Here is a 72,089-nt window from a genome sequence, read left to right as displayed (position 1 = left end):
TTCTGAACTAAGACTATCATCTCAGTTTATCTGTTGAGGTCAACCAGGAAACCCTAGAATATACCTTGATTTTTGCAAAAAACAAAATAGGGGGAGGGGTTTCTTCAGCATTTCAGTCCACGAGTAACAGTATCCTAACAGGCAAAGTGTTCTCTCACTGTCAACATAGAATGAACTGCTGCTGGAGGTCAACTTGGGTTTTAATTTGCATTAGCACTTACATGCATAGTAGTCCAAGTTGTTGACCTCATGACTTTAAAAAGTAACTCTAAAAAAGTAAAATGGCCCTTCTTGGAAGACTAAAGAAAGACATCCAGCCACAGTTGTAAAAAGTCTCATCAAAACAATATACCCTTTTATGAATTACGCCTCAATTAAAAAAAAAGTAGCCCCAAATAAGAAGCAGCTCTGAAAAAGAAAATATAACTTAAGATATTTGAAAAAATACTTGCAGCTTGATCTGCACTGACAATGATTGTTGAAGCCTAGAATTCAACATTTACAAATTCTCATTCACACACACAAAACACACTATTATCACACAACTTGTGTCTTGAGAGAATCTTCTGCTTTTTAAATCTTTGGCCTCCCAGTCAATCCCAAGTTCAACCAACTTTAACTAAAACTTCACTCAGAATTTCACCAAGCTTTTCACCCACACATTAATGCTTGTCGTATCTTTCATCAACTGTCAAAATCTGAAGCCTGCTCAGAGATCGCCAGGTAAAAGAAAATAAGTGAAATACACAGAGGTTATTTCAAAACAGAACATAACCATCATCCAAAAAAAATGTCACGATTGGGATCATCTTTTGTTTCCCACATTGGACTATTTCACGCTCCGGCATTGGCCAAAGGGCACGAGAGCTGGTTCTGGAGCATACAGTTTCTCACACAGATGTCCCCAGAGGAACACCAGAGACAAAGTCACGTGAGGCCTCTCCCGTACAGAGACTGTCTCACAGGGGCAGTGAGGGAGAACACCCACTAGTTGTGGAGATCCCTGAGAGAGTATGATTCTTAAAATCTGGACTTTACATAATTCACATCAGCCCTGTTCAGGTACTTACTGGAAGCAAGATTCAGCTGTTTGCCAGAACTCAGCACTCCACTCTAGATCTCTGCTGCCTTAGTCTCCGTCGCAGATTTCCGAGTTCTGGTAGTTACCTGGACCACTGAGGCATTGCCACAAGACTTCTTCTCTTTTGAAACATCCTTTTTCTCTAGATATTAGGATAGCTTCACCAGCTTGTTTCTTAGGTCCATTTGCTTGGAAAGCCTTTTCCCAGCCCTTTACTTGGAGGTAGTGTCTATCTTTGAAGTTAAGGTGTGTTTCTTGTATGCAGCAGAAGGATGGGTTCTGTTTTCTTATCCATTCTGTTAGCCTATGTCTTTTTATAGATGAGTTGAGACTATTGATATTGATGGATATTAATGACCAGTGATTGTTAATTCCTGTTATTTTTTGTGGTTGTGTTGTGTTGTGTTGTCCTTCTGTGGTGTATGTTGGTGTGGGATTATCTATTGCTTGATTTTTCATGGATGTGTTTAGCTTCTTTGGGTTGAATTTTCTCTTCTAGTGCTTTCTGTAGGGCTGGGTTTGTAGACAGGTATTGATTAAATCTGGTTTTATCCTGGAATATTTTGTTTACTCCGCCTATGGTGATTAAGAGTTTTGCTGGGTATAATAGTCTGGGTTGGCATCCGTGGTCTCTTAGTGTCTACATGAGATTTGTCCATGATCTTCTAGCTTTCATAGTCTCTATTGAGTAGTCTGGTGTTATTCTGATGGGTTTACCTTTATATGTTACTTGGTCTTTTTCCTTTGCGGCTCTTAATATTTTTTCTTTGTTCTGTGTGTTTAGTGTTTTAATTATTATGTGGCGAGGGGACTTTTTTTTGGATCCAGCCTATTCGGTGTTCTGTAAGCTTCTTGTATCTTCATAGGTATTTCTTTCTTTAGGTTAGGAAAGTTTTCTTCTATGATTTTGTTGAATATATTTTCTGTGCCTTTGAGTTGGTATTCTTCTCCTTCTTCTATCCCTATTATTCTTAGGTTTGGTCTTTTCATGGTGTCCCAAATTTCCTGGACGTTTTGTGTTAGGACTTTTTTGTCTTTAGTGTTTTCTTTGACTGACGAATCTATTTTCTCTATCGTGTCTTCAGTATCAGAGATTCTCTGTTCCATCTCTTGCAATCGGTTGGTTATGCTTGTTTCTGTAGTTCCTGTTCGTTTTGCCAGAATTTCTATTTCCAGCATTCCCTCAGCATGTGTTTTCTTTATTGTCTCAAATTCATTTTCAGATCTTGGAATGTTTCTTTCATCTGTTTAATTGCTTTTTCTTGGCTTGATTTGATTTCTTCCCATTTTTTGTTCGTTTTTTCTTCTTTTTTTCTTTAAGGGAGTTTTTTATTTCCTCTTTAATGGAGTTTTTCATTTCCTCTTTAAGGGAAGTTTTTATTTCCTCTTTAAGAGAGTTTTTCATTTCCTCTTTAAGGGAAGTTTTTATTTCCTCTTTAAGAGAGTTTTTCATTTCCTCTTTAAGGAAAGTTTTTATTTCCTCATTGAGGGAATGTTTTATTATCATTCAAGATGGCGGAGACAAGCAGACACAGGTAGGCCTGTGGTGGCGGCCCGTGGGGGTGGACAGGCCCAGGGGCAGCTGGCGGAGACATTCAGGCCCAGTGGCGGCCCACAGAGGTGGACAGGCCCTGCGGCAGCAGTGACAAGCAGAGGTAGGTAGGCCCGCGTTGGCAGCCGGCAGGGACATACAGGCCCGTTGGCGGCCCGCAGAGGCAGACAGACCCAGCGGCAGCTGACAGGGACATACAGGCCCGGCGGTTGAGACAGGTGGACACAGGTGGGCCTGTGGCGGCGGGCCGCAGGAGTGGACAGGCCCGGGGACGGAGAGGGGCGGACGCAGCTTGGAGCGGGGATGCCCCTGGCCCCAACACCTGGGGAAGAGGCTATCTCCGTGGGTCGGAACCAGGGCGAGTCTGGGCACTCTGTCTGGGGACAACCCAGGGCCCAACTGCTGATCCTGTGAAACCCAACAACTTGGAGCTGAGACTACCCTGCTCAGCTGAAACCCATCTGGGAGAGGATTCAGATGCCTACAGTTGGAAGTCTGAAGAAACAAGATCAGCTGAGGAGTTGACAAATGAACAAAACGTGACCTGGGAACACAGAAGAAGGTGCTACCCAGCCACTAAACCAGATCACCAGAATCATAAGTATATAATTCACCGACTGAAATCAGCTGTCCCTGAAGAAACAGCCCAATAGCACCAATTTAACCAAGAACCCCTACTAAACCAAGACTAAAAATTAGAACAAGAGAGGCACTCTCAGACACAGACACCACCTGCACCTCACAGAGGAAAAGATGAGTAGACGCCAGCGCAAAAATACAGGCAATAACATAAAGACCTATATGGCAACATCAGAACCTAGTGATTCTACACCTGCAAGACCTAAACATACCATGGCAGAAGAAACAGAAGAAATTAACCCTAAAAATGACTTTAAGAAGATAATAGAGGCCCTTAAAGCGAATTGCTTTTTCTATTTCAAGTTTAGGAATTCATTGTCTTAATAATATATTTGCAGTTATATGGATTTTACCAGTCCCTCCCTGTTCTGTTAAGCATGTTTCTTTAGCTATAGATTTACTAATGTGTCCTAGAGAAAGTTTTGGTTTTATGAGTAATGAAACAAAGCATTCAGTGTTAATTTTGGGGTTGGAGAGGCCATCTTATGAGTCAGTCTGCCTTCTACTTTTAATATAAAATGGATACGTTGAATTTTCAACAACTTTGTGGACTTCTTCTTTTCCTTCTTTCCTTAATCCATCCCTCCCTCCCTCCCTCCCTCCCTCCCTCCCTCCCTCCCTCCCTTGCTTCCTTTTCTTTCTTTTCCATTAATTTGGATGTGACTCCTTAAATACAATGTGGATATTTGAACATGAATTGATTTTAATTCTACTGTTCCATGATAATTCTACCAATATATCTTAAAACAGAAAAATAAGATACAAAATTTTAATAGGAGACATTTTCTTCAGTGCCACATAATTTATCTTCAAGTATCAAGCCACTGTGTGTGTGTGTGTGTGTGTGGTCTCAGTTATTTTGAGCAATTATGTGTTAGTTTTTAAAAACAATACTATTTTTAAGCTGTCTGTAAATCTTCATTATGATAGGAAAATGAACTTCAAAATTGTCCTCTTGTTAGAGAGATGGAGGCTATATCAGAGTATATTAGAGGCTCTGGAAATTCATTAGAGCCAATAAACAGGTGAAGGAAAAACAGATGGAAAACTATTAAGTACTGAGGAAGACTCTGGCTCAAGAAAGATCAGAGTGATAAGACATCATTTTGAAAATGGGGAGGGATAAGAAGCATATTCCAAAGTGCAGGCTGGTGCATACTTGCACCATAAACAATGTCTCCTGTTAAGATAGAATTTTATGAAAAGTGCACAGATTTCCTAAAATAAGTTTCTACAATCCTGAATGAATTTTAATTTAAAAAGAAGAAATGTAATTTTTAGGAGGCTTAAGTGAGTTTTGTTGTTCTTGCCATTTTTGTTGTGGTTGTTTTCCTTTATACTTCCAGATACTGGTCTCTAGAGCTCTGTATATGCTTGAGAAGTACTCGACTGATGTTTGAAAATGTCATTTCAATAATTAAAGGAATTTTTAACAAAATATTCCCCTATCACCTATACCATCCTATTGCAATAAACAGCAGTCATATTTTTCATAACTTCAGTTGACAAGTTAGATTAATATTTGTTTGAAACAACAGGTTCAGTTGTTTCCTATTAGTCTTACACAAGTAGCACAACTTTCTGATGCTCTCATGCTGAGATGAATTTTTGAAATAGAGTAATATGAATATCTTCCTTTCCTGAAGATGGTTTTGTATTTTGTAGATTCACATGTTCCCATATAAATTTCTGTGTTAATTTATCAATCATTCCTAACATTATTGCCAAATATCATCAGGGATTTCCTTGCCTAATGTCATAACATGGAAGCTTTATGCAGTGACTATATCTACCACCCTCTATGACATAAGATGGCCTTTCACACTGAGGATAGACACTATGTCATGAATCTTCTGTAACATGTGATTTAGTGTCATAGGAATATATTCCTCATCACATTAAAAGTAACAATGACACAATGAAATAAGCTTGGTCTTAAGACTTGGAGTGAGCAAAACAACTGACTTTAACTCCAATATTCACTTCTCAAACCAGAATCTGTAACTGCTTGTTTAGAAAGTGTAATTTTATAACATTTTTATCCTTCCAGGCTAACACTTCACTTGTTGAGAAAATACTAGCTTATGTTAAATCTTTTGATTCTGCATAAAATAAAGCTATAGTGATTGAAAATGAACTATGTAATTCTGGTAGAACTTCAGGCCTCTTCCACATTTCAGAATTCCATGGAATTTTCAGTGACTCCTGTGCTCACAGTTCCATCTACCATCCAGCAAAATGAAGGAGCTTAGAGAAAAGTCAGGTAAAATTTATGAAAAGAAATATGGTGGCTAAGGAAAAAAATTACTGTGTTCAGTAGAGAAGAAGTTTTCAATTTTTATTTCTGTATGAAATGAAACAGGTAATTGCTAGAGTAGAGGGATCCTAATCAGGCTTCCTTATAAAGAAAGAAGGAATTCTTGACAATGTTATCTTTTCCTGCCTATCCTACACATACTGTAAATGCTAAAACTCAAATGAATAAGTCTGATAAGGATATGCTATGTTTCTATACATATCATTTATCTCTTCAGTTGCTCTATGCTTCACAAGATTAAGAAAAAATCTCTTTATTTAAAGATTTCATGGGTTTTCAAGTGTGATGGATGTCACAGAGTGGTCTGAATATTCAGTGAAGTCTCCTGGCCCCTGATACCCTGTTGAAATCTGCACCGGATAACTGCAGAGGCTGGAAGCACCATTTTCACGGTTTACACTGTCCAACTAGAAAACTGAAGGTTCTGGGAAGTAGTGGGGAGGAGGAGAAGCTAGACAGAAGGTTCAATCTTTGGTTTTCCACTGTGAGGCATGATTAGAAGTGTAGTGGTGACCCTCTCCATCTGATTTCCTTTGGCTCATCTTGAGTCTATATAAACAAGCATCTGGAAAATTCCCACAGGTCTCAAACATACTTACAAGTCTTTCAACATGCAACCCACTGTGAAAATGTTCACAACTTTTTTTCCTGACAGTTTCAATCTTTTGTTATTTAATATTTTTTGATTTTCATATTGGTTACATTTTTCCTGAAAAGAAATATGTAGTATTTTGTGGACAAATCGCTACTAATTTCTATAGAATTATAACATAATAAGGTAATTTTCAATCCTACTTCTACAATATTGTAGATTTTCATCTATGTATACTGTAGTAATTCAAAAACTTTAAACATTTTGGGTCACATTGATGTTCTTTTTTAGGTACTGTATTGTGGTTTTTTTCCTAAGAAATTTTTTTTATTTTTTTTACATACCAAACACAGTTCCCCCTCTCTTCCCTTCTTCTACCTCCTAGCCTTCCCTCCAACCCACCCAGTATTGTGCATTGTTATTCTTCTTTTGTTTATCAAATGTATTTTTTATTTGTAATTTTCCAACAAACCAGTTCAATATGAGAATTTTTCATTCAATGTCAAACATTCCCATGGTCTCAAACACTCGTTATAAAACAACATTTAAAAATTATCCTATTTTCAAAGAACTTTCTCCCCTTTTTGTGAAACAATTACTGAAGGAACACAGTTGGATATCCTGACTTAATGCAGTCTATCCCTTTGAAATTTTTCTGAATCTTGGCCCCTAAATAGTTCTTTCATTTTCCAATTAAATTGCAATAAATGGTTTGAATTTTTTCTTGTCTTAGAAATGTATGAAGTAAACATTATCATTTGAAGTTCAACATGGTTTAGTGTCACCTGGTAAGTAGTTAAATCATGTGGAACATCAGGCTCTGTGAGGTAGATCAGGAAAAAATGATAGATGACAGCTAAGTGGAGCAGTCACAGAAAGGCTGAATGATTCCCTTTAAAAAAGGTTATTTACCAATATAAACATTGAATACAGAAGTTAATACTAAATCTTGCTGAAACTTACACATAGAAAGCAAATACTAGGATATGTAACTGTAAAATAACGACTCATAAAATTTTTAAGAGCTTTTATTTTACCTCAAATCTCTGATTTAGGAAGGAAATGTTATAGTATTGGAGAAGGCAAGATGAAAGAGCAGAAGTTAAGAAACGAATCATTAAGACCAACTACCCTGATTATCTGATCTATCATTTGTCTATAAATTTTTAAATGTTTATCCATGTAAACTATCCTATCTTCATAGGAGAAAAATGAGCTAATGATGACTTAAAAGAGAGATAGTGAGAAAAATAGTAATAGAAACTCTCTCTATGTCTATGATTCTTAACATTGAACAGCTAGTACATTTCTCACATAAGATTTCTGCTGGTTTCTATTCATAAGCATGTTTGTATTATGGTGTTCCATTTTGTTTTGTCCTATTAGTGTTATTTTTTTACTTTATTAAAATTCTGAGTTTATTTAATTGGATATTTGTCAGTATTTCTATATCTGACCACAGTTAATACTGTGTGCTGAATATCATTCTATACATATATGTAAATAAGGAAAGGTAAAGGGTAGAGCTCCACTTTGAAAAAGAAAGCAGGGATTTTAGAGACCACATTCATGGTACTGAATATAAACAGATTTGCCAAACACAGATAGGGAAGACTACACTCAAAAGACAAATTAATTAATCTGAATAAGATTTTAGATAAGAAAATTTGTAAAGTAAAAATTCTTTGTCTTCCTTCATTTCTTCAACAGAAGGTAATTGGTTGTCCTTTCTATAAAACAAGATGCCCACAGCAAGTAAGTCTAAATGGAGAGGAAAGACAGAAGATTCTCCCAGCTTCTGAAGAAGTTTAGTCAAGGAACAATTTCCTACTTTCATTACACTTACCTGATTTTAAATTTCTTCTTGGTGAAACAGAAAATGAATGCTTGGATTTTGTTTAAATCTTCTAGTGTCTTAGTTAGTGTTTCTATTGCTATAAGAAAGCACCATATCCATGGTAACATTTATGAGGAAAACATTTAATTGCAGTGGCTTACTGAAAACCAACTGCACAAACTCCAAACTCTGCTTCTCCATGTCTGATCTGAAAACCCTCTTCAGATCTGCAACTCCATTCAGCTTTGTTGACTACAACACATTTCATTCTCTTGGGCTGGTTCCATTCCCAGTTATCAGTGTTCCTCACTGGGTATACTATGACTCTGGCATCTCTAACATCTTGGGTTTTCCAAGGCAATACAGGCTGCAACTTCCCAGCTTCACCTAATGCTCTCTCTTGGCCTTCATTCAGGGACACCCACTGACACATACCTGGCCTCAGTATTTTTCTTATGTGTGCAAGCAAACTCCATAACCACTTTCATCTATGCTTTACTCTAAAGCCAGAACCACATGCCCAAAGCTGCCAAGTTATGCTGCTTGTTGAGGATGGAACATGGCCTTCTTGTTCAATTATATCTTCACTAGCTCTCTGTTTTCCATAGTTTTCTTTACTGCCTGAGCTTGGCTGTCCTGAAACTTGTTCTGTAGACCAGGCAGGTCTCAAACGCAGCAATCCACCAGCCTCTGCCTTCCAGGTGATAGGATAAAAGGTGTGAACTTATTGACCTGGCTCTAAGCTTTTCCTTAGTTTCTTTTCACAACTAGAAAAGTTAGGTGGGCAGGATCTTGCCCAGACATCGTCACTACCTGTATTCCATTTCTTTTTATTCTTTTTTCAAAAATTAAGAAAATTTTATTCATTTTACATGCCAATCAAAAATCTCCCTCTCTTCCCTCCTCCTGCTCCATCACCCTCTTCCCATAACCCACCCCCATTCCCTCCTCCAAAAGGGTAGGGTCTCTCATAGGGAGTTAGCAAAGCCTGGTACATTCAGTGGAGGTAGGTTCAAACCCCTCCCCCTGCATCAAGACTGTGCAAGGTGTCCCACCAGAGGTAATGAGCTCCAAATAGCCAGTTCATGCATCAGAGATAGATTCTGATCTTGTTGCCAGAGGCCCCTTAAGCACACCAATCTACCTAACTGTCTCAGTTATGCAGAGGGCCTAGTCCAGTCTCATGCAGACTTCAAGCTGTTGGTCTAAAGTTCATGAGTTCTCATTAGATTGATTCAGTTGTCTCTGTAGGTATCCACATCATGCTCCTTGCTCATGGAACCCCTTTTCCCTCTCTTTGAATGGACACCTGGAGTTGGGCCTGATACTTGGCTGTAGTTTTCTACATCTTCTTCTATCAGTTACTGGATAAAGGCTCTAGGATGCAGTGTATTTACCAATCTGATTACCATGGTAAGCCAGTTCAGCCATCCTCTGCACTATTGCTAGTAGTCTAAGATGGAATATATCTAAAAGGTATATTTCATTTCTTAATCCATTTATCTCCTTGACACAGAATTTAGCTCCATTCTACTTCCTGGTACTCTTTTTTTACCTCAAAATTTACAGTTTGTAATTTACCTTCCTCAGCTTGCTCCTTTTCATTATAAATCTTCATTAGAGTTACCACTAACAACCACACTATAGTGTCTATATTAGGCTGTTTTGAGATTTCCTCTGCCAACAGAATTGATCCAAAACCCTTTACTTTAGCCTCAGGCAGAGTTTTTGAACAAGGGAAGAGCAGACACTTCTTTCTCCAAAATATCCCAAGACCAGTCTCTAAGACATACTATCATTCTTCTCCTCCAAAACCTCTTGGTCCGCTGAGTTCATCAAAGTACATTCCATACCACTGTCTTCAATGATCCTACTAGGTAGGCCCATTATGCAGCACTGAAAGCATTCCCCTACTTTCCTAAACCAAACTTCCAAAATGCATATTACCCTAAACCAAAGCATGGTGAGGATTACTACAGCAATACTCCAGTCCCGGGTAGCAACATTTATCCTAGTGGTTTTTCTATTGATGTGAAGAGACACTATAACCACATCAACTCTTTTAAGAAAAACGCTTACTTGTCGGGGCTGGCTTACAGTATTAGAAGTTCAATCTATTATCATCATGGTGGGGAGCATGGTGGCATGCTGACAAAGTAGTTGAAAGTTCTATTTATTGTAGGCAACAGGAAGTCAACTGAGACACTGGGCAGTAACCTGAGCATAGGAAACCCCAAAGCCCACCGCCACAGTGACACACAGTTCCTCTAACAAGGTTATAGCCACTCCAATAAAGCTACACCTCCTAAGAGTGCAACACCCTAGGAGATTATTCAGGCCAATTACATTCAAAAAACCATATCTAGGAAATGTGACTATTGATAATTGTACCTCTTAGCCATCAAAATCTTCTTTATACACCAATCAAAGGCTAGCACAGTTTTCCATAGTTGTTCAAAATGTAAAAATGTGCCCAGACCTATGCTGTGGATATTGCTCTATATATAAATAAAACACTGATGGCAAGTGACCAGGCAGGAAGTAGGTTGCCAGGTTGGAAGTAGGTGGGACAAGGAGAGAGGAGAATTCTGGGAAGCGGAAGGCTGAGGGGAGAGACACTGCAGCCACCGGGAGGACAAGGAGCATGTGAAGACGCTGGGAAGCCACCAGCCACGTGGCAAGGTATAGATTTATAAAAATGGCTTAATTTAAGATAAAAGAACAGTTAGCAAGAAGCCTGCCACGGCCATACAGTTTATAAGTGATATAAGCGTCTGAGTGATTATTTTATATGTGGATTGTGGGACTGCGGGGCTTGGGGAACCTGGAGAGAAGCCCTCCGGCAACAAATGGCGCCCAACGGCTCGAGTTTCCACCTTAAACCTGAGAATATTTAATAACCAATTCTAAACAGAGCCAAAACCAGGTTCCTGCTTCTTGTCTCATACGAGCAGCTAGACACCGCAAAACGCGGGTTTGAACACTGGCGGGTTCCTGGCGTGTGCGTTTGACCGGCAGTATGGCGGAAATGAGGCGTCTGCCAGTGGCACATTACGCTGTGTGGCAGATTTAGTCTTTACTAGTATTTAAAAAAAAAAAAAAAGGTTTCTGGGCTACACGCTACTTTGATAAAAGCTTAGACCCACTATTTCTGAGACTTGATGACTCCCAGAGCTGGTGGAAAACGTACCACTGCCTTGTTGGGAAGCTGAAGTGGGTGGAGCCAGCTGCCACAGCACGGTTTCAGTCTTAGAATGGTGCAGTTTAAAGCAAATACGCTCAAGGTAATATAAAAAATAAGCCACGTAAAGATGGCTACCACACAGAGAATCTGGATTATGTTGTCTTTGATATTCGTAACTGAAGAGAAACATTTGATTGCAAAAGCTGTTCAGTTATGCCAAAATGTATATTTTAAAGGTACCTTGACTTCAAAATTTGGATATAAGGATATATTACTTTGGAAAAGAGGTTTTGCTTTTGTTTCCACAGAAAGCCAGAGACTGTGGATTTGTTCCAGATTAAGATACATCAGGTTTCACCAGCCAAGACCCCCTGAAAGGTCTCTGATGACACCATGGCCCAGATGATCCAACATCCAGAGCGGTTTCAAGGCAACTGGTTCACACAATACAGCCTCACGGACTACCCCATAGGCTTAAAATTTTCTTTGCTTCCCCATAAGATACAGCGCCCCCCTCCAGCATGAAGTAGTAAGAGATGCTACGCCCAAATTCCCAAATATACCAAGCTGGCTTTAGAGGTGGAATTGGCTCACTCCCCCTCTAAACCCAGACATATTGTTTTTAAAAAAATGGTTAAGAGATTCTTGTGTCCCAAATCAGAAGAGCCCTCTGGTGTGGGACAGAGAAAAACCAATATTTTTATTTAAAACAGGTTGATTATAAATGTGATCTCTTTCAAAGAAAGTAAAAGGGGATATGATTAGATATATAGGAGGATGTGGAGATGATAAGATAAAAGGGTAGATTAATGAACCTACTTTTAAAGAACAACTTGTTTAAAATGTTTTACATTGGTATAGATTTTAGTTTATGTTTAAAATGTTTTACATTGGTATAAATTTTAGTTAACTGATACAAACTTGAAGTTAATTTTGTTGTACTGTATATATATATATTTCTATTCTTGTTTGAGGTATTATGTTTAACTCATTTAAAATTGTAATGGATAATTAAAAATAGATTAATAATCAGTCATCTATGATAATCATATTTGTAGCCATGTTAGTTAAGTCTTCTAGGTATACATAGATATATTTCAGATAGATAATCTTCAAACACTTCATAGACCTAGAGAATATGGCATTTAAATAACTTAGAATTCTGTTGACATGAGACACAATTGCTCCTGGCTGCACCAATTTGATCCCGAGAGAATGTTGGGCTTCTAAGACATTTCCATTGGGAAGTTTGTCTTCTTGGCACAAAATGGCCTACTGGGCAAAGAACTGCCCTTGCCTTGATGGCTGACAGTACAAATATAATGCTGTCCTTTCTGGACAAGCGGGACACAAGGAAAACGACCACTGTACTCTGCCAAGACAGGGTAAGATGGTCTCTCAGAATTCCTGCTTCTGAAAATGGTCTGTCAGAGACTCTAGACCTGTAGCCAATTTGAATGCACCAACAATGCTGAGAAACATTAGGTGACTGTCCAGGCTGCCAGCTGTCTTGGTCTACTCTTGCAAGATTCCCGAAGTTGCTTGCATCCGTCTACCATTTCTCAGGTACCATTATGTTCCTTCTCAGGTCTTTGATGTGGTTGAAAACTAGATAGTTGTAGTTTCCTCAGTTATGATAAAAGATAAGTTAGATATAAAACCTTAAATTCACAAATATAAGATAGATAGGACATCTTCTTTAATATTGTAACTGTAATTCTTGCTCTATAATCGTTTTGTTATATGTAATTTTACCATTTTAAAGTTAAAACCTTCCTTTTTAAAAAAAGAAGAAAAGGGGAAGTGCTGTGGATATTGCTCTATATATAAATAAAACACTGATGGCAAGTGACCAGGCAGGAAGTAGGTTGCCAGGTTGGAAGTAGGTGGGACAAGGAGAGAGGAGAATTCTGGGAAGCAGAAGGCTGAGGGGAGAGACACTGCAGCCACCGGGAGGACAAGGAGCATGTGAAGACGCTGGGAAGCCACCAGCCACGTGGCAAGGTATAGATTTATAAAAATGGCTTAATTTAAGATAAAAGAACAGTTAGCAAGAAGCCTGCCACGGCCATACAGTTTATAAGTGATATAAGCGTCTGAGTGATTATTTTATATGTGGATTGTGGGACTGCGGGGCTTGGGGAACCTGGAGAGAAGCCCTCCGGCAACAGACCTAATGAGTGCATTAAGAATATGATGGCTCTACACAATGCTCAAGGCTCTGCTGCAAGATTTCATAATTTCTAAACATAACAGGAAAGGTGAACCCATTAAATCTCGATAATACAGTTTCCTAAATAAGCTCTCTACTCTGACTCTACCATTAGACATATCAAGATGGATGGGGTAATTTCACAAGGCCTATTTCATATATAGCTATGGGAAATCAATGACTGCTAAGACATGGTAAATGAGTTTGCACCAGATCTGAGGCCCTGGTCATTAGCCATAAACACAAGAACATATTATTCTATATATTATATGACATTATATTATATACACACATTACATTATACTTTTAAAAAATGAATTTAAAATTTTAAATGTCAATTATAAAATAACATGTTAAACATTCACAACTTCATAAATTTATATATATTTCATGAAATTAAAGGGGAAAATTGTTGGAAATAAGGGTTTCAAGAGTAAAAGTTACAAAGGATAAAGTGAGTAATGGTGATGTAAGTGACTAAAATGCATTATGTACATGCATGAAACTGTAAAAGAATAAAAAATGAAGACTAATGAAATGGCTCAGCAGATAAAGTTATTGGTGTTCACCTAGATAATTTGAATGTTAGCCCTGGAACACATATAAAAGTGGATGTAGAAAACTAACTCTACAAAATTCTCCTCTGAACTTTATATATGTTCAAAGTATGAACACACACACATTCACACAGTATTAAAAATTAACTCTACACTGTGTGAAATTCACTGGTGGATGGCAAACACACAGGAGCTCTTTCATTGAAGAGAGAAGACTCTCTATTACAAATAAACCTGCTATGAACATAGTTGAGCATGTGCCATTGTGGTATGATTGAGCATCATTTATGTTTATGCCTGAGATTGAAATAGATAGCTAGGTCTTGTGGTAAACTGGTTTTTAGTTTTCTGAGAAACTGCCACACTAACTTCCAAAGTGGCTGTACCCATTTTTCACTCCCACCAGCAGTGGAGGAGTGTTTCCCTTACTCCACATCCTCTCCACTGTGAGATGTTGCTTGTGTTTTGATCTTAGCCATTCTGACAGGTATAAGATGGAATGTCAGAGTCATTTTGATTTGCATTTCCCTAATTGCTAAGGATGTTGAACATCTTCTTAAGTGTTTCTCAGCTATTTAATATTCTTCTGTTGATAATTATCTGCTTAGATCTGTACTCCATTTTTAGTTTGTGTGTTGATCTAGTTTGCTGAATTCTTTATATAGGTTAAAAATCAGAGCTCTGTCAGATGTAGAGTTGGTGAGGATCTTCCCCCTTTCCCTTGGCTGCTGTTTGATTCTATTAGTGGTAATCTTTGCCTTACAGAAAATTTTCAATTTCATCAGGTACAATTCCTTAATTGTCCATCTTAGTGCTTGTGCTATTGATGTTCTCTTCAGCAAGTTGTCTCCTATGCAAATGTGTTCCTAAAAGGAAATGGAGAGGGAGTAGTGCATTGGTGTGTAGAAACAGAGGGGAATGCAGGAAGCAATAGCAGTGGAGGAGTGATGGGAAACTGCAGCCTGGAGGTAAAATAAGTAAATTTATTTAAGTACTATATTGAATAAATATAGTGAGAATGCACAGCCTTGTCTTGTTCCTGAATTTAGTGGAATCACTTTGAGTTTCTCCCTATTTAATTTGATGTTTGCTATGGTTCATATGGATTGGGCCGTGGTAGCACAAGACTCTAATCCTAGAAGTCAAGAGGCAGAGGCTTGTGGATCTCTGTGAGTTCCAGGCCAGCTTAGGCTACAGAGTAAATTCCAGGAAAAGGTGCATATTTACACAGTGAAACACTGTCTCAAAAAAACAAAACAAACACACAAATAAAAAAATCCTTTCACTCTGTCTTTGGTAATGAGCCCTGAAACATGAGGGAATAAGTATACTAAAAACATCTCATTTAGAATGTAACATTCAGTAATTTCTTAATCTCTGCACATTGACCAGTTGTGGGCATCTTTGTTAAGCACTTTGTGTGTCAAAAGGACCTTCTCTGATGACAATTGACAGACACACTAAGCTATGGGTATAACAATGAGACTTTGGAACTTATATAACACTCTGCCCACTTAGTAGGGTAATAACAGTACACTGTCCTTTAGAGTCTTTTATCTCTCTAGTAACATACATCTTCAACAAATGATACAGGTAAAACTGAATACTCACATTTCACATGCTGAAAAAGGATATTGGATATTCGTTCATCAGGTAGTAAAAAAAAATTAATTCCCGATGGATCATAGATTTAAAGGGGAACCTGAAACACTGAAATATCTAGCAGAAAACATAGTTATTACCGTGTATTATATAGTTGGGGGAAATAATTTTCTGGATAGAATTCCATTTACCAAGTATCAAGTCCAATAATTGGCATGTGGGATTTCATAAAACTAAAAAGCTTCTGCACACTTAAAGGAACAATCAGCCAGATGAAGCACAGGGTCGCAGAATAGGAAAAGATCATAGTCAGGTATATATATGATAAACAATTAATATCCAGAGTATATAAAGCATACAGAAATATAAGGAATCAAAGAAAAAACTCAAAGAAAAAGAAACAATTTTTAAAAAATGGGGTGAGGCCTAAACAAAGAAGAGAGTGCTCAAGAGAAGAAAACAAGTGGTAAGAATTATCTGGAAAATATTCATTGTCAGTAGTAAGTAGAGAAATGCAAATCAAAACATCTCAGATACTTCTTACCCCAGACACTATGATAAAAACATCACCAAAAATGGGACAACAAACTCTGTAAGGGGTTGGAGAAAAGTGAATTCACATAGGTGTACAGTGGAACTGGGAGCTCATGTTGACACTACAGAAATCAGTGTGGAGAATTCGAAAAATCTTATAATAAATCTACCTTATGACCTGTGATCCAGCTATAACATTTCTTTGTATATGCCCAAATCATTCACCATACTACTTCACAGACAAACGCTCACACATTTTCATTACTGATCTATTCATTGTACCCAGGATTGGAAATAAATAAACATATTTCAACTGATGAATGCAAGATAAAAATATGGACTGCATACATTATAAAATAATACTCAGATATAAGTGCAGAAACCATGGAAGTAAAATAGAGACATTGTTATGGATGGGGGTGTGGAGAAAGAAGAACAGTAGGGTCTGAGGGATATGAATGGGGACGTTGGAGAGGGGATCCATAAGTAGGATATGGAAGGGATACAAATACAGAAAAAGAAGCTAAGAGAGTAAAAGATAAGGAAGGGTGTCTAGAAAAATATGAGGAAACATACTATTAACTAGATTCCCAATTATAAATAACTATACTGCCTGTATTAATGGGTAGTGATATGCATATATAGTTTAAATGAAATTTTGTTATTTGCCCTGGCAATGTTCCTTTCAATAGCCAAATATCACCTAGTGGAAATTCCAACAGTCAAGAGGAGATCTATTTTGAATTGGTGTTCAAGAATGCCCAGTTGACTCACAAAACAAACTGCCCAGGAATAGTGAAGTCATGATTCTGAGGAGAACCCACAAATACCCTCTAATAGGCCTGCATAATCCCTTACTACATTGTATATATTTGTCTTTCTACCTGCTGAAAAGTGTAGTACTTACCCTCTTCAAGGAAAATTTCTTTGTAAAAAAAGTTCCACAACCACAATGAATCAAAATTCTCAATGTCTTACCTGAAATGCTAAAGCTGTTAGTGGGAAGTATGTTCAGTACTCAAAAGGATATAGCTGTTGGTATAATCTTTTTGAATAGGACTCTGTTAGCTTAGGAGTAAAGACCAGCAATGAACAAATGGCACCACATAGAGTATTCAGTACAGCAAAGACTCAAAGGACTGATTGAAGAGGAAGCACAAAGAGGACAGAAACCTTTCTCAACAAGACATTGAATTTGATAGAGAATTACATACAGGAAAACACTGTGTTGCAAGTAATTTCTGACTACCCTCTTACTAATTATCCTGTGTAATGTAATTTTCATAGCCCTGTCTCTCCTGGACCTCACTATATAGATCAGATTGACCTGGGATTTATGGAGTAAAATTTGCCCTCTTGACAGCTAGAATTAAGACTTATCTTTGAGAACAGCAAGATGGTCCATGGTGTAAAGTGCTTCTTAAAAAAATTGACCACCTCGGTTTGGTTCCAGGACTCATGTAGCTCTTGAAAGAAAAACTAATTCCACAAGGTTTCCTCTGTCATCCATATTCACATTATAACATGTGCATATTCACACTTGGACTGACCTACACCACACACACAATAAACACAAATATTTTTTCTTTGAAAGGGCAAATATGTATTTTTACCAAATTGTTGAGAAGTACATATTTTGCTGGATAGACTCAGGTCATCATGACAAAGTCATCATGAGGAGGTAATCTCTATTTTAGAGAAATGCCACCATGCTCAGGCTGTAAACAATAGCCTAACTATGACAGGTTTGTATGGGAATAGAGTGCCAATGCTGTGACAGACCAGACCTTGTTGGTTTGGGGAGTTTGTAGAAGGAATTCGGAACTTTGGCTATAAAAGACATTGGTGTTAAGAGCTCAATGAACTGTGTTGTTGGAATTTAGGGTGATAAGAATATTGAGAATACAGAACCTGGTGCCAAGTTGGGCAGGTCTTCCCGGGGTGGCTGGTGCCCAGGGATGGGGTCCAGGTTGGACCCGGGTACTCACCTCTGGACCAGAAGGGAAGTTGGGTGCAGGCTGGGAGCTGGGGGCCGGTCTCTAAGTCTCAGGAAGTGGCTGGGGTCTCGGGCAGGTGGGCGTGGGGGCAGGGCGCGGAGATTGCAGAGGCTGCCGGGGGGCTTGGAAAAGGGGATCCCTCCTGATGGTGCTAGAAGGGGAGCTGCCTGGTGGCCAGAACCTGGTGCCAAGTTGGGCAGGTCTTCCCAGGGTGGCTGGTGCCCAGGGATGGGGTGCGGGTTGGATCCGGGTACTCACCTCTGGACCAGAAGGGAAGTTGGGGGCAGGCTGGGAGCTGGGGGCCGGTCTCTAAGTCTCAGGAAGTGGCTGGGGTCTCGGGCAGGTGGGCGTGGGGGCAGGGCGCGGAGATTGCAGGGGCTGCCGGTTTTTATGCCAGCTTGTTATTGGCATAAAAACCGACATGTGGACCAATGGAATCGAATTGAAGACCCTGACATTAACCCACACACCTATGGACATATAATTTTTGACAAAGAAGCCAAAAGTGTACAATGGAAAAAAGAAAGCATCTTCAACAAATGGTGCTGGCATAACTGGATATCAACGTGTAGAAGGCTGCAAATAGATCCATATCTGTCTCCGTGCACAAAACTTAAGTCCAAGTGGATCAAAGACCTCAACATAAATCCAGCTACTCTAAACCTGCTGGAAGAGAAAGTAGGAAGTAGTCTTGAACACATTGGCATAGGAGATCACTTCCTAAATATAACACCAGTAGCACAGGCACTGAGAGAAACAATCAATCAATGGGACCTCTTGAAACTGAGAAGCTTTTGTAGAGCAAAAGATAAGGTCAAAAAGGCAAAGCGACAGCCTACAGAATGGGAAAAGATCTTCACCAACCCCACAGGTGAGAGAGGACTGATATCCAGAATATATAAGGAACTCAAGAAATTAGACATCAAAACGACCAACAGTCCAATTGAGAAATGGGCTATAGAACTAAACAGAGAATTCTCAAAAGAGGAAACCCAAATGGCTGAAAGACATTTAAGGAATTGCTCAACATCCCTAATCCTCAGGGAAATGCAAATCAAAACAACTCTGAGATACCACCTTACGCCTGTCAGAGTGGCTAAGATCAAAAACACTGAAGACACTTTATGCTGGAGAGGTTGTGGAACTAGAGGAACTCTCCTCCACTGCTGGTGGGAATGCAAGCTTGTACAACCACTTGGGAAATCAATATGGCGCTTTCTTAGAAAATTGGGAATCAATCTCCCCCAAGATCCAGCTATACCACTCCTGGGCATATACCCAAGAAATTCTCAATCATACCACAAGAGCACTTGCTCAGCTATGTTCATATCAGCATTGTTTGTAATAGCCAAAACCTGGAAACAACCTAGATGCCCTTCAACTGAAGAATGGATAAATAAATTGTGGCACATATACACAATGGAATACTACTCAGCAGAGAAAAACAATGACATCATACGGTTTGCAGACAAATGGATCGATCTAGAAAAAAATCATCCTGAGTGAGGTGACCCAGACTCAGAAAGACAAATATGGTATGTACTCACTCATAGGAAGATGCTAGATGTGGAACAAGGATGACTGGACTGCTACTCACATCACCAGTGAGGCTACCTGGAAAACGGGACGCCAAAAAAGACACAGAGAAATGGATGAGATCTACATGAACAGCCTGGTCATGAGTGGGAACAATGAAGTGCAACGGTCGAGGGAAAGAGAGTGGGAGATCCTAGCTGGATCAAGAAAAGAGAGGGAGAACATGGAATAGGAGACCATGGTAAATGAATACCACATGAGAAGGGGAGGAAGCAGAGAGCTAGGGAGGCCCACAACGGAGATCCACAAAGATACCCCCACAAAAGACTGCTGGCAATGGTCGAGAGACGGCAGGAACTGACCCACTCTGGTGATGGGATGGCCAGACACCCTGTTAGTTGTGCCATAAACCCCATCCAAGGAAGGTCTGAGGAATCTGGATGCAGACATCCACGGCTGGGCCCCTGGTGGAGCACTGGGAGTCTAATTAGTGAGAAAGAAGAGGGTTTATATGAGCGAGAATTGTTGAAGCCAAGGTTGGATAAAGCACAGGGACAAATAACCAAATGAATGGAAGCACAGGATCTATGAACCAAAGGCTGAGGGGCCCCCAACGGGATCAGGCCCCCTGAACGGGTGAGACAGTCATTTGGCTTGATCTGTTTGGGAGGCAGCTGTGTGTTGGTGCCGGGTCCTGGGCCCATTGCATGAGTTGGCTGTTTGAATCCTGGGACCTATGCAGGGACGCTTGGCTCGGTCTGGGAGGGGGGGACTGGACCTGGCTAGACTGAGTCTACCAGGTCGATCCCGGTCCTCGGGGGAGACCTTGATCTGGAGGAGGTGGGAATGGGGGGTGGGGTGGGGGGAGGGGGAGGGGGGCGAGAGTGGGAGAACATGGGAGTCTGTGGCTATTATGTTGAACTAAATGATGCTGTAAAATAAATTTACTAAAAAAAAAATAAATATTGAGAATACGGAATACAATGAAATCCTGGCTTGTGAAGTATCAGAGGGAATCAAAGGCCATTTGCATTAAGTTTTCGAAGTTCTAAGTGATGCAGCAGTGGCACACACCTTTATTCCCAGCACTTGAGAGACAGAGCCAGATAGATCTTCATGAGTTCGAGGCCAGCCTGGTCTACAAAGCAAGATCCAGGATACACATCAAAACTACACAGAGAAACCCTGTCTCAAATAACAAACAACAACAACAACAACAAAAAGAACCAGCTGAGATTCACAAGCTATCCAAACTACTAAAGTGAACCCTTTGCTTTGCTGGATAATTGGTGCTAGCCACCTGGGGCTAAACAAACAAGCAGTTTTATTGAATGAGTGATCTGCAGTACCATGGAGGTGACAACTTCTGAGAAGTGTTTCCTCCTGGTCAGCAGACACAAATGTGCTCTAGAAATAGATATGTTTGAACGTCCTGTTGGTTATTGATTTTACTAATTTAAGAGTCACACAAGTGGCACTGGTTTTTGATAGCCTGGAAGAGCCATGGAGAGCAGCTGAGGCTTGGGACTGTATGGTTGTGGTGGAGGCCTTGAAGAAAGCCCAGGTATATAGCAATGATCATGTGTTACCAGGCCAGTCATCATTGTAGCTTGAAGAGTTCATGGCTGTGTTAGAGTGACCATTGCTTTTCTCCTCTGGTTGCACACCTGGCATTTCTTAGGACTGTGATGGTCAGCCAGTAAGGAGAAAGGTTCCATTAGATACCAGATTGTTTCTCCATGATCTCTGATGCAAGTATGTGGTATGTTAAGCACTATGGTCTGAAATCAACATTAAAGGATATTCTTAAACAATCAAAAAGCTGTCTGTGGTTCTTAGGAATTTCATTTGCTGACATCAAAAAGTTTCACCATTCCTTGAACAGGCTCTATTTGCTCTGCTGTGGTATCTAAATGGGGTTTGGGGACCCATTAAGTCGAAACCACATTTAAGCTATTGTCTTTTTTTAATTCTTTGTATTGCAATAACTAAATGTATCTAATATTTCCTATGACAGAGCAATTTATTTAACATAAATTGTATAGCTTTTGTATCAAAGAGGGATAATTAGTATAGTACTTGGTTTCCTAATTTCCACAGCATTAAGAATGACTTTTATCCAGTCCCATGACACCTAGTATCAGGAGACCAGGTTTAAGAAACTCATTCAATATTTATAAGTTTCTGACATTTGGGGGTGTGGTCATGCAAAACTTTAATCATATCACTTGAATAGCAAAGGCGGGTGGTTCTCTGTGACTAAAATGCCACCCTGGTCTGCATTGCAATTTACAGACCAGCCAGATCTACACAATGACTGCCTGTCTAAAAACAGCAACAAAAACAATATCAACACACACAAAAAAATCTTCATCAATTTAAGCAATTCTGATGCAGTAAGTTCACTAATTGTCATAATTTCCTCTACTAGGCCAAATTTAGGAACCCTGGCTATGTAAAGAATCATATATTTTCCCTTTCCATTTGTTAACTATTGAACCTGAGTAAAATATTTTATCATTTCTAACACACTTTATCCCTTTTCACTGTATGATTCTTTGTATGGGTTGCAAGTCTTTGGCCCCAAGAAAGTGATCTTTAGTAAAAGTAGAATGTTATTCTCTTTTCCCTGTACACTTAAGCCTATTAAAAATGATCCTTTGAGGTCACACACACACACACACACACACACACACACACACACACTTTATTCCCAGGATTCAAAGAAGCAAGCAGGTATATCTCTCTGCATTTGAGGCCAACCTAAACTACATAGCTACACAGTGTCCCCACTCAGAAAGGACTACATAGTAAGAACCTGTTCAAAAGGAAAAAAAAAAAAGTCAACATCCCATCCCATCCTTCATTTTTACATGCTTTTGCCAAATCACAGGATGAATGCACATTCATGTCATTTCCTCAGAGTAACTCATCTCTTGCAGAGCAAATAATTTTTTTTTCTTTTGGTTTTTCAGACAGGGTTTCTCTGTGTAGCTTTGTGCCTTTCCTGGATCTTGCTCTGTAGACCAGGCGGGCCTCAAACTCATAGAGTTCTGCTTGCCTCTGCCTCCTGAGTGCTGGGATTAAAGGTGTACACCACCAGCACTGGGCAGAGCAAATTATTTTTATGCAGACAACTCAGCATGGCTAGATATCTCACTGTCCAAGAAAAAAGCCACTCAACAACTTCCACAACTTGAATATAATCATAAACAATATTCACTACTTTTATGGATGGTGTTATGAAATTTAGTTCATCAATAATTTTAGGGATAGCTCCATGCTTACCAGGTGGATCCTATTTATTATGGAGGCATGCCTTAAAATACAATATATAGGCATATATCCACACTCGGATTGTCCCTAAGAACTTTCCATTCTCAGATGTCTTAAAGATAATGGCATTCCATGATACCCATGAGAAAGAACACGCCACTGACAATATAGCCAAAAGGCAAATCATCTCATGGCACTTGGGGGTAGGCAACTCTCAGAAATTGTCCCATAGACATGCCATCCTCAATTATATCAGCACTGTTTGCATGCTTGGTTCCCCATATAGAGTCCATGGAATCACTTATCTTTGATATCAGTCACTGTTCATGCTCCAATTTTGTTGTATGAATTGCTGTGTGCAGTAATTTATGCCTGAATTTCCACACTACATTCTTTATGAGCATTATTTTATACATTATAGATTTATTCATATTGTTTCAAATATCAGGAATTTTTTCTTTTCTACTGTGGAAAGAGGTAGGAGAAACATGAAATTAGGTGGGTAGAAAGATGGAGAGGATCTAGAAGTTTTGAGGAGGATAAGAATAATATCAAAATATATTGAATGACTAAAAAAAAGTGCTGATAATAATGATACCACTGGAAGTTCCAAATTGGATAAGCAGCTGTGGATACCTGGGAGTAGGAGCAGTGATCTCCCCAGGAAAAGCACACCAATTCATTGTGCAATGCCAAATGATCAGCCATGAAAACATACATACAAGTAACATTATACAGACTGAGCAGGTTATACATATGAATACGTATGTGTATAAATATATGTATATATAAACATACATGCAGTGACTTAGGTAGGGAGAAAAGAGTTCATTAATTTGATGGCTAGAATGGAGGGTTATGAAGGAGAATTTGGAGGAAAGGAATAAAAAATGTATTGACTGCATAAACTAAGAGTATTTAAAACATGTGTTTTTACAAAAAAAATACTTATTCATCAAAAGAATAATTAAGGCCATAAAAGGTGGGTCAGCTAGTAAAATTTCTTGCTGCTAACTTAGTCAACTTGAATTTAATACCAGGGTCCATGTGATGGAAGGAGAAAAATGCCTATTTTAATTAGTCCTTTGACCTCCACACATGAAACATAAAATGTGTGTATTCATCTCTCACTCTTCTCCCTTTTCCTCTCCCTCTGTCTCTGTCTCTCTCTGTCTCTCTGTCTCTGTCTCTCTGTGTTTGTGTGTGTATGCTAATGCACACATAACAAATAAATGTTTAATTTTAAAAATAAATAATTTGATGTTTGTCAAATTGTGTTGCTGTGTGTACATACAATATGCAATAAGTCTTTGACTGGTATATTAACATTGATTTGATTTGGTTGGGTGGTTTGATTTTTTAAGCAGGGTTTCTTTGTGTTGGCCTGGCTGTCCTGCATCTCTCTCTGTGGACCAGGCTGGCCTCAATCTCATGGAAATTCACCTAACTCTGCCTCTCTGGTGCTGAGGGTTATAAACATTTGCCACCACACTCAGCTGAAATTGATTTTAAATCTGTTAAATATTTTCATTTATTTTTTTCTTCCTTTCTTTCTTTCTCTCTTTTTTATTTAAACAGAGACATATGACACAGGCTGGCCTGGAAATTATGTTGTACCAAGAATGATCTTGTACTCCTGATCCGTGTGCTTCCACCACTTGAATGCTTGCATTAGAGGTGTGCATCACTCCTGTTTATGCAGTGTTAACATAAAACCCAGGGTTCTGTGCATGCTAAGCAAGAACTCTTCCAGCTATAATCTGGCATCCCACTGGGTATTTTAACCACAGTTAAGGCTACAAACCATGCCTAGCAGTGGATGGAAAACACAAAGCAAACTCAATGTATTTCTGTAGATTTTTGTCTGCTATTGCTTAGCCTGGGATTTTTTGGTATTGCTGGTCATTTGCTTGTGTATTATGGTGTTTGATTTTGTGTTTTTATGGGCTCTGTTGTTTTTGTGATTCTCCTATTTTTTAAAAAGTATTCATGTGATTTTATACTTTTGATGTTTTGTTTTAAGAATAAAAAAAAAAGGGTATGAAGTTAGATAGGAAGACATTTGGGGAAGATCTAGTAGGACTTTGGAAAGAGGAAATTCTGATCCGAATATATTGGAGAACGTTTATTTTCAATAGTAAATATATATATACATGCATGCATATGTATATGTATATATAGTATCTGACTTCCTTCTTGCCTGGAATATAACTGGGACTTCTATTCATCTGCTCTTATGACTCACAATATCAAAGGAAAAAGTTATTAGCTTTCTTTTTTTATATCTCATTTTTTTATCACCTTCTGAGAACATACCAATGACTCTACATCAACTACAAATACAACTGAGTTGTCCTAGTAACAGCACACAGTACTCTGACAATGTTTCTAATACATATCACTTTTTGTAGCATGTTTCTATAAATTATTTTGAGGTATTTTTAGTTCTCAAAAATATTTTAAAATGGTCCTGTATACGTTTTTAAATAATAAAAATAATCTTAATCTATAAATAGGGGTATTATGCCCTCTCATTAAACATCTTTTTCTTTTGAATGCCTGGAAAGAACATCTCCTAATTCACTTAGATGAACTCTTCATGTATTTCAAGAGTCAAATTTATTCACTACCTTCATAAAAATACAGTTTTTCAAATTATAAAAAAATGCAGTTTCTTAAATCAGCAGAGTCTCATTTATTTTATTCCCAGAAAAATCCATTTGTCAGCACCTGCATTTTAAACCAAAACTTCAGGCAACAAAACAATAAAATATTTAAGTATTAAGAGAATCAAAACAAACATAATTTACTGAGTTCAACTAATTATATTACTTGTTGCCATTGACAGTAATATGTTAAGATAGAATTTATTATTTTGTGAATCTTTATGGTACATTTAAAATTTTGCATACTATAGAATAACATTGACAGTCTTTAGAATTATTCATTTTAATCTGTGTGTATGAGTGTGCTGTTGGCATGTATCTTGTGTACCACTTGTATGCCAGGTAAGCGACGATTTCCTGTTTTTCACTCTTCTTTTTTAATTTATACTTTTTGTCTTTCACATCATGCATCCCAGTCCCACAAATCTCCTATCTCCTCTCATCATCAGCCTTCTGCCATGCAACCTCTCCCCTCAAAAATAAAACAAGAAATAATTTAAGATAAAAAAGGAAAAAAAGGAAGAAAGGGAAAATACCCCTCGTGGAAGCTGCAGTGTGACAAAGAGAGTGACACAGTAAACACCTTTATCCATCTGTGTTCACATGCAATACTTTATCGCAGAGAATCATTAGTTTGGATAAAGGCTCCTAGTCTCTGCTACTCTATCAACACTGGGCTGTCACTGGGACTCTTCCTGAGCATCCTGTTGCTATCCTGTGTCATGGTGATCCTTAGCCCTGGGTCTGCAGGACTATCCCACCACTCCCTGTGCTCCAGCAGATCTCAGATGGAATGGATGTGGGATGGGCCAACACTTAACATTGGTTTGGCCTTGGGTAGTTTGGTGTTGGTCAGCCTGCCAGCTCTCCCTTGTCTTTACCAGCAGGGTGAGTTCTCTAACATTGCCCTGGCGAGTTCAACCCTTGCAGTGATGAGCAAGGGGTGGGGTCAGTTCTCCCACTTTCACATCCTCAGGTTAGGTTCTCACACAACTACACCTTCTGCAGCAGTTCTACTGTGTTGCCCAGTCGAGGTGTAGGGGCCACTCTCTGGAGTGCTGCAGCTGATTGTGGGCAGAACCACCTCTCCTGCTCTTATAACTTTAGTGCATGCTAGTCCACCTGAGGAAGAAGATAGGGGTGTTTTGGGTGGGGACATGAGTGGTACATCTCCCCCATCCATACCACCACACGATAGATGAGTAATGTGGACAGTTCTCCCATCTGCCTCACACATTGAATTGGGGGCAGGGGGAGTGGGGAGTTCTCTTCCCTACCCATGCTGCCAAATGACAGATGAGTAATGGGGACAGTTCTTCATTATTCACAAGGTAAGGGCTGGCTCATACACAACTCTGACCAACCGGGTTGGATCTATTGTCACACAGAGGTGTTTTTTTTTTGGGGGGGGGGTGTTGGTTAGTTTTGGTTTTTTGAGATAGGGCTTCTTAATGTAATTTTGGTACCTGTCCTGGATCTCACTCTGTAGACCATGGTGGCCTCAAACTCACAGAGCCTCGCTTGGCTCTGCCTCCCAAGTGCTGGGATTAAAGGCATGCATCACCACCACCTGGTTGTCACTCAGAGTTTTTAAGAGGCATCAGATTCTCTGGAACTGATGCACTGAAAACCTGTACCGAAGTGCTAAAAACCAAAGCTGGGACCCATATATGAGAAACAAATACTCTTAACTATTAAGCCATCTCTCCATACAGATCAACCTATATATTCTTGATTCCTACTGAAAATACACAAAATTTGGGGAATATACATATTACAACAAAATGATGCAAAAACAGACAGTAGTGCTCATAGCAAAACTAAAATAATACATGATTTTGAATGCCCTGAACATCTACTATTTCATAAATACAAATTCCTATATAAAATGGGAAGATTATAGTAAGTTTGTCTAAGAAGTGTTATGTGACACAGCATGATAATTTTGATTGGTTAGGGTGTTTGCTTCTTCAACCAGCCATTTTTACTCCTCTAGTCCACACAAATTCCTTTTTTAAAATAACCCAGTGGCTCTTTCCCCTGGTTCCTCTTCTCTCAGTTCCCTACCAGACTGTTCCCACTCCACAATCTACTCCTTCTTTTCTGTCCAGGAAAGGGCATGATGTTTCTCCTCAATATCAAGAAAAAATGGCATATCAAATTGCAGTAAGACTAAACATCTCCAATGTATTAAGGCCAGAGTATGTGACCCAGTGTGAGGAATAGCGTTCCAAAAACCAATAAAACAGGCAGGCTCCCACTGTTAGGAATCCCACAAGAGGACCACACTACTCAACTGAATGTATGTGATAGTGCATAGCTCAGTCCCATGCAGGCTCCCTGGTTGTGGGATCAGTCTCTGTGAGCTACTATAAGCTTCTGTGCTTTTTAATTGTGGTGTTCTTGACAACTCTGGCTCCTACAATCCTTTCTCCACTTTTCTGCAGGATTTCCTGAGCTCTGCCTAATGTTTGGCTCTGAGTCTGCATCTGTTTCTATCAGATGCTGGATGAAGCTTCTCTGATGACAAATAGACTAGGCACCAATCTATGAGTATAGCAGAATATTGTTATGCATGATTACATTGGCTTTTTTTTCAAGTCTTCTTTGATTCTATCCTAGATCTCTGAGTCATCCTGTATGTGGTTCCTGGTTCTCCTTGCAGTGTTAGTGGTGAGCTTATTTTCCTGGTATGGGTTGTAGATCTGACCAGTCATTGGTTGGCCACTCCCTCAAACTCTAGGCCAGCCTTACCACAACACAACCCATAGAAAGAACAGACTGTAGGTTGAAGGTTATGTGGATGGGTTGAAGTTCCACTCCCTCCACTTAAGGCCTGGCCTGGTCACAGGATATGTCCCTTTCATACTACCTATCTGTTATTGCTAGGAGTTTTAAATGGGTCATCCTTGTAGATTTATGAGAGATTCCCTTCGGCAGGTTTTTTTTTTTTATTATGGAGGGTGAATACTAAGATTTTAAAGGACTTTAAAAGTAGAGAATAATGCCAAACTCCTGAAAACCATCCGAATGCAGAGGCACGTAGCCCAGAGGCAGAGAACTTGCTAAATATATACAATGGCCTATGTTAAATCCCTAGAAGCAATTCCTGCTATTTTTAGGAATAACATACTCATACCATTCCTTCTGTTATGTACACACACACACACACACACACACACACACACACACACACAGAGAGAGAGAGAGAGAGAGAGAGAGAGAGAGAGAGAGAGAGAAATATACATGCAAACACACAAAATTTATTTATTTCTGGTTGTCTTGGAGTGTACAGGCTAATTTTTCTGAAAAATAATTCATGAAAAATGCTTTCCAACACTTCTCATATGTGTAGTTAGTATGTAACCACATACCAATTAGGGTCTTTTTATCCAAATTTAAACTTTAAAATATACATGTGTTTGGAAGTATATTTCAGTGGCAGACCAATGGCCTATCTTGAAATAAGACATAACTCTACATTATATGACAAACAAATTTTTTCCTTTATAAAATTCACTTTGCTTTCTGTATGAATTATGTAGAGTGTGTAATTGTAAAGAATTAAATCATGCAGCCATGTGGCAGTATTCATTAAAAGGGAAAGTATTAGCAAATATTAGAATAATTGTTTAGAATATTTATGGTCTCTGTTAAGTTGAAATATAGAAATTAGTAAACATTCTTTAAAACTTCTGTTACATTTTATATGTCAATTTTTTTTTCACTCCACCGGTGATTTTTAAAGAATTTTTAAATTCATTTTACATGCCAATCACACATCCCCCTCTTCCCTCTTTTTGTCCCCGCCCCCCCAGCATCCTCCCAACCCCACCCCCCCACCCCTGTCCCAAACATACCACCCATTCCCTCCTCCAAAAGGTTAAGACCTCTCATGGGGAGTCAGCAGAGCTGGTACATTCTGTTGAGGTAGGTCCAAGCTTCTCCTCCTGTAATTTAATTGTTTCTGGATGAACTACTTCTTGAAAGGGTACTTTATGGTATTTGGTATGTTTAACAATTATTTTTAAATTTCTGATGACTAGATTTAGAAATCCAGCAAATCGCAAAAGATTCTTCCTAGGCAATATCGACGGGGAAACACCAACATTAAAGTGGAGCACAACCTGTTCCCTTCAGTTTTCTTCACTGTCCTTAAATGCCAATCATAGTTTCAAGCTCCCTAGCAAACACCAGTGACAGGAAATACATCACTCATCCTGGCTGCGGACCAGCCTCTGGTGTAAGGAAACCTAACAAAACTACAAGGACCAAAGTTCTTTTCCATTTGCAACTTCCTCTAACACCAAACACCAGCTTGCATTAAACTTGTATATTTGCAGGAGAGTAACTTTGATCGCATTTCTTCTTTCTGTTTTCAAGGAATTCATTGTCTTAATCATAAATTCGCAGTTATATGGATTTTACAACTTCCTTGTTCTGTTAAGTGTGTTTTCTTTAGCTATAGAATGACAAATATGTTCTAAAGAAAGTTTTGGTTTTATAAGTAATGAAACGAAGCATTCAATGTTAATTCTGGGGTTAGAGAGGTCATCCAATGTGTCAGTCAGCCTTCTAGCTTTAATATAAAATTGTTGCATGGAATTTTCAGCAATTTTGTGAACTTCTTCTCTACCTTCCCTCCCTCCCTCCTTCCTTCCTTCATATCTTTCTTCCTTCTTTGTATTCTTAATTTTACATTAATTTAGATGTGATTACTTAAATACAATGTGGATGTCTAACACACTAATTTATTTAAATTCTATGTTCTGTAATAATTCTACTAATATATCTCTAAATAAAAAAGTGAGAGACAAAGTTTTACAGGAGATAGTTTCTTCAGTTTCACATTATTCATATTCACGCTTAAGCCATTGAATGTGAGTGTGTGTGTGTGAGTGTGTGTGTGTGTTTAGTCTTAGTTACTTTCAGCAATTGTTTTATTTTTTAAATGTTAATACTTTTTCAACTGTTTAAAAATGTTCATTGTGGTAGGAAATGAAATTTCAACATAGTCTTCTAATATGGAGATGGAGGTTATATCAAAGTACTATGGTGGTATTCTATTTGTACTGAAATGTGATTTTAATTGTATATTAATAAAGAATGGCTAAGATCAAAAACACTGAGGACACTTTATGCTGGAGAGGATGTGGTACTAAGGGAACTCTCCTCCATTGCTGGTGGGAATGCAAGCTTGTACAACCACTTTGGAAATCAATATGGCGCTTTCTTAGAAAATTGGGAATCAATCTCCCCCAAGATCCAGGTATACCACTCTTGGGCATATACCCAAGAAATGCTCAATCATACCACAAGAGCCCTTCCTCAGCTATGTTCATATCAGCATTGTTTGTAATAGCCAAAACCTGGAAACAACCTAGATGCCCTTCAACTGAAGAATGGATAAATAAATTGTGGCACATATACACAATGGAATACTACTCAGCAGAGAAAAACAATGATATCATGATGTTTGCAGGTAAATGGATGGATCTAGAAAAAATCATTCTGAGTGAGGTAACCCAGACCCAGAAAGACAAATATGGTATGTACTCACTCATAGGAGGATACTAGATGTGGATCAAGGATGACTGGACTGCTACTCACATCACCCATGAGGCTACCTGTAAAACGGGACCCCAAGAAAGACACGGGAATCATCCAATGACGGAGAAATGGATGAGATCTACATGAACAGCCTGGACGTTGAGGTGAGACCGTTGATTGGCTTGAACTGTTTGGGAGGCATCTAGGCAGTGGTACCAGGTCCTGGGCTTGCTGCATGAGATAGCTGTTCGAAACATGGGACTTATACAGGGATGCTTGGCTCAATCTGGGAGGAGGGTACTGGACCTGCCTGGACAGAGTCTATCAGGTTGATCTCAGTCCTCAGGGGTGGCCCCTGATCTGGAGGTGGTGCGAATGGGGGATGGGCTGGGGGGAAGTGGAGGGGAGCAGTAAGGGGGAGAACAAGGGAATCTGTGGCTGTTATGTAGAACTGAATAGTATTGTAAAATAAAATAAAATAAATAAAGAAAGAAAAACATAAATAAATAAAATTGCCTGGGGGTCAAACCTATTAGAGCCATAGAAAGAGTGTGGCAGTGGTGGCATGTGCCTTTAATCCCATACATCTCTGTGTGTTCAGGGATACAGCCAGCATTGGAGACATACGCCTTTAAGACCTGGAGGGCTGTACTTACAGGCAGTGACAAGATAGTCATGTGCTTTGGTTTACAACCAATGATAAGGCAGAACAGAAAGACTATTTAAAAACATACACATAGGAAATAGCTCTCTTTCGGGAAGATAGGAGTACCAATGGAGGAAGGGTAAGATTTTAGCACTGAGCTCTGACCTCTTGGCTTTCTCTTTTACATTGGTTCTGTGTTTCTTATTAAATAAGATGGTTGTTTACATCTACAGAGTACATCCGAAGTTTTCGAAATTCATTTATAGCCCAAAAGCAGATCAAGGACCAGTGGATGGAAAAGTATTAAGTACTGAGTAAGACTCTGGCTCAGGAAGGATCAGAGTAATAAGACATCATCTTGAAATGGGGAGGGATGAGAAACATACTAGGCTGTAGAGGCTGGTGGATTGCACAATGAAAAATGTCTCTTGTTAAGATAGAATTTTATGTGAAATCCCAAATGAAATTTAACTAAGGAAAGAAAGAATGCAATTTTTAGGAGGCTGAATTGTTTTGTTGTTGTTTTTGCAGGTTTTGTTGTGGTTGTTTCCCTTATACTTTCATGTATGGTCTCCAGAACTGTATACATGCTTGCCAAGTGCTCTACTGGTGTTTGACAATGTCATTCCAATAATTCAAGTAATTTTTATCAAAATATCCCCCTATCACCTATACAATCATATTCCTGTAATCAGCAGTCATATTTTTCATAACTTCAGTTGACAAGTTAAATTAATATTTGTATGAAAAAACATGTTCAATTGTTTCATATCAGTCTTTACAAGAGTAGCAAACATTCTGATGCTCTCATGCTGAGATGAATTTTGAAATAGAGTAATATGAATATCTTCCTTTTCTCAAGATAGTTTTATGCTTTGTAGATTCACATGTTCCCATATAAATTTCTGTGTTAATTTGTCAATCATTCCTAACATTATTGCCAAATATTATCAGGGATTTCCAAGCCTCATATCATAACTTGGAAGATTTATGCAGCAACTACATCTACCATCCTCTATGACATGAGATGGCCTTTCACACTGAGGATAGACACTATGTCATGAATCTTCTGTGACATGTGATTTAGTGTCATGGGAATATATTCCTCATTACATAAAAAGTAACAATGAGACAATGAAATAAGCTTGGTCTTGACACTTGGAGTGAGCAAAACAACTGATTCTTACTCCAATCTTCACTTCTCAAACCAGAATCTGTAACTGCTTGTTTAGCATGTGTAATTTTGTAACATTCTTACCTTTCCAGGCTAACACTTCACTTGTTGAGAAAATACCAGCTTATGTGAAATCTTTTGATTCTGCATAAAATAAAGCTATAGTGATTGAAAATGGACTAGGTAATTCTGGTAGAAATTCAGGCCTCTCCCACATTTCAGAATTCCATGGCCCATTAAACTCAAGGTTTCCATCACTCCTGTGCTCAAAGTTCCACCTACCATCCAACAAAATGAAGAAGTTTAGGGAAAGGTCATTTAAAAGTTATGAAAAGGTGCCTAAGGAAAAATGACTGTGTTCAGTAAAGAAGAAGTTTTCAATTTTTATTTCAGTATGAAATGTAATAGGGAATTGCTAGAATAGGAGGATCCTACTCAGTCTTCCTTATAAAGAATGATGTAATACTTGACAATGTTATCTTTTCCTGCCTTTTCCTACTCATACTATGAGTTTTAAAACTCAAATGAATACTATTAGACTGTGTTTATTTTATTTACAATTATGGAGAAACAAAAGAATATTAACATGGGCACATATATAGTTCATAATTGTCAGTGAAATGTAATCAGATGACCTTGCAGTATCATATTTATTCTTGATCAAGTATAAGCTATGTTTCTATACATATCATTTATCTCTTCAGTTGCTCTATGGTTCAAAAGACTATGAAAATTTCTTAAGTTAAAGCTTTCATGGGCTTTCAAGTGTGATGGATGTCACAGAGTGGTCTGAATATTCAGTGAAGTCTCCTGGCCCCTGTTACCCTGTTGAAATCTGCAGTGGATAGCTACAGAGGGGGGAAGCACCATTTTCAATGTTTCTGCCATCCTGCCAGAAAACTGAAGGTTTGGGGGCCTGGTGGTCAGGTGGTAAAGCTGGACAGAAGGTTCAATCTTTGGTTTTCCACTGTGAGGGCATGATGAGGAGAGTAGAGGTGACCCTCTCCATCTTATTTCCTTTGGCCCATCCTGAGTCTATTTAAACAAGCTTCTGGAAATTTTCCACAAGTCTCAAACATACTACCAAGTCTTTCAACATGTAACCCACAGTGAAAATATTTACAACTTTTTCTTCCTGGCAGTATCATTCTTTAGTTACTTAATATTTTCTCAATTTCATGTTGGTTACATTTTTCCCGAAAAAATATGTAGTATTTGGTGGGCAAAGCACTACTAATTTCTGCAGAATTATAACATAATGAGGTAATTTCCTATCCTACATCTTCAATATTGAAGATTTTCATGTATCTATATTGTCTTAATCTGAAAACCCTAAAAGTTATAACATTATGAGTAATATCAGTGTTCTTTTTTTAGATACTGTATTGTGCTTTCTTATTCTTCTTTTGTTTATCAATTATATCTTTTAATTTGTAATTTTTAAACAAACTAGTTCTTTATAAGGTTTCTTTGTTCAACGTCAAACATTCTTCATGGTCTCAAATATTCGTTATAAATCAACATTTAGATATTATCTTATTTTCAAAGTACATTTTTCTTTTTCTGAAACAATTACTGAAGGATCAGAGGTTCATATTCTGACTTAATGTAGTCTAACCTTTTGAAATTTTTCTGGATCTTGATCCTTAATTGCTTCTTTCATTTTCCAATTCTATTATAATAAATCTTTGGATTTTTTTAATCTTTTAAATGTACAAACTAAAAACATTATCATCTGGAGTTCAACATGTTTTTAGTTACAAAGTATCACTTAGTAAGTAGTTAAGTCAATGTGAGAAATAGGTCTTTGTGAGCTAGATCAGGAAAACAATGTGATATAACACCTGCATGGAGCAGTCAGAGAAAGGCTGAATGTTTCTGATTATAGTGTTATTTACCAAGGAAGGCATTGAAGACACAAATTAATATTTAATCTTGTAGAACCTTTTACATAGAAAACAGATAGTAGAATATGTAAACACAAAGTAATGAATGATGTAATATTTTTAAGAGCTTTTGTTTTATCTCAAATTTCTGATTTCAGAAGGAAATGTTGCAGTATTGAAAAGGGCAAGAAAAAAGAGCAGAAGTTGAGAAATGAATCATTAAGACCTGATACCTTGATATTCTGTTCTATCATTTGTCTATAAATTTTTAAAAGTTTATCCATGTAAACTATCCTATCTTTATAGGAGAAAAATGACTTAATGATGACAGAAAAGAAAGATAGGTGCAAAGATAGTAATAGAACTTTGTGTGTGTGTATGATTCTAAACACGGGAAAGCTAGTGCATTATTTCCCACATTAGATTCCTGCTGCTTTCTTCTCATAAGAATGTTTGTATTATGGTGTACCATTGTGTTTTGTTCTACTAGTGCTATATTTTTTATTAAAATTCTGAGTTCATTTACTTTGATATTTGTCAGTATTTCCATATCTGACCACAGTTGTTACTATGTGCTGAATAGCATTCTATACATGTGTGAAAAAGAAAAGGAAAAAGGTAGAGCTCCACTTTTAAAATCAAAGCAGGAATTTTAGGGACCACATTCTTGGTAATGAATATAAACAGATTTACCAAACACAGATAGGCAGGACTACACTCATAAGACAAAATAAATTAATCTGAATAAGTTTTTAGATAAGAAAATTGGTGAGGTAAAAATACTTTGTCTTCCTTCATTTCTTCAACAGTGGGTATTTGGTTGTCCTTTCGATAATACAAGATGCCCACAGCAAGTAAGTCTAAATGGAGAGGAAAGATAGAAGATTCTGCCAGCTGCTGGAGTCAGTTTACTCAAGAAACAATTTCCTTTCATTCCACTTACCTGACTTTAAATTTCTTTTTATTGAAACAGAAAATGAATGTTTGGATTTTGTTTAAATCTTCCGGTGTCTTAGTTAGGCTATCTATTGCTATAAGAAGACACCATGAACATGGGAACACTTATAAGGAAAACATTTAACTGAGGTGGCTCACTGAAAATCATCTGCACAAATTCCAAACTCTGCTTCTCCATGTCTGATATCTAAACCCACTTCAGATCTGAAACTCCATTCAGCTTTGTTAACTGCAACACTCTTGTTCTCATGGCAGGTTCCATTCCCAGTTATCAGTGCTCCTCAGCAGGTATCATATGACTGGCATTTCTAACATTATGGGTTTTCCAAGGCAATACACGCTTCAATTCCATAGCTTCACCAAATGATACCTCTTGGCCTCCATTTCGGGACACCCCCTGACACATGCCTGGCATCAGTACTTTTCTTATGTGTGCAGGCAAACTCCATAACCACTTTCATCTATGCTTAACTCTAAACCCAGAAACACATGCCCAAATATGCCAAGTTATGCTGCTTGTTGAGGCTGGAACATGGCCCCCTCGTTCAATTACATCTTCACCAGATCTCTGTTTTCCCATTGTTTTCTTCATTGCCTAAGCTTGGCTGTCCTGAAACTTTCTCTGTAGACCAGGCTGGACTCAAACTCAGAGATTCACCAGCCTCTGCATTCACAGTGCTTGGATAAAAGGTATGAACATCCTCACCTTTCTCTAAGCTTTTCTTTAGTTCCTTTTCACAAGTAGGAGACTTAGCTGGCTGAGATGTTGCTCTGAGGTCATCACTATCTATATTCCATTTCTTTTCTTTCTTTATTAAGAATTTTTTATTCATTTTACATATCAACCACAGATCCCTCACTCTTCCCTTTTCCTGCCTCTCTTCCTCAGTGTCCCCCCTCCAACTTACCCTCCATCGCTCCTCCAAAAAGGTAAGGCTTCCCATGAGGAGTTAGCAAAGCTTGATACTTTCAGTTGATGCAGGTCCAAGCCTTCCCCCACCCCATATCAAGTCTATATAAGATATCTCATCATAGATATTGGGCTCCAAAAAGCCAGCTCATACACCAAGGATAGATCCTGATCATACAGCCCGGGGCCCCTTAAGCATACCAAGCTACACAACTGTCTCAACTATGCAGAGGGCCTTGTCCAGTCCCATGTAGGCTCTTCACCTCTTGGTGTAAAGTTCATGAGTTCCCAATAGCTTGGTTTGTTTTTCTCTGTATGTTTCCACATCATGATTTTGATGCCCCTTGCTTACAGAATTCCTCTTATCTCTCTTTGACTAGGATACTGAAGTTCATCCTTTTGCTTGTCTGTAGATCTCTGCATCTGCTTCCATTGGGTACTATATTAAGGCTCTATGATGACAGTTAGGGTATTCACCAATCTGATTACCAGGGTATGCCAGCTCAGTCACCCTCTCCACTATGGCTAGTATTCTATGATCTAATATATATAAAAGGCATATTCCATTCCTTAATCCTTTTATCTCCTAGAACACGGGCTTTAACTCCATTTCATTTCCTGGTGCTCTTTTTCACCTCAAAACATATTTTTTAATTTACCTTGCTCTGCTTGCTCCTGTTCGTCATAAATCTTCATTAGAGTTATCACTAATAACCACACTATAGTGTTTATAGTAGAGTGTTTTGAGATTTCTTTTGTCAACAGAGTTAATACAAAGCATTTTCCTTTAGCCTTTGGCAGATTCTTTGAACAAGGGCAAAAATAAACACTTTCTTCACCAAAATATTACAAGACCAGTCTCTAAGACATACTAACATTGTTCTCCTCGAAAACCTTTTGGTCCTCCGAGTTCATCCATGCACATTCAGTACCACTGTCTTCCACCCTCCTGCTAGAATGGCACTTTATGCAACACTAAAAGCACTAAACTGTTTTCTTAACCCAAATTCAAAGTCTATATTACCCTAAAGAAAGGATGGTCAGGCCTGTAGACAAAATTCTAAATGATGTTATGAAATAAGAAACACAGAGACAAATACAGAGTTAAAGACAAGAGATCAGAGCAAGAGCCATTACTAACTTATCTGACTGCCTTGTGCCATCACTACCCCCAGAGAGAGAGACCTTCTTCCTGTGTGATTGTCTTTTTATTGCCTTTCTGTTCTGCCTTCTCATTGGCTCTAACACAGCCACATGATTTCCTCGTCAATGCCTGTGTATACAGACCTCCAGTTTTCTTTGGGATTAAAAGTTTGGTCACCTAGCTTTGCTATGGCCTTGACCTCACAGAGACTCTGCCTAACATACGAGCAGGTTAAGTGTGTGTGCTACCACTGCTGGACTTCTGGTTAATGGCTGAGACTTCTGATTTCCTGGCAAGTTTATTAACATACAAATAAAATCACAATATCACCATACAGGCCTATCTCAAAAATACCCCAGTGCCTGGTAGCAATGCTTATCATAATTAGACTTTCTATTGCTATGAAGAGACACAGCAAATCTTCTAAGGAAAACACTTAAGTCTGTGAAGCTCGATATCTCAGCTTGCCTTCAGTATATGTAAGAATCTCACAATAGTAGGCTCTAATGCCAGTTAATGAGTAAACTTGCCAGTAAGGACAAGCAGGCAAAGAACAAGAGCTTCATTATTCCATGTCCTTTAGATAAGCAGCCACCAGCAGTTATCACCTGTTCTTAAAATGGATACCCCATCTCAAAAGTTTTAGATTTAAGTTGGGTTTTCTCGCTTCAAATGACTCAAACAAGAAAATAAGCCTTCACGGTGTATCCCATCATTAAGTTTTAGTTAATTCCAGAAATAGTCAAGTTTGCACCCAAATAGGTGATGCTTATTCAATATTATTCAATAACAAGTAGTTGCACGACTAAACTTCTTATAAAAAGACAGTAGTACTTTAATTCCAAAAGTAGGGACCCATAAAACAAAAAGGAAATCTGTAGGCAAACATTTCTGACATCTATAGAAGCAAAAAAAAATCCTCAAAAAATAATTTCAAAGCAAATAAAATTGTTTAAACAAATTATGTTGCTAATGGAAATGTAGCACTGGAATTCAAGCAATGATTGCTGTTTCAGCAGACCTGGGTTCAGGTTCCAGCACTCACATGGAAAGTAATAACCATTAAACTGAGTTCCAAAACCCCAGTGGATCAAAGACCTCAATGTCTTACCAGAAATGCCAAAGCTGTTAGTAGAAAATATACTTAATACTCTAAAAGACATAGGTGTTGAGATGAACTTTTTGAATAGGACTCCATTAGCTTAGGAGAAAAGACCAGCTATGAACAAATGGCACCACATAGAATGTTCAGTACAGCAAAGGAACAAGTATCTATTGAAGAGGAAGCACAAAGAGGAGAGAAAACATTTGTCAACAAGACATTGAATCTGATAGAGAATTACATAGGGGAAAATTCTGGGTTCCATGAAATGATTTCTGGCTACCCTCTTAATCAGTATCATATATACTGTGATTTTCAGAGCCAGATTGTCCTGGATCTCACAAAGTCAATTCTACCCCTGCCTGTCTATTGCTAGGATTAAGACCTATCTTTGTGGACAGTAAGATGTTCCAGTGTATAAAGTGCTTCTTGTAGTAGCTTGACCACCTCAGATTGGTTACAGAACTCATGTAGCTTTTGAAAGAAAAACTAATTCCTAAAGGTTTCCTCTGTCATCCATATTCACATTGAGACATGTGCATACCAATATTTGTACTCCACTACATCATGCATACACAATAATCATAAAGAATTTTTTTCTTTGAAAGGATTAATATGTATTTTTATCAAATTATTGAGAAGTACATACTTTGCTGGATAGACTCAGGTCAACATCACAAAACCTAAAGTCATCATGAGGAAGAAATCTCTATTTTAAAGAAATGTCACCATGATTGGGATATAGGCAATAACCTAACTATGACAAGTTTGTACCAGGATAGTGTACTAATGCTGTGAAAGACCAGACTGTATTGTTTGGGGAAGTGTTTAGAAAGATTTTCTAACTTGGCTATAAAAGATATTGGTTTTAAGAGCTCAGTGAACTATTGTATTGGAGCTTTCGATTTAAGAATATTGAGAGCAGTGAAAACAATGATGTCCTGGCTTGTGAAGTGTCAGATAGAAGCAAAGATGATACCTGGCCATTTGCTTGAAGAATTAGTTGGCAATGAAGAATCAGCTGTGATTAATGAGATATCAGAAGTTCTAAAGTAAACTCTTTGCTTTGCTGGATAATGGATGCTGGCTACCTGGGGCTAAACAAGCAGTTTTGATCAATGAGTGACCTGCAGCATCATAAAAGTGAAGTCTTCTGGGAAGTGTTTCCTCCTGGTCAACAGACAAATGCTGTGCTCTCGAACAGAACATGGTTGAACCTCCTGTTGTCTACTGATCTTACTAATTTAAGAGTCACCTAGGTGGCACTGGTTTTGGAGGCATGGAGGAGTCATGGAGAGTAGCTGAGACTTAGATTTTGGCGAAAATGAGTCTAAACAAATAAGACTTCTGTCAGGAATGAAAAAAAATAGAGTAACTATGCATTTCTTTATATTCCCAGGTAGGGTACACTGTGTCCTTGGTTGAATTTAAAGATCTGTTAATTACATTTTGCAAGGATATTCTAAATATCCATGTTAACTAACAAATCAATTAGGTCAGCATAAACACTCTTCATTATACAGATGTGATAAGTAGTACACAGAAAGTTAAGTAACTCACTGAGCTAAAATTATTGACAATTGTAGAACTGAAATCAAAGGCACACATTACAAAGGCATGTTTTTTACCAATAGAGTTTCATATTATAGATTCATTCACACATCTCATACAGTTAATTTTATTCTTAGATACTGTTGAGATGGCTATTCTCTATTTCCAACTTGATGAGATCTAGAATTACATGGAAGACAAGCCTATGCCATGCTTGAGCAAGATTATCTGAATTAATTTAACTGAGGTGGAAAGATCTGTCCAGGACTCTGCAATAATGGAAAATGGTAGCTGGGCTGTATCTTTCATTGCTGTCTACTTCTTGATCAGGACTGACCACCAGCCTCCAGTTTTTGCCACTGTGACTTTTTTCCACAAGGATGGGATCTGTGAGACAAACTTAACCCTTCCTACATAAAGTGTAGGGTATTTTATCATAAAACCAGAAAATGTAACTAAGATGTTTACTTAGAAAATAAGAAAAAATCCCATTCATGCAGTGTTGGAAAATTCCTTAAATCCCAGCACTCCAGAAGCAAAGGCAAGGGGATCTCTCTGAGTTAAAGGCCCACCTGGTCAATAAAGCTAGTACCAGGATAGCTGATGCTACCCAGCGAAACCATATATATGTACATATATGTATGCATGTATGTATATATATATAATATATATATTATATATATATATGTAGATGCAAAGGAAAATCATTTGGCTTTCTCTTTTGCTAGCTTCTATCTAATCCTTGACTACTGTATAAAATCTAGGAATCAGAATAGTCACAATAGAACAACTTCTAATGTCAGTGTTAGGAGGCAGATGGAGGTGGAATTCTATAAATTCAAGGCTAACCTATTCTACAAAGCAGCTTCCTGGTCAGATAGTGCTATTGAAGGCAACACTGTCTTTAATAATAACAGAACAGCTAAGTCTTAGTGAAAACTTGCTGCCGGATATCCTCTAAAGTTTTAAAAAAGAAAGCTCTACTGAGTTATCCTTTACCTGGCTTTTCTCATGTTAGGAATTGATATTTGAATGGTATTTTGTACATTGACAATGCAAGACAACAGGAGTATCTTTTCAGCATATTTTAAACTTCTCAATCTTGACACCAGCTGCAGAAGGACTGACTGTCCAGAGCATGGTGGTTTCAGGGTGGCCATCCCCTCCTCACATTATTGCATGAGTAAAGATACAAATGTCCTTATCTGTTCATTCCTACATTGCAGCAAATTCAGCCATACCAGGAGAACTCCTGAAAGTGCTGCCATGGGACAGAATGCAGGGTATGTATGCACAGGATTTGAGACAGCCCCCCTTCCTGTTGTAAGAGTAGATTGTAAGAGGCTGTGCACCTCTGACCTAGGAGAATGGCAGCTGTTCTTCACTTGGCTGCTACAGCAGCTTCTCTTTGTCTCTTTACCCTATTTCCACAGGCACAACAAATGAGGTTCTTAAAGGCACTCTCCCTACAATGAATATGTGGAGGAGGGAGCTGAATAAGGCAAACCCTAGGGCTCTGATTACCCATGTATCAGCAATGAAAGATTCCCTAGATGAATCCCTGTGTTCTTTTTTCCTCTTCCTCTTCAAACTGGAGTGGAAAATTTAACAGGGACAGTACTTCCAAAGGAGTACATTATGTCGATTTGGAGTAGACAACTTTACTGACGGAAAATATACATTTCCTTTCAAAGCCACATTTGTATTTTTGCCGATCTTTCCATTTCATTATTTAACAATGCACAGTTCAGATTTTCCATTTTCAAAGTTCATTCAGTATTTCCCTATGAATTTCTTTTTCCCAATTAGTCTTTGATCATGTAGTATTAGGTCAATATCATGTTACAGTGATTTAAAAATGGAATGTATACGTATTTAAAATTCAGGAGTTTATCTAGATTTTGTTCATTTGTTTGTTTGCATTTTCAGAAGGGATCTGACTTACCAAGGCATAAAAGTCAATAGGAGAGCTGAAGAGATGATTCAGCTGTTAAAAGCAACTCATATTCTGTAAGAGGACTAGAGTCCAGTCCCAGGTCCATGTCAGGAACCTCATAATAATTCGAGTCTGGGAACATACAGAGCCACTGAACTCCATTAACACCTCTACATGTATGTTTACTTAACACACACACACACAGACACACACACACACACACTCACACACACAGGGAGAGAGACAGAGACAGAGACAGAGAGAGAGAACACATACATAATTAAAAATAATAAAATCCAGCTAATCCTGATGGCGCATGCCTTTACTTTCAGCCCTCAAGAGGCAGAAGCTGGTACATCTCTTGGAGTATAACCCCAAGTTGGTCTACAAACTGCATCGCCAGGCCAGCAAGCTCTAACCAGTGAGACTGCCACAAAAAATAAATAATTAACATAAAATCTACATCACAGCAAGGATTTTTTTAAAGTGAGTAAATTGGTACTTTTTAAAAAGTACCAATCATTGAATGGTAACCCATCACTTTCATGAAAACAACAATTATTATGTCCATGGTAAGGATTTCACTTTACCTGAATAATATAAAACCTTAAAAATTAAAAAAAAAAGTTGAATCTGACTAATGCAGAATGTTTTAAATGTAGCATCTTTTATTTGTTAGTGATTTCTCCTGACAGTACTTCAAGTGTCTAGCATTTTGTACCTTCTCTAGTTTGGGTTACATTTTTTCTAAGCAGCCTTTCCTAAGCAGATCTAAAGTGGGATATAAATTAAGATTATGTAGTCCATATTGCCCACAAAAACATCTTGAATTTCATTCTGATCAATTTATACAGGTGTTTATGAAGACCCTCCTTGTCCATACTAGCAAAAGAAAAGCTTAAAGCCCTTGGATGCCTGCCTTATGTCATTAGGTTCAGAAAAGATTATTGAGACCCTGCAGCCTGCAAACATGCACGCATGCATGATTGCAGGGAGCTGCTGGCTCACTAGCACAGGCTGGGGGTTGGGAATGTGATGAGTCAAGTCAATGCAGCAGCAGGTCTTGCTCAGAGGTGAGGGAGCCAAAGATGCCTGTCACATCCACCTGAGGAATGGTCAGCAAAACAATGCAGCAACCAAGGTCAGCTCCCTCTGGCCCTCTTGTGTATTTCATAGACAGACATCATCTTTGCCCATTAATTATTGAAAATCTGTATGGATTAGAACATTTTTATATAGATCTATAGTCTTTGGCTCTGAAGAAACAGATCAGAAAGCTATCAGGTCAAGACCATCCTTCCTTTGTTCTACCCTGTATTGCCCTGGCCACACAGTGCCCCTCCTCTTTTTCCCTCAGTCTGTCCTGCCACTTTATCTCTGTACTCTTCCAGTGTGAACATTAACACTTCAAAGCCCAGACAATGTTATGGATTGTTGCTTTGTGTGAGTACAGGTTATTGACCAAACAGAAATGAGTATTTGTTCTGGTACAGGGATGTTGCACAAAGTCAGCATTCTGAAGAGGAATTAAATTTGGTGTCTGTCATGCAATGAAGGATGTGAATGAATGAAATACTTGAGAATTAACAAACACATTAACAGCATAGTGGCAACACCACAGACCATAGTGGTTTGCACCTACAAGTTTCTGAATGGTTAGAAAGATCAAGTAAGTATGATTTCTGATGCTAGCATAGTTATAATAAAGGAAAGGGGTTTCCAAAGTTACTGTAAATTAGAGTGGTGGACAGAGTGAATTGAAGTGTGTGTGCCAGTCTGTATGTCTGTCTGTGTGTTATACTTGAGTATCACAAGTGAAAACTGGGCATGCCAACAGAATGGCCAGTGTGAGGAAAAGAAGAGTGTCTTTTGTATACAGAGCCATAGTCTACAATGGTACAAAACAATAACTTTTTCCATGATCTTGTCAGGTGATCTAATTTGAATATTGGGAACAAGCTTCGGTGTTTTTATGTATTGTTTTTATTTATTTGTATATTCTTTTTTTTGAAATGTTATCCTGATATTATAATAAATTGATGCTTTGAAAATATATAGTTTTGATATGTCATCTAATTCATATTTATAAGATATGCAAATGGTATGGAGAATTTGTCTTTAGGCACCCTGACAGAGAAATCTATAAGGATATATACCTTCTTTGTTTGTTCATTGTAGGTTTGGGGTATTTTTTGTAATGGTGTATTTTTTTCATTTCAAAATGGTCTTTGTATTTAAGATTTTCCATTTTAATGCTAATTGATCCTTTTCTAATATAATATATCATGATAACATTTTTTCTTCCTTCTACTCCTCCAAGTTCTTTCCCACCTCTCAAAGTCTGGGTCCCTCTTCGTGCTGTAATTGGAGTCTGTGTTGATATCCATGGCACAAATTACTACAAGGGCTCATAGGATTTATGGGTGTTGAAATCTGAGGGCTGTGCTGAGACAGCCCCATTATTCATTGACCCTAAGATATCTGGCCCTGCCCTTGACTGGGCACTAAAGCACAAGAGTTGGCTGTAGATGTAACCAACCATCTTATTAAATAAAAAACACAGAACCAATGTAAAAGAGAAAGCCAACAGGTCAGAGCTCAGAGCAAAAACCTTACCCTTCCTGTGGTGCTCCTAGCTCTCCGAAAGAGACCTACTTTCTGTGTGTATGTCTTTAAATAGTTTGCCTGTTCTGCGTTCTCATTGGTTGTAAACCCAAACACATGACTGCCTCGTCACTGCCTGTAAGTACAGCCCTCCAGGTCTTAAAGGCGTATGTCACCAAGGCTGGCTGTATCCCTGAACACACAGAGATCTATCTAGCTCTGTCTACCAAGCACTGGGATTAAAGACATGCACCCCTACCACCCGCTCTTGCTATGGCTCTAATAGCTCTGACTCCCGGGAAACTTTATTTATTAACATACAATCAAAATCACATTTCAGTGCAATTAGAATACCACCACATTTCCCCTTTTCAATTTAATAAAAAGAAAAAAGGCAAAAGGTTATAACTAACAAAAGAAAAACTATATACAAAAGTACAATAACTATATACAATATATACAAGTAATAAATAACTAAACAATGTCTAGTCCATTTGTATTTGACAAATCAGAGAAAATAATTTCATTATCTATCCTATCTTGGTAAGTCCAAAATGTATCTAATTCACTTTCTATCCTAATTAATCTTCAATATAACTAACTAACCTTCAACTATAACTAACTAATCTTCAATTATAACTAACTAATCTTCATCTCCCACAGAGACCCAAGAAGGAAATAATATTAGCTAACAAAAATAAAAACAGGAAGTACATGCAAGCAACTTCCAAAAAATTTGTGTGTTGACAGAAAGAGCCAGCTGCCTGGACAGTCATCTGAGGTTTCTCGGCAGTGTTGGGGCATCATCTTCAGCCTATAGGCTTAGCGTATCTGACAGACTCATTTGTGAAGTAGGATGTACACAAGGTCAACAGTTCAACCTCACATTGGGTGAGAGCAGTTCATGTACCAGAAACACCTGAATTCTACTAGTGTTCTGTCATGATTCAGGATTTTAAATTCTGGAAATTGTTGATGGTTTTTTAATTCAGCTGTCCATTCTTCTTGGCTGTGTATATATATGGCTTCATCTCAGCATCCCCTTCTTCTCCACATCCTTCTATCAAATGCCAGTCTACTATTCAGAGGTGTGAGCTTAGTTACTCTTCAAGAATAACTGTTTCAGCTGCTGTTCCATTGCACAACAGAAGCCATCAGCCCACTGCCTGTTCAACTGACCTCAAAGAAAAGGGCACTGTACCTTTTCCGGATTGCGAAGGCCACTTCAGGGATGGTGCCATATTGTCCTGGCCTCAGAAGATGTCTTTTGATAAAGCTATAACCACACTTGTTTTGGCAAGAATCAGTAGTCCTTTGTTTCATGTTCTGTCTGTCCATTTTGTCCTGTTGATTTGAGGATACTTTGTTGTCCAGTGGCTAACTTGTGCCACAATGAAAGTTAACTCCATATGCAATTTCTTCAATGCCCATATTTTCTCTGAAGTAGATTGGTACTGCCAGGAGCCAACATGTCTCAAAAAAGAAAAATTTCTAAGTTATTAACACACTTTAAATGCCATATTCTGTAGATCTCTGAAGGGTTTAAAGATGACCTGTCTAAAATATATCTGTTCGTTTTTTAAAATATATCTAATATGACTACAAGTTCTATTGTAATGTCTAACTACTAACTTTCATTTCTTTATATCCTAATAGTTGGTAATAATAACATTAAAGGATCAGAAAATTGCATTACATTGTTAAATGAATAGTATAAATACAATTAGAAATATACATATAGCATTTTCTAACAATATCAATTTCAAATTTGTATACAATATAAAACAATCCAATCCAATGTAAAGTATTTAAAACTAGTAATTGTCTTTTTCTTTTCTTCCTTTCTTCCTTTCTTCCTTTCTTCCTTTCTTCCTTTCTTCCTTTCTTCCTTCCTTCCTTCCTTCCTTCCTTCCTTCCTTCCTTTCTTTCTTTCTTTCTTTTTAAAAACAAGAACCTTAAATCTATTCTCCTTTGCTTAGCCTTTTTCCTAACCCTTGACAACAACTTGTAACCAATCCCCCTAAACAATGAAAATCATCCCAGACCCAAAAACCATTAAAAAGACCAAAAAACCACTCTCCCCACACCACCTATTTGGGAATGTGGGCGTCATATTCTTAAAATTGCTTCCTGCTGGGTATGGGCGAAGTTTTCTTTATCCTGAAAGAAAAATTTTAGGTTAATTGTCAAATTCTAGGAAAGGTAACTATATCCTTCATTATTATCCAGTTTGTGTATAATGCCAAAGTTCAGGGTTCATCTCAAGTCCTTATTCAAGTAGTCTTTGAGACTGGATCATCTCAGCTAGTCATCTCAAAATTGCTCTGAGCACCTTGTAGTTCAAAGCTGATCTGTAGATGATGTTTATCAGCTTAATGATATTATTATTGTCCATGTGGAATTGTTTTTGTTGTGGGGCCCCATCTTCTTTCTGGAGACTTCAGTTAATGTTAGGCCTGGCCGTGATTTCCTGCAGAAAACTGATAAAAGACTCGAACACAAAGACATATATATGCAGCTAATTGAAGCCTTTTTTCTAGAATTAGTTAGTACTCTATATGACCATTCATATCTTAACAAAGTTTAAAATGTATACATATCTATATATCTATCTATCTATATATTATCTTGTATATTTTGATATAAAATTCATACTTTAAGTTTAAAGAATCAGAATAGAATCAAAGAGTTGAGATTAGTAATAGAATAGTCACTTAATTAATTTGGCTTTTTTCCTATCCCATAGCAGAAGATGACTTTTTATTATGGCATGATACTGGGAATTTGCATTTTCCTTTTAACAACATGCTTGAGTTTAAAGAAGGAGAGAGTCATTCTCCAACTCCAAAGTCAGCTTTAAATTTTAATTGAACTGGGACTATTAGAAGACCAATAGGGTTAAATCTTTAAAGAAAAGCAGAAACAAACATTTAGGAAGACATAAAATTTTTTAGATAATATATACCCATACACCGTTTCACTCTGTTTCCTGGGATAGATGATTTGTCCCTTTTCTTCAGTTGTCTCATTTGTCCAGTGTTCTTCAGATTCCTTAACCTTCATTCTCCTAAAATACAAAAACAAAAACCTTTCCCCAAGACTAATTTTGGGGATGTTTCTTTTTGGCAAGTTATTATCTGATTAAATGAAAAGGCATGTGTTACTAGTATAAGTTAGTTTAAATTGGATGTTCATGCTGGTTGATGAACTATCACCTCCTCTAATTAAGAGGTCTCTCTTGTTCAAATTGAACCTTTATCAATTTTGATGGTACCCACAGCTTGTCTTCTCCTGTAGAAATAAAAGCAAAACCTCATCCCCAACATAATACATACCCTGGTTTCCATTCTGAGGTCAGCACATCCTTAAAGTATATAGGCTGATTTAATTTTGTAGTTTTTTTCTATTATCCAGTGTCTCTCTGCAGCTGTTGTTCCTTTCTCATTCGCATTGAGAAAATTCAAAGTTAATAGAGAATTATGCAGTCTATTTCCTGGGGGTTTTATTACCCCTTTCTGTTTATTTAGCATATCCTTTAGAGTTCTGTTTGATCTTTCTATAACTGCTTGACCTATAGGATTATGTGGTATACCTATAATATGGTTTATATTATAATAAGCAAAAAACTGTTTCATTTTAACAGAGACAAAGGAAGAAACGAAGTGCTACAGAGGCCCACGGATTTTAAGATTCTTACATAAACAGACATTTCCTGTCCTGACCACTCAGTCCCAAAGAATCACACATAAACTTATATTAATTACAAATACTGCAACCCACTGTGAAAATGTTCACTACTTTTTCTTCCTGGCAGTTTCAATATTTTGTTACATAATATTTTCTGAAGTTCATATTGGTAACATATTTTCCCCTGAAAAAAAATATGCAGTATTTGGTGGGTAAAGCACTACTAATTTCTGGAGAGTTATAACAAAGTAAGGTAATTTTCTATCTTACTTCTTCAATATTGAAGATTTTCAACTATATATATTGTAGTAATCCAAAAACTTTAAACATTTTGTGTAATATTGATGTTCTTTTTATTAGATGCTGTATTGTGGTTTTTTTTCTTAAGAAATTTTTTATTTCTTTTACATACCAACCACAGGTCCCCACTCTTCCCTTCTTCTGCCTCCTAGCCTTCCCCTGCCCCAAACCACGAGTATTGTGCTTTGTTATTCTTCTTGTGTTTATCAACTGTTTACTTTTAATTTTCCAACAAACTAGTTCAATATGAGATTTTTTCATTCAAAGTCAAACATTCCCATTGTCTCAAATACTCCTTATAAAGCAACATTTAAAAATTACCCTTTTTCAAAGAACTTTCTCCCTCTTTTGAAACAATTACTGAAGGAACACAGTTGCATATCCTGACTTAGTACAGTCTATTCCTTTGAAATTTTTCTGAATCTTGGCCCCTAATTAGTTCTTTCATTTTCCAATTCAATTGCAATAAATGGTTTGAATTTTTTCTTGTCTTAGAAATGTATGAAGTAAACATTATCATTTGAAGTTCAACATGATTTTTAGTTACAAAGTGTCACTTAGTAAGTAGTTATATCATGGGGAACATCAGTGTTTGTGAGCTAGATGAGGAAAACAATGAGAGATAACAGCTAAGTGGAGCAGTCACAGAAAGGCTGAATGATTCCCCTTTAAAGTGTCATTTACCAATATAGGCATTGAAGACAGAAGTTAATAATCTTGCAGAAACTCACATATAGGAAACAGATGTTAGAATATGTAACAGAGTAACGACTGTTTTAGTATGTTTAAGAGCTTTTATTTTACCTCAAATCTCTGATTTAGGAATGAAATGTTACAGTATTGGACAATTCAAGATAAAAGAGCAGAAGTTAATAAATAAATCATTAAGACCTACTACTCTGATTATCTGATCTATCATTTATCTATAAATTTTTAAATGGTTATCCATGTAAACTATCCTATCTTCATAGGACAAAAATGAGCTAATGATGACCGAAAAGTGAAATAGGGAGCCAGGCGGTGGTGGCACACGCCTGTCATCCCAGCACTTGGGAGGCAGAAGAAGGTAGATCTCTGTGACTTTGAGGCCAGCCTGGTCTACAGAGCTAGTCCAGGACAGGCTCCAAAGGTAAAGAGAAACTCTCTCTCGAAAAAACAAAAGAGAAAGAGGGGGGGTGGAGAAAGACAGTAAGAGAAACTCTCTCTGTGTCTATGTTTCTTAACATGGGAAAGCCAGTGAATTTCTCAGATAAGATTTCTGCTGCTTTCTTCTCACAAGCATGTTTGTATTATGGAGAACCATGGTGTTTTGTTCTATTGGTGCTATACTTTCTTACTTTATTAAATTATAAGTTTATTTACTTGAATATTTGTCAGTATTTCCATATCTAACCAGAGTTATAACTGTGTGCTGAATAGCCTTCTATATAAATATGTAAATAAGAAAAGGTAAAGTGTAGAGTTCCACTTTTAAAAACAAAGCAGGGATTTTAGAGACCACATTCTTGTTAATAAATATAAAGAGATTTACCAAGCAAGATAGGGAAGCCTATGCTCATAAGACAAACAAATTAATCTGAATAAGATTTTAGATAAGAAAATTGGTGAGGTAAAAATACTGTCTTCCTTCATTTCTTCAACAGTGGGTAATTGGTTGTCCTTTTTTCAATAAAAAAATGCCCATAGTATGTAAGTCTAAATGGAGCTGAAAGATAGAAGATTCTCCCATTTTCTGGAGTTAGTTTACTCAAGGAACAATTTCCTTTCATTCCACTTACCAGATTTTAATTTCTTCTTAGTGAAACAGAAAATGAATGTTTGGATTTTGTTTAAATCTTCTGGTGTCTTAGTTAGGGTTTCTATTGCTATGAAAAAACACCATGACCATGGTAACTTTTTTGAGGAAAGCATTTAATTGCAGTGGCTTACTGAAGACCAACTGCACAAACTCCAAACTGCTTCTCCATGTCTGATCTGAAAACCCTCTTCAGATCTGCAACTCCATTCAGCTTTGTTGACTACAACACATTTCATTCTCTTAGGCTGGTTCCATTCCCAGTTATCAGTGTTCCTCACTGGGTATCCTATGACTCTGGCATCTCTAACATCTTGGGTTTTCCAAGACAATACAGGCTTCAACTTCCCAGCTTCGCCTAATGCTCTCTCTTGGCCTCCATTCAGGGACACCCACAGACACATGCCTGGCCTCAGTATTGTTTTTTTATGTGAGCAGGCAAACTCCATAACCACTTTCATCTATACTTAACTCTAAAGTCAGAACCACATGCCCAAAGATACCAAGTTATTCTGCTGTTGATGATGGAACATGGCCTTCTTGTTCAATTACATCTTCACTAGCTCCATGGTTTCCATAGTTTTCTTTATTGCCTAAGATTAGATGTCCTTACGCTTGCTCTGCAGACCAGGCAGGCCTCAAACCAGGCAATCCACAAGCCTCTGCCTTCCAGGTGCTAGGCTAAAAGGTATGAATTTACTGCCCCTGCTCTAAGCTTTTCTTGAGTTCCTTTTCACAACTAGGACAGTTAGCTGGGCAGGACCTTGCCCAGAGGTTATCATTACTGTATTCCATTTCTTTTTATTCTTTTTTCCTATATTAAGAAATTTTTTATTCATTTTACATGACAACCATAAATCACCCACTCTTTTCGCCTCCTGCTCCGCCCCCCTCTTCACACAAACCACCCCCATTCCCTCCTTCAAAAGGGTAGGGTCTCTCATGGGGAGTCAGCAAAGCCTGGTACATTCAGTGGAGGTAGGTTCAACCCCCCCCCCCATGCATCAAGGCTGTGCAAGGTGTCCCACCAGAGGTAATGAGCTCCAAATTGCCAGCATATGCATCAGAGATAGAGTCTGATCTTACTGCCAGAGGCCCTTAAGCACACCAAGCTACCTAACTGTCTCAGTTATGCTGAGGGCCTAGTCCAGTCTCATGCAGACTTCACAGTTGTTGGTGTAAAGTTCATGAGTTCTCACTAGATTGATTCTGTTGTCTCTGTAGGTATCCACATCATGCTCCTTGTTCATAGAACCCCTCTTCTGTCTCTTTGACTGGACTTCTGGAGCTGGGCCTGATACTTGGCTGTACATTTCTACATTTTCTTCTATCAGTTACTGGATAAAGGCTCTATGATGACAGTGTATTTACCAATCTGATTACCATGGTAAGCCAACCCAGTCATCCTCTCCACTATTGCTAGTAGTCTAAGATGGAATATATCTAAAAGGTATATTTCATTTCTTAATCCATTTATCTCCTTGACACAGGATTTAGCTCCATTCCACTTCCTGGTACTCTTTTTTACCTTAAAATTTACAGTTTGTAATTTACCTTGCTCAGCTTGCTCATTTTCATTATAAATCCTCATTAGAGTTACCACTAATAACCACACTATAATGTCTATAGCAGGCTGTTTTGAGATTTCCTCTACCAACAGAATTAATCCAAAACCCTTTACAGCCTCAGACAGAGTCCTTGAACAAGGGCAAATGAAGACACTTCCTTCACCAAAATATCACAAGACCATTCTCTAACATACTAACATTCTTCTCCAAAACCTCTTAGTCCTCCGTGTTCATCAAAGCACATTTAGTACCACTGTGTTCCATGCTCCTACTAGGACGGTCCATTACGCAGCACTGAAAGCATTCCCCTGCTTTCCTAACCCAAACTTCCAAAGTGCATATTACCCTAAACCAAAGCATGGTCAGGATTACTACAGCAATACTCCAGTCCCGGGTAGCAACGTTTATCATAATAGGTTTTCTATTGCTGTGAAGAAACACTATAACCACATCAACTCTTTTAAGAAAAACACTTGTGGGGGCTGGCTTACTGTATCAGAGGTTCAATTCATTACCATCATGGTGGGGAGCATGGTGGCATGCCGGTGAGGTAGCTGAAAGTTTTATTTTCTTGTAGGCAAGAGGAAGTCAACTGAGACACTGGGCAGTAACCTGAGCATAGGGAATCTCAAAGCCCACCGCCACAGTGACACACACTTCCTCTAACAAGACTATAGCCACTCCAATAAAGCTACACCTCCTAATAGTGCAACACCCTAGGAGAATATTCGGGCCAATTACATTCAAACAACCACATCTAGGAAATGTGACCATTGATAAATGTACCTCTCAACCCTCAAAATCTTCTTTATACACCAGACAGAGGCTATCACAGTTTTCCATAGTTGTTCAAAATGAAAAGATGTGCCCAACCCTAATCAGTGCATTAAGAATATGATGGCTATACACAATGCTCCAGGCTCTGCTGCAAGATTTCATGATTTCAAAACATAACAGGAAAGGTGCTCCCATTAAATCACAATGATATAGTTTCCAAAATAAGTCCTCTACTCTGACTGTACCATTAGACATGTCAAGATAGATGGGGTAATTTCACAAGGCCTATTTCATATATAAAGAGCAACGGGAAATCAATGACTGCTAAGACAGGATAAATGAATTTGCACCAGGACTGAGGCCCTGGTCATTAGCAATAAACACAAGAACATATTAGTCCATAAATTATATTACATTATATTATATACACACATTACATTATACTTTAAAAAATTGAACTTAAAGATTTAAATGTCAATTATAAAATAACAACATGTTAAACATTCACAACTTCATGAATTTATATATATTTCATGAAATTAAAAGGGAAACTTGTTGGAAATAAGGGTTTCAAGAGAAAAAGTTATAAAGATTAAAGTGAGTAATTGTGATGTAAGTGACTAAAATGCATTATGTACATGCATGAAACTGTAAAAGAATAAAAAAACAAAGACTAATGAAATGGCTCAGCACATAAAGTTATTGGTGTTCAACCTTGACAATTTGAGTGTGAGCCCTGGAACACATATAAAAGTGGATGTAGAAAACTAACTACAAAATTCTCCTCTGAACTTTATATATGTTCAAAGTATGAACACACATTGACACAATATAAAAATTAACTCTACACTGTGTGAAATTCACTGGATCTCTTTCATTGAAGAGAGCAGACTCTCTATTACAAATAATCCTGCTATGAACATAGTCGTGCAATTGCCATTGTAATATGATTGAGCATCATTTAGGTATATGGCCAAGATTGAGACAGCTAGCTAGGTCTTGTGATAAACTGGTTTTAAGTTTTCTGAGAAACTGCCACACTAACGTCCAAAGTGGCTGTACAAATATTCACTCCCACCAGCAATGGAGGAGTGTTTCCCTTACTCCACATCCTCTCCACTGTGAGATGTTGCTTGTGTTTTGATCTTAGCCATTCTGACAGGTATAAGATGGAATGTCAGTCATTTTGATTTGCATTTCACTAATGGCTAAGGGTGTTGGACATCTTCTTAAGTGTTTCTCAGATATTTGAGATTCTTCTGTTGAGAAATATCTGCTCAGATCTGTACCCCATTTTTAGTTTGTTTGTTGATCTAGTTTGCTGATTCTTTATATAGGTTAAAAATCAGAGCTCTGTCAGATGTAGAGTTGGTGAGGATCTTCCCCCTTTCCCTAGGTTTCTGTTTGATTCTATTAGTGGTGATCTTTGCCTTACAGAAAATTTTCAATTTCATGAAGTCCAATTTATTAATTGTCCATCTTAGTGCCAGTGCTATTAATGTTCTGTTCAGCAAGTTGTCTTCTATGCAAATGTGTTCCTAAAAGGAAATGGAGAGGGAGGAGTGGATTGGTGTGTAGAAACAGAGGGGAATGGGGGAAACAATATTAGGGGGGGAGTGATGGAAAACTGTAGCCTGGATGTAAAATAAACAAATTTATTTAAGTACTATATTGAATAAATATGGGGAGAATTGACAGCCTTGTCTTGTTCCTGATTTTAGTTGAATCACTTCGAGTTTCTCCCTATTTAATTTGGTGTTGCCTATGGTACCTATGGACTGGGCAGTGGTGGCACATTCCTTTAATCCTAGCACTCAGGAGGCAGAGGCAGGTGGAACTCTGTGAGTTTGGAGGCCAGCTTGGGCTACAGAGTAAATCCCAGGAAAAGGCTCAAAGCTACACAGTGAAACCCTGTCTCGAAAAAACAAAACAAACACACAAAAAAATCCTTCTACTCTGTCTTTGGTAATGAGCACTGAAACTTGAGGGAATAAGTATGCTAAAGATATCTCCTTTAGAATGTAATATTCAGTAATGTCTTAATCTCTGCTAATTGACCCGGTGTGGGCATCTTTATTAAGCACTTGGTGTGTCAAAAGGACCTTCTCTGATGAGGATTGACAGACAAACTAATCTATGGGTATAACAATAAGACATTGGAGCTTATATAACACTCTGCCCACTTACTAGGGTAATAACAGCACACTGTCCTTTAGAGTCTATTTTCTCTCTAGTAACATATGTCTTCAACAAATGATACTGGTAAAACTGAATATTCACATGTCACATGCCGGGAAAAGGATATTAGATATTCATCTATCAGGTTCTATAAAAATTAATTCCTGATAGATCACTGATTTAAAAGTGGAACCTGAAACACTGAAACATCTACCAGAAAACCTAGTTATTACCATGTATTATATAGTTGGGGGAAATAATTTTCTGGATAGGATTCCATTTTCCAAGTATCAAGTCCAATAATTGACGTGTGGGATTTCACAAAACTAAAAAGCTTCTGTACAGTTAAAGGAACAATCAGCCAGGTGAATCACAGGGTCGCAGAATAGGAAAGCGTCATAGCCAGCTATATATATGATAAACAATTAATATTCAGAGTATATAAAGCATACAGAAATATAAGGAATCAAAGAAAAAAAGAACAATTTTTAAAAAATAGGGCTGTGGCCTAAACAAAGAAGAGAGTTCTGAAGAGAAGAAAACAAGGGGTAAGAATTATCTGGAAAATATTCATTGTCAGTAGTAAGTGAAGAAATGCAAATCAAAACATCTCTGAGACTTCCTACCACAGACACTATGGAAAACATCACAAAAATGGAATAAGAAACACTGTAGGGGCTGGAGAAAAGTGACCTCACACAGGTGTACATTGGAACTGGGAGCTCATGTGCCACTACAGAAGTCATCGTGGAGAATTGGAAAAGTCTAGAAATAAATCTACCTTATGACCTGTGATCCAGCTATAACATTTCTTTGTATGTGCCCAAATCATTCACCATACTACTGAACAGACAAATGCTCACGCATTTTCATTACTGATCTATTCACTGTACCCAGGATTGGAAATGAACTAAACGTATTTCAACTGATGAATGCAAGATGAAAATATGGACTATATACATTATAAAATAATATTCAGATATAACTGCAGAAACCATGGAAGCAAACTGGAGACATTGCTGTGGATGGGAGTGTGGAGAAAGAAGAACAGTAGGGTCTGAGGGATATGAATGGGGACGTTGGAGAGGGCATCCATAAGTAGGATATGGAAGGGAGACAAATACAGAAAAAGAAGTCTAAGAGAGTAAAATAGTATGTTTCATACTATTAACTAGATTCCCAATTACAAATAACTATACTACCTGTACTTATATGTAGGGATATGCATATATAGTTTAAATGAAATTTTGTTATTTGCCCTGGCAATGTTCCCTCCAATAGCCAAATATCACCTAGTAAAAATTCCAACAGTCAAGAGGAGACCTATTTTGAATTGGTGTTCAAGGTTGCCCAGGTGACTCACAAAACAAAAAACTGCCCAGGGCTAGCAAAGTCATGAATCTGAGGAGAACCTGCAAATACCCCTCTAATAGGCCTGTATAATCCCTTACTACCTGCTGACAAGTGTAGTCCTTACACTCTTCCAGGAATATTTCTTTGTAAAAGACAGAGACAGTTACAGAAACCCATAGCCAGGCAATGACTGGTTGCAGGTCCTGTTACATTGGCTAGATCTACATAACAACTCTGATAAATAAGACTCAGGTAAACTTGGAGAGAAGAGGCTGGAATCAAGCTAGTTCAACAATGACTGTCTACTAATGATACCAAATTCAAATATACACTAGATGTTACAGCGACGAATCTGAATGTCTCAGCTTGTCTTTAGTATATGTAGAAATCTCCCAGTAGTAAGTTCTAATGCCAGTAAAGGAATGAACTTGCCAGTAAGGACAAGCAGGCAAAGAACAAGAGCTTCATTATTCCATGTCCTTTAGATAAGCTGCAACCAGAAATTGTTACCCATTTTTAAGATGGATCGCCCATCTCAAAAGATTTAGATTTAAGTTGGGTCTTCTCACTTCAAATGACTCAATCAAGAAACAAAGCCTTCACAAGTGTGTCCCACCATTAAGTTTTAGTTAATTCCAGACATACTCAAGTTTACATTGCAAAATAGGCAAATGCTTATTAAATTATTTGCTAAATAGTAGTTGCACCACTAAACTGCTTATACAAAGCCAAAATTACTTTAGTTCTAAAACCACATAATCTTAAAACAAATGGAGAAATTTACAGGCTAACATTTATGACATCTCTAGAAGCAAAAAGTCCTGCATAAAATTTTCAAAGCAAATAAAGGTATTCAACAAGCAAATTATTTTGGAAATGGAATGGCAGCACTGGAGGTTTGCATTGAAAGCTGTTTCAACAGACATGGGTTCAGGTTCCAGCACTCACAGCAAAATTAACAAAAACTTGTAATTGAGATCCACAACCACAATGCATCAAAATTCTCAATGTCTTACCTGAAATGCTAAAGCTGTTAGTGGGAAATATGTTCAGTACTCAAAAGGACATAGCTGTTGGTATAAACTTTTTGAATAGGACTCAGTTAGCTTAGGAGTAAAGACCAGCAATGAACAAATGGCACCACATCGAGTGTTCAGTACAGCAAAGTCTCAAAGGACTGATTGAAGAGGAAGCACAAAGAGGAGAAAAACCTTTGTCAACAAGACATTGAATCTGATAGAGAATTACATATAGGAAAACACTGTGTTGTCAGTAATGATTTCTGACTACCCTCTTACTAATTATCCTGTATAATATAATTTTCATAGTCCTGTCTCTCCTGGACCTCACTATATAGATCAGATTGACCTGGGATTTATGGAGTAAAATTTGCCCTCTTGACAGCTAGAATTAAGACTTATCTTTGAGGACAGCAAGATGATCCAGTGTGTAAAGTGATTCTTAAAAAGATTGACCACCTCAGTTTGGTTCCAGGACTCATGTAGCTTTTGAAAGACAAACTAATTCCACAAGGTTTCCTCTGTCATCCATATTCACATTGTAACATGTGCATATCCACAATTGGACCGACCTACACCATGCACACACAATAAACACAAATATTTTTTTTCTTTTAAAGGGCAAATATGTATTTTTACCAAATTGTTGAGAAGTACATACTTTGCTGGATAGACGATAGACTCAGGTCATCATGACAAAAGCTAAAGTCATCATGAGGAAAAAATCTCTATTTTAAATAAATGCCACCATGCTCAGGCTGTAAACAATAGCCTAGCTATGACAAGTTTGTACCTGAATAGGGTGCTAATGCTGTGACAGACCAGACCTTGTTGTTTTGGGGAATTTGTAGAAGGACATTGGAACTTTGGCTATAAAAGACATTGGTGTTAAGAACTCAGTGAACTGTTCTGTTGGAATTTAGGGAGATAAGAATATTGAGAATACTGAATACAAAAAGTCCTGGCTTGTGAAGTTTCAGACAGAATCAAAGGCCATTTTCATTAAGATTTAGTAATTCTAAGCCATGCAGCAGTGGTACACACATTTAATCCCACTTGGAAGACAGAGCCAGGCAGATTTCTATGAGTTTTAGTCCAGCCTGGTCTACAAAGCAAGATCCAGGCTAGGCATCAAAACTACAGAGAGAAAACCTGTCTCAAAAAAAAAATCAGCTAGGATTAAGAAGCTATGCAAACTACAAAAGTGAACCCTTTGTTTTGCTGGATAATGGATGCTGGCCAACTGGGGCTATACAAACAAGCAGTTTTATTGAATGAGTGTTCTGCAAAAGCATGGAAGTGAAGACTTCTGAGAAGAGTTTCCTCCTGGTCAGCAGACACAACTGTCCTCTAGAAATAGACAAGTTTGAACCTCCTGTTGGTTATTGATTTTACTAATTTAAGAGTCACTCAAGTGGTTTTGAAGGCCTGCAGGAGCCATGGAGAGCAGGGGAGGCTTGACACTGTGGTGGAGGCCTTGAAGAAAGCCGAGTTTTATAGCAATGAACATGTGTTACCAGGCCAGCAATCATTGTAGCTTAAAAAGTTCATGGCTGTGATAGAGTGACCATTGCTTTTCTCCTCTGGTTGCATGCCTGGCATTACTTAGGACTGTAATGGTTAGCCAGTAAGAACAAACGTTCTGTTAGATACCAGATTCTTTCTCCATGGTCTCTGAATCAAGTATGTGGCATGTTAAGCATTATGGTCTGAAATCAATATTAAAGGATATTCTTAAACGATAAAAAAGCCATCTGCTGTTCTTTGGAATTTCATTTGCTGACAACACCAAAACGGTTCACCATTGCTAGAACAGGCTCTGTTTGCTCTGCTGTGGTACCTAAATGGGGTTTGGGGACCCATTATGTCAAAACCACATTTAAACTAATGTCTTTTTTTAATTCAATATTTGTGTTTTAATTTTTTTTTAGATTTCAGTACACCCCCATTGCAATTTCCCCTCCATCCACACCTGCCAGGTTCCCCTCAATTTGCCCATATCCAATCCTCATTTGTTTCACTTCAGAAAAGAGCAGGCCTCACAGGTACATCAAGAGAATGCTGTACTACATGATACAGTAACACTAAGGACAAACCATCAACCATCGTATCAAGGTTCTGTGAGGACACTCAGTAGAGCCAACATAATAAAAATGGTCATCCTACCAAAAGCATTCTAAAGATTCACTACATTTCCAATCAAAATTCCAACATAATTCTTACAGACATTAAAAGGAAAATACTTAACTTCAATGAAAAAAAAAATTGAGGATACCTGAAACAAGGCTAAACAATAAAAGAACTGCTGTAGGTATCACTATACCTGATTTCAGGCTGTGCTACAGAGTAATAGTAATAAAAACCACAAGGTATAGGCATAAAAACAGACATGTTGATCAATTTAAACTCTTTACATTTGTGTGTGTGTGTGTATATATATGGAAGCGCTGCAAGAGTAGTTTTTTTAAAAGATTTTTCAAAAGGTCTTTATCACTATTAATTCCCCCATATATGTCTTTCTGTAACATATTCCCCTATCCTCCACCACATGTAATAATTTTTTATCCATGATTCTCCTTTCACTATTGTGATCCCTATGTTCTTTCTCCCCTCCCTTGGAAGTTATCCATGGTCCATTATTTAAGATCTATCTTTATATAGTACAGACTTTGAAGGACTCATCTTTATTAATGGTTTTCCTGATTTCATTGGATGTAGCTTTACCATTCTTCAGAAACCTTGGTTCTCAAATGCAATGAAATTAAAGTATCTTTATTATTTCCTTGGTTATAGCTGACATTTATAGGGCAAAACCTTTATGCATCATTGATCTTTCAAAAAGCTCATGATATTTCAAGTTAGCTCTCTCTGCTTCCTCTCTATGGTTAGAGATATAACTTGCTGGTCTGGCTGAAAGACCCTAGCCCTTCAGGCTTACACCCCCAAGCCTCAGGAAAAGAGAAACTTCAAGCACTAGGAAATGAGAAACTAAAAATCTAGTTCCAAGAGCAAGCTGACTCAGCCATTGTTTAATCTCCCCTGCAACCGTATAACAATATAAAGAGATATCTATTAAGAGATGAGCTCAACTGTGACTGGAATAATTGCAAATGTTCCAGAAAGGACCACCGTGACCTTTGTGTAAACTCCACTCCCTCCCTGATATCCCCCCTTGAGGTTTCAGGAAGAATGTACCTGTTGACATAACTGTACCTCCTCTGTGATCACTCTGTAACCAGACCATGATCTTGTTAAACGTAATTGTTTGGTAATTGTAATCTTATAGCTTTTGTGGGTTTTTCCTTTAAAAGCCCCCATGGGGCTGCAGTAAGATGTGGCTCTTGCTCTTAGGAGTAGAGTTTGCCCTTCTGTACATAAGCTTCAAAAATATATCCTTGTGATTTTGCATCAAGTGGACTGGAGTGTGGGTTCTTGGAGCCCCCACTTGAGACCCTATACTTTGGGGTCCAACACTAGCCACCTGCCATTCCACTCATGAAATGGAAAAAGCAGAAATTATATTTGGATTCTATTATTTCAATTTATTTGTTATTTATTTACTTTTGGTTTTGTTGAGACAGGGTCTCAATATGTAATCCGAGATGGCCTGGAATGTACTATGTAGACATGGCTGGAGTAAAACCCTAAATGAACTATCTGCTTCCACCTCTAAAGTGTTGGAATTAAATGCATGTGCCACCATGCCTGGAATTTGATAAGAAAATTTTAATTATGAAAGTAATTCATGATAAAAGCGAAAAGCACATTTAAAATGAGGGGTAAAATTCTGGGCCTATTGGGGCACACATGTAGTTCTATCATTAAAGAGATAGAAGCCAAAGGATTACTACCAGGTTTTTTTAATTTTTTATTTTATTTTATTTTTTATTTATTTTACACTACTATTCAGTTCTACATAATAGCCACAGATTCCCTTGTTCTCTCCCTTCCTGCCCCCCCTCCCCTACCCCCACCGACCCCCCATTCCCACCTCCTCCAGATCAAGGTCTCCCCCGAGGACTGGGATCAACCTGATAGACTCAGTCCAGGCAGGTCCAGTCCCCTCCTCCCAGATTGAGCCAAGCCTCCCTGCATACGTCCCAGATTTCAAACAGTTAACTCATGCAACCAGCCCAGGACCTGGTACCACTGCCTAGATGCCTCCCAAACAGATCAAGCCAATCGACTGTCTCATCTATTCAGAGGGCCTGATTCAGTTGGGGGCCCCTCAGCCTTTGGTTCATAGTTCATGTGTTTCCATTCATTTGGCTATTTGGCCCTGGGCTTTATCCAACCTTGGTTTCAACAATTTTCACTCATATAAACCCTCCTCTTTCTCGCTAATTAGACTCCTGGCACTCCACCCAGGGCATAGCCGTGGATCTCTAAGTCCAGATTGCTCAGTACTTGGATGGGGTTTCTGGCACAACTATTAGGGTGCTTAGCCATCCCATCACCAGAGTAGGTCAGTCCCGGCTGTCTCTCGACCATTGCCAGTAGTCTTTTGTGGGGGTATCTTTGTGGATTTCTGTGGGCCTCTTTAGCACTTTGTTTCTTCCTTTTCTCATGTGGTCTTCATTTACCATGGTCTCCTATTCTTTGTTCTCCCTCTCTTTTCTTGATCCAGCTGGGATCTCCCGTTCTCTTTCCCTCGACCCTCGCCCTTCATTGCTCCTACTCATGTCCAGGTTGTTCATGAAGATATCAGCCATATCTCTGTCATTGGGCTATCCTCGTGTCTTTCTTGGGGTCCTGTTTTCTAGGTAGCCTCACTGGTGATGTGAGTAGCAGTATAGTCTTCCTTGTTCCACATCTAGTATCCTCCTATGAGTGAGTACATACCATATTTGTCTTTCTGAGTCTGGGTTACCTCACTCAGGATGAGTTTTTCTAGGTTCATCCATTTGCCTGCAATCCTCATGATGTCATTGTTTTTCTTTGCTGAGTAGTATTCCATTGTGTATATGTGCCACAATTTATTTATCCATTCTTCAGTTGAAGGGCATCTAGGTTGTTTCCAGGTTTTGGCTATTACAAACAATGCTGATATGAACATAGCTGAGCAAGTGCTCTTGTGGTATGATTGAGCATTTCTTGGGTATATGCCCAAGAGTGGCATAACTGGATCTTGGGGGAGATTGATTCCCAATTTTCTAAGAAAGCGCCATATTGATTTCCCAAGTGGTTGTACAAGCTTGCATTCCCACCAGCAGTGGAGGAGAGTTCCCCTAGTTCCACATCCTCTCCAGCATAAAGTGTCTTCAGTGTTTTTGATCTTAGCCATTCTGACAGATATAAGGTGGTATCTCAGAGTTGTTTTGATTTGCATTTCCCTGATGATTAGGGATGTTGAGCAATTCCTTAAATGTCTTTCAGCCATTTGAGTTTCCTCTGTTGAGAATTCTCTGTTTAGTTCTAAAGCCCATTTCTCAATTGGACTGTTGGTCGTTTTGATGTCTAATTTCTTGAGTTCCTTATATATTCTGGATATCAGTCCTCTGTCACATGTGGGGTTGGTGAAGACCTTTTCCCATTCTGTAGGCTGTCACTTTGCCTTGTTGACCATATCCTTTGCTCTACAAAAGCTTCTCAGTTTCAAGAGGTCCCATTGATTTATTGTTTCTCTCAGTGCCTGTGCTACTGGTGTTATATTTAGGAAGTGATCTCCTATGCCAAGGCGTTCAAGACTACTTCCTACTTTCTCTTCTAGCAGGTTTAGAGTAGCTGGATTTATGTTGAGCTCCTTGATCCACTTGGACTTAAGTTTTGTGCATGGTGACAGATATGAATCTATTTGCAGCGTTCTACACATTGATATCCAGATATGCCAGCACCATTTGTTGAAGATGCTTTCTTTTTTCCATTGTATACTTTTGGCTTCTTTGTCAAAAATTATATGTTCATAGGTGTGTGGGTTAATGTCAGGGTCTTCAATTTGATTCCATTGGTCCACATGTCGGTATTTATGCCAATACCAAGCTGTTTTTATTACTGTAGCTCTATAGTAGAGCTTGAAGTCAGGGATTGTGATGCCTCCAGAGGTTGTTTTATTGTACAGGATTCTCTTGGCTATCCTGGGTTTTTTGTTTTTCCATATGAAGTTGAGTATTGTTCTTTCCAGGTCTGTGAAGAATTGTGTTGCTATTTTGATGGGGATTACATTGAATCTGTAGATTGCTTTTGGTAAGATTGCCATTTTTACTATGTTAACCCTGCCTATCCATGAGCATGGGAGATCTTTCCATTTTCTGACATCTTCTTCAATTTCTTTTTTCAGGGACTTAAAGTTCTTGTCATATAGGTCCTTCACTTGCTTGTTTAGTGTTACCCCAAGGTATTTTATGTCATTTGTGGCTATTGTAAATGGTGATGTATCTCTGATTTCCTTCTCAGCTTCTTTGTCCATTGTATATAGGAGGACTACTGATTTTTTTGAGTTGATCTTGTATCCTGCTATTTTGCTGAAGGTGTATATAAGCTTTATCAGTTCCTGGGTGGAATCTTTGTGGTGACTCAAGTATACTATCATGTCATCTGCAAATAGGGAAAGCTTGACTTCTTCCTTTCCAATTTGTATCCCCTTAATCTCCTTATGTTGTCTTATTGCTCTGGCTAGAACTTCAAGTACTATATTGAATAAGTATGGGGAGAGTGGACAGCATGCTCACACACACACACACACACACACACACACACACACACACACACACACACATGCATCCACAACACCCAGGTAAAGTCAGTGGACAAACCTTCACCAACCTATTTTCCCCTTTAACTTTTTGGGTTCCAAGGTTTTCACACTTACACTACTCTGGCATCTTTCTGGAGAGGGAGGACAGAAAAGGAGATCTTATTTTCATATTCAACTTATTCATATGTGATGGAACCATATTGTGATCATACCTGTGTATGATGAATTGTTATCCAGGCAGCATTATGAGCAGGTATATTTTCTAAAACATTTGTAATATCTTTGTGTTGTTGAACCTCAGTTACACCCTAGTCACAATGGCTGGTATATGACACTGAAATCTCAAATCTTCAAATACAATCAGGAAGAAGAGAGAATAGACGATAAACAGTAAACATTGAGAAGAAATAAGGTTGCATAATACTTTTTATCTTAAAACCCACCACCTGTGATGTACTTCCTTTAGTAAGGCTACACCACCTAAACCTCACCAACCAGATCCACCACCTGGGAACCAAGTATTCAAACACTAGGCTCTGAGGGAAGTATTTCTTTTTTTTTAAAGATTTCTTTATTTATAATGTATACAGAAGAGTGCCAGATCTCACTACAGATGGTTGTGAGCCACCATGTGGGTGCTGGGAATTGAAATCAGGACCTATGGAAGAGCAGTCGGTGATCTTAATCTCTGAAACATCTCTCCAGCCCAAATATTAATTCTTTTTTGTTTATTTGATTTTGATTTTGTTTTGTTTTGTTTTTGGTTTTTGTTGTTGTTTTTTCTTGAGACAGGGTTCATGTAGCTTTGTGCCTTTTCTGGAACTCACTCTGCATCACAGGCTGCCAGGCTGGCCTCGAACTCACAGAGATCTGCCTGCACCAGTGCAGCAGTGTTGCATGCCTTTAATCCCAGCACTTGGGAGGTAGAGGAAGGTGGATCTCTGTGAGTTCCAGGCTGGCCTGGTCTACAGTGTTAGAAACCCTGTCTTGGGGGGTTGGGAGGAGGCAGGGATTGTTTGGGCCTGTGAGAGAGGATGAGGGAAATATTTCTTATACAAACTTTCTCAACTCCTCCCTATCCTGCCACACCTGCCAATCCAGTTCAACCCCTCTAATAGGCTCCAGGCAAAATATTGTGGTCCTTGCCTTTCCATGGACCAAACTAACAGCTGAAAAAGCCTATTACTGGGCAAATAATATCTGCCCTCAGCTTGACTTCTTACAGGCAATAATGAACACTGAACGTTCTATGGGAGATAATTGACTACCCATAGAAAAACTTAAGTTTTAAAAACAAATTTTCAGCCGGGCGGTGGTGGCGCACGCCTTTAATCCCAGCACTCGGGAGGCAGAGCCAGGCGGATCTCTGTGAGTTCGAGGCCAGCCTGGGCTACCAAGTGAGTTCCAGGAAAAGGAGCAAAACTACACAGAGAAACCCTGTCTCAGAAAACCAAAAAAAAATAAATAAATTCAACAAATAATGTTATCATTATGTAGTCATGACTGATCTGGGCTCAGTATATAGAACTAATTGGTCTTCATTTCATAGAGACTTTCCTCTGTCTTCCCTATGTTGGGATTGATACCATATGCCCCCACACTGAACCTCAAACTTTACCTTGATCATCTGCATCATTTAGCATTCATGCCGTCTATAAAATACTACTTAAGCTTAAAAGTTTCCCAGAAGCTTAGTAGAACAGAATTTGGCTTTTTCATGACATTTTCCCAGGCATTAAATGTTCAGTACAAATCTCACATTTACCTGTGTGTGAACCCAGAGAGACACTTTGTCTGCTTGAGCCAGTCCCTGGTGCCATATTGGGAAATTCATCACTTTATGAACTGAATTCCCATTCTAGTCTAAACCCTTTGAACATGCTCATATGTATCTACAGTCCACTCAGTAATACTTGTTCTTCCTCCATTGTCTTATATTCCCTCGATATTCATAGGGACATCTAATATCACCTTCCATATATATGCTCAGTTACTGCAGGAATACTTGTTCTTCTGTTATATTCCACTAACGGATACTCATGCGTTTGGCGATATTGTGTTCCCCAATATATTGTACATCCTATTAAAATTATCTGGGGTCAGAGAACAGACCAGCCACTAGATACAGAGGCCAGAAAATGGTGGCACTCACACCCTTAATCTTAGCATTCCAGAAGCAGAGATCCATATGGATCTCTATAAATTCAAAGCCATACTAGAAACAACCAGGCACGGTGACTAGTGCCTTTAATCCCAGAAAGTGATGGCAGAAAACAGAAAGATATATAAGGTGTGAGGACCAGGAACTAGGCTGGTTAAGCTTTTAGGCTTTGAGCAACAGTTCAGCTAGATCTATTTGGATGAGGACTCAGAGACTTCCAGTCTGAGGAAACAGATCAGCTGAGGAATTAGTGAAGTGAGGAAGCTGTGGCTTGTTTTGCTTCTCTGATCCTTCAGCATTCACCTCAATACCTTTGTTTTTATTAATAAGAACTTTTCAGATTTGTGCAACATATGGTAACTTTGTATTGCAATAACTAAATGTATCTAATATTTCATATGATGGAGCAATTTATTTAACATAAATTGTATAGCTTATGTGTCAAAGAGGAATACTTAGTATATTACTTGGTTTCCTAATTTCCACAGCATTAAGAATGACTTTATCCAGTCCCATGACACTTAGCATCAGAAGGAAAGGTTTAAGAATCTCTTTCATTCAATATTTATGAGTTCCTGACATTTGGGGGTGTGGTCATGCAAACCTTTAATCATATCACTTGAGGAACAGAACAGGTGACTCTCTGTGATTAAAATGCCACCCTGGTCTGCATTGCAAGTTACAGACCAGCCAGATCTACACAGTGACTGCCTGTCTAAAAACAGCAACAAATACAATATCAACACACACACAAAAATCTTCATCAATTTAAGCAATTCTGATGCAGAAAGTTCCCTAACTATCATAGTTTCCTCTACTGGGCATCTTTAGGGCCCCTGGATATGTAAAGAATCATATATTTTCCCTTTCTGTTTATTAACTGTTGAACCTGAGTAAAATATTTTATCATTTCTAACCCACTTTATCATCCTTCTCTGTATGATTCTTTGTATGGGTTGCAAGTCTTTGGCCCCAAGAAAGTAATCTTTAGTAAAATTAGAATGTTATTCTCTTTCCCCTGTACACATAAGCCTATTAAAAATGACCCATTGAAGTCAGATAGACATCTTTATTCCCAGGATTCAAAGAGACAAGCAGGAAGATCTCTGCATTTGAGGACAGCATAAACTGCATAGCTACATAGTGTCCCCACTCAGAAAGGACTACATAGTAAGAACCTGTTCAAAAGGAAAAACAAAAATGGACAAGTCAACATCCCATCCCATCCTTCATTTTTACACGTTTTTGCCAAATCACAGGATGAATGCATATTCGTGTCTTTTCCTCTCAGTAACTCATCTCTTGCTGAGCATATTATGTCTTTTCTTTCTTTTTCTTTTCTTTTTTTTTTGTTTGGTTTTTCGAGACAGGGTTTCTCTGTGTAGCTTTGTGCCTTTCCTGGAACTCACTCTGTAGCCCAGGCAGGCCTCAAACTCACAGAGATCTGCCTGCCTCTGCCTCCTGAGTGCTGGGATTAAAGGTGTACACCACCAGCACCGGGCAGAGCAAATTATTTTTATGCAGACAACTCAGCATGGCTAGATATCTCACTGTCCAAGAAAAAAGCCACTCAACAACTTTCACAACTTAAATATAATCATAAACAATATTCACTATGTTTATGGATGGTGTTATGAAATTCAGTTCATCAATAATTTTAGGGATATCTCCACACTTACCAGGTGGATTCTATTCATTATGGAGACATGCCTTCCAATGCAATATATGGACAGATATCCACACTGGGATTGTCCCTAAGAACATTCCATTCTCAGATGTCTTAAACATAATGGCATGCCATGACATGAGAATGAACATACTCTTGCCAATATAGCAAAAAGGCAAATCATCTCATGGCACTTGGGGGTAGTCAGCTATCAGAAATTGTCCCACTAATATGCTATCCTCAATTATATCAGCACTGCTTGCATGCTTGGTTCCCCTTATAGAGGCCATGGAATCACTTATCTTTCATATCAGTATCTGTTCATGCTCCAATTTTGTTGCATGAATTACTGTGTACAATAATTTATGCCTGAATTTCCACACAACATTTTCAATGAGTGTTACTCTATACACTGTAGATTTATTCATATTGTTTCAAATATCAGGAATGTTTTCTTTTCTGCTGTGGAAAGAGGGAGAAGAAACATGAAATTTGGTGGGTAGGAAGATAGAGAGGATCTAGAAGTTTTTGAGGAGGATAAGAATAATATCAAAATATATTGTATGACTAAAAAAAGTGCTGAAAAAGGATGATACCACTGGAAGTTCTAAACTGTATAGGCAGCTGTGGATACCTGGCATTAGGAGCAGTGATCTCCCCAGGAAAAGCACATCAATTCATGTTGTAATGCCAAATGATCAGCCATGAAAACACACATACAAGTAACATTATACAGACTGAACAGGTTATATATATATGAATATGTATGTTTATAAATATATGTATATATAAACATTCAAGCAGTAACTTATGTAGGGAAAAAAGCTCATTAATTTGTTGGAGAGATTGGAGGTTTATGAAGAAATTTGGAGGAAAGGAATGAAAAATGTATCTATGGCATAAACTAAAAATATTTAAATTTTGTTTTTTTTTACAAAAAAATACTTATTTATGAAAAGAGTAATCAGTGCTTAAGGCTATAAAACATTGGGTCAGCTAGTAAAAGTTCTTGGTGCTAACTGTTGCTGGAGGGATTCTCTCCAGGTTCCCCAAGCCCCGCAGTCCCACAATCCACATATAAAATAATCACTCAGACGCTTATATCACTTATAAACTGTATGGCCATGGCAGGCTTCTTGCTAACTGTTCTTATATCTTAAATTAACCCATTTTTATAAATCTATACCTTGCCACGTCGCTGGTGGCTTACCAGCATCTTCACATGCTGCTTGTCCTGGCAGTGGCTGCAGTCTCTCTCTTCAGCCTTCTGCTTCCCAGAATTCTCCTCTCTCCTTGTCCCACCTACTTCCTGCCTGGCAACCTACTTCCTGCCTGGTCACTGGCCATCAGTGTTTTATTTATATAGAGAGCAATATCCACAGCAGCTAACTTAGTCAACTTGAATTTATTACCAGGGGTCCATGTGATGGAAGGAGAGAAATGCCTATTTTAATTAGCCCTTTGACCCCCACACATGAAACATAAAATGTGTGTATTCATCTCTCCCTCTCTCCCTCTCCCTCTCCCTCTCCCTCTCCCTCTCCCTCTCCCTCTCCCTCTCCCTCTCCCTCTCCCTCCCTCCTCCTCCTCTCTCTCTCTCTCTCTCTCTCTCTCTCTCTCTCTCTCTCTCTCTCTCTCTCTCTCTCTCTCTGTGTGCTAATGCACACATAACAAATAAATGTATAAGTTTAAAATTAAATAATCTGATGTTTGTCAAATTGTGTTGCTGTGCGTGCATACAATATGCAATAAGTCTTTGGCTGGTATATTAACATTGATTTTATTTGGTTGGGCAGTTTGATTTTTCAAGCAGGGTTTCTTTGGGTTGGCCTGGCTGTCCTGCATCTCTCTCTGTGGACCAGGCTGGCCTCAAACTCATGTAGATCCACCTGACTCTGCCTCTCTGGTGCTGAGGATTATAAACATTTGCCACCACACTCAGCTGAAATTGATTTTAAGTCTGTTAAATATTTTATTTGGTAATTTCTTCCTTTCTTTCTCTTTTTTAATTCTTTTTTTTTTTTATCTAAACAAAGCCATATGTCACAGGCTGGCCTGAAAATTATGTAGTACCAAGAATAATCTTTTACTCCTGATCCCTGTGCTTCCACCACTTGAATACTTGCATTAGAGGTGTGCATCACTCCTGTTTATGCAGTGTTAACATAAAAACCAGGGTTCTGTGCATGCTAAGCAAGAACTCTTCCCACTACACACTGGCGTTTCACTGGGTATTTTAACCACAGTTAAGGCTACAAACCATGCCTAGCAGTGGATGGAAAACACAAAGCAAACTCAATGTATTTCTGTAGATTTTGGTCTGCAATTGCTTTGCCTGGGATTTTTTGGTATTGCTGGTCTTTTTCTTGTGTATTATGGGGTTTGATTTGTGTTTTTATAGGCACTGTTGTTTTTCTGATTCTCCTATTTTTTAAAATATTTATGTAATTTTATTCATTTGATTTTGGTTTTAAGCATAGAATTAAAAAAGGGTATGAAGTTAGGTAGGAAGACATTTGAATAAAATATAGTAGGACTTTGGAAAGAGGAAATTCTGATCCAAATATAATGGTGAACAATTTTTTCAATAGTAAATATATATATATATATATATGTATATATGTATACATATATATGTATATATATACATGCATATATATATGTATGTATATGTATATGTAGTATCTGACTTACTTCTTGCCTGGAATACAACAGGCGCTTCTATCCATTTGCTCTTATGACACACAAGATGAAAGGAAAAAAATCTTTAGATTTCTATTTTGATATCTATGTCTTTTATCAACTTCTGAGAACATACCCATGACTCAACATCAACTACAAATACAACTGAGTTGTCCTAGTATGAGCACACAGTACTCTGACAATGTTTCTAATACATATCACGTTTTGTAGCATGTTTCTTTAATTTATTTTGAGGTATATCTGGTTCTGAAAAATATTTTGAAATGACCCTGTATACTTTTTTAAATAATAAAAATAATCCTAATCTACAAATAGGGGTAATATAGCCTCTCATTAAACGTCTTTCTCTTATGAATACCTGCAGAGAAGATCTCCTAATTTACTTAGATGAACTCTTCATGTATTACCAGAGTCAAATTAATTCACTAACTTCATAAAAGTATAGTTTTTCAAATTATAAAAAGTTACAGTTTTTTAAATCAGCATAGAAACATTTATTTTATTCCCAAAGAAATCCATTTTGAGTACCTGCATTTTAAACCAAAACTTCAGGCAATAAAATATTTAAGTATTAAGAGAATCAAAACAAACATAATTTACTGAGATCAACTAATTATATTACTTGTTGCCATTGACAGTAATATGTTAAGATAGAATTTATTATTTTGTGAATCTTTATGGCATATTCAAACTTGTGCATACTTTAGAGTAACATCCACTCTCTTTAGAATTATTCCTTTTATTCTGTGTGTATGAGTGTGTTGTTGGCATGTATCTTGTGTACCACATATATGCCAGGTTAATGCCGAGTTCCTTTTCTTTCACTCTTCTTTTTTAATTTATACTTTTTGTCTTTCACATCATGCATCCCAGTCCCACAAATCTCCTATCATCTCTCATAATCAGCCTTCTGCCATGCAACCTCTCCCCTCAAAAATAAAACAAGTAATAATTTAAGATAAAAAAGAAAAAAAGGAGGAAAGGGAAAATCTCATCATGGAAGCTGCAGTGTGACACAGAGAATGACACAGTAAACCCCTTTATCCATCTGTGTTTACATGCAATACTTCATCGCAAAGAATCATTAGTTTGGTTCAAGGCCCCTAGTCTCTGCTACTCTATCAACACTGGGCTGTCACTGGGACT

Source organism: Peromyscus maniculatus, chromosome 1 (assembly GCF_049852395.1).
Source record: "Peromyscus maniculatus bairdii isolate BWxNUB_F1_BW_parent chromosome 1, HU_Pman_BW_mat_3.1, whole genome shotgun sequence".
Classification (NCBI taxonomy): Eukaryota; Metazoa; Chordata; class Mammalia; order Rodentia; family Cricetidae; genus Peromyscus; species Peromyscus maniculatus.
This window is presented reverse-complemented; position numbering follows the sequence as displayed.